Source organism: Macrobrachium rosenbergii, chromosome 6 (genome assembly GCF_040412425.1).
Source record: "Macrobrachium rosenbergii isolate ZJJX-2024 chromosome 6, ASM4041242v1, whole genome shotgun sequence".
Lineage (NCBI taxonomy): Eukaryota > Metazoa > Arthropoda > Malacostraca > Decapoda > Palaemonidae > Macrobrachium > Macrobrachium rosenbergii.
The window spans coordinates 55,242,779-55,314,867 of NC_089746.1; the positions used below are offsets into that span (position 1 = coordinate 55,242,779).

The 72,089-nt window shown below is 37.6% G+C and overlaps 2 protein-coding genes and 2 long non-coding RNA genes across 5 annotated transcripts in view; 2 read left to right on the top strand and 2 right to left on the bottom strand.

The window, feature by feature from the left end:
• LOC136839597 (uncharacterized) overlaps positions 1-6,708 on the top strand; it is a 73,177-nt gene extending 66,469 nt beyond the window's left edge. The window contains 8 exon segments of the mRNA XM_067105877.1: positions 522-701; positions 884-1,084; positions 2,016-2,157; positions 2,445-2,526; positions 2,838-2,998; positions 3,640-3,821; positions 4,201-4,302; positions 4,858-6,708. Coding sequence (XP_066961978.1) covers positions 522-701; positions 884-1,084; positions 2,016-2,157; positions 2,445-2,526; positions 2,838-2,998; positions 3,640-3,821; positions 4,201-4,302; positions 4,858-5,469 — 1,662 coding nt within the window. The 3' untranslated portion in view covers positions 5,470-6,708.
• Positions 6,709-19,216: 12,508 nt separating this feature from the next.
• LOC136839600 (uncharacterized) lies at positions 19,217-21,353 on the bottom strand. The gene is made up of 3 exons (XR_010853392.1): positions 21,126-21,353; positions 20,825-20,911; positions 19,217-19,289 (listed from the first exon to the last, which is right to left on the bottom strand). It is a non-coding gene; the product is annotated as an uncharacterized lncRNA (long non-coding RNA).
• Positions 21,354-27,684: 6,331 nt separating this feature from the next.
• Positions 27,685-30,572, bottom strand: LOC136839599 (uncharacterized). The gene is made up of 3 exons (XR_010853391.1): positions 30,394-30,572; positions 28,802-28,963; positions 27,685-27,827 (listed from the first exon to the last, which is right to left on the bottom strand). It is a non-coding gene; the product is annotated as an uncharacterized lncRNA (long non-coding RNA).
• Positions 30,573-35,224: 4,652 nt separating this feature from the next.
• LOC136839601 (ATP synthase subunit C lysine N-methyltransferase) lies at positions 35,225-54,760 on the top strand. 2 transcript variants are annotated; one of them, XM_067105878.1, is made up of 5 exons: positions 35,225-35,486; positions 38,855-38,978; positions 41,591-41,701; positions 48,994-49,185; positions 51,834-54,760. In XM_067105878.1, exons 1-5 carry the CDS (start codon positions 35,407-35,409, stop codon positions 51,975-51,977), a joined length of 651 nt encoding a protein of 216 aa, XP_066961979.1. In that variant the 5' UTR covers positions 35,225-35,406; the 3' UTR covers positions 51,978-54,760. The 2 variants fall into 2 exon arrangements, with proteins under 2 accessions (XP_066961979.1, XP_066961980.1); XM_067105879.1 differs by lacking the exon at positions 41,591-41,701 and having other exon boundaries at positions 35,240-35,486.
• Positions 54,761-72,089: the final 17,329 nt, after the last annotated feature.

Below are 72,089 nucleotides of genomic sequence, written 5' to 3' on the forward strand. Positions count from 1 at the left end.
GAACTTAAATGCAGAAGCAGTTCTGTATCGTCCATTCATCTGCATATCGGGATTTTCAGGGAATTCGATGGTCGAAAGACTCTTCTTGGAACCTTAGGTTTCATACCTGGAGTTCTAAAGAGAAATGCAGTTGACTGACCTTCCTTCAGAGCTGAAATACCAAAGTAAAAGTATTCAGAGCCTTCCAGTGATTCGAAATGCTGTTCGTAGATAATAAAAGGGAAAAAAATCATATCATTAAAAAGCTGGTTACACCTAGAATGTTTTCCTTTATGAATAGGTTGTCTTTACAACAGCCATGGGCAGTATGTTGCTCTCCACAAAGCCAAGTTAACTGTTAAAAAAATTTTATGCTGCATTTTGCTGTACTGACGGAATTCCAGTCTTCATTATTATTTCAGATGCTATTTTCCATCAGCTATTTCATTGTCCCTTGTTGTGTCCATCAATCAACAATTTGTTCCTTCCCTTATACATTCATACATTTTCCATTACTTATCTAACTTGAAATCTTTCGCTAGGTCATGGACGCAGATTTCAAATTCGGTTTCCCGGAGTGTCCCGACCTACAACTGACGTACTCCAACGAGCTGGTGCAAATGCAAGAGGACGGATCCCTACGATACACTTCCAACGTCACGGATGAATGCAACCCACTGCAGATTTATACCATCCCCAAGGGCCAGTACTGCATAGATCAGGTATCTGTCAGGGCAAAAGTGTTGTGACTATAATTTTAAATAAATATAAACTTTGAGTAGATTTCGGTATGAGGATTTATCGAGTCTTGTGCAAAGAGAACTTTGCTCGGTCTCACTCACGGGTGTTAAGTACGCAACGCCATCCGGCATTATCTGCTTATCAATTCCCTTTTTTTTAACAGGTCCACTACCCCTCCGGTGAACTGAGGGAAGGAGCAGCGTTTTGCTTCAGGGATGAATGGGAACATCTGGGCAAGCTGGAAAAGCTTCAAGATGGCTTCATCTACCCAGTGTTCCTGGCCATTTCGGATCTCTTCATCCTGATCTCGTTCATCGTGTATCTCACTGTACCTGACCAAAACAAGCGTGGACTGAACAAAAATGTAAGTGAAATTAAGCATATTATAGATTTTATCCTTTTACGTGGATATTACTGTTACATTTAAAGCGATGCAGTTTCTTCTGTTAATTTTTCCAGATTACCCTTCTATTTTTTTTTTTTTTTTTTTTTTTTTGCAAAGAAGTGACGCCACGTTTTAGCCATTTAATAGTTGTTCTTTTCTCCCTGTTTTAGTTTAAACTGGAAAAGCCAAGTGAGTATGAAGGAATATCACTAATTGTTTACCCGTGCGTTTTACCTTCCTGACAAAGTATCTGACAAAGTTTAATCATGGCAGGTGCCATTTTTCATCTTGGATGTCAGTATTGGTTTGAGAAAACAATTTCTATTATGAGAGAAATCTGACGAAAATATGAATGATTAAGTATGGAATATATTCAGTAACCAGTTGGAAAACTCACTATCAATACAGCGAAAATTTAACAACACATATAAGAAAGTGAAAGGTTCAACGAATAGAAATTACATAACAAGTAACAAAAAAAAAGACTGCTTGGTATGAAGAAAGTGAATAACTTGCTGAAGTCTTACTTCCCCTCCAACCGAAGTATTAGTCGACATAAAACAGATTTACTAAGATTCCTTTTCACTGAATTCCAAGATTGCTTAGAATCTTTCTTGGACAAACCATAAATGCTTAGTATCATGCAAGAGTGAAGGTAGGATTGCCAGGAATCATATTTAAGTGAAGTAAGATTTCTTAGAATAATTCAACTGACCAACAATATGTCTGCTTAGAATCGTGTCTCAGTGGAACTTGATCTACTTAGACTCACATCCATTTGGCGCCAGTTCAAAACAGACTCATGCTCACAGGTTAGACTGAGTTACAAAGAATGCGGCTGGTAAGACGCAAAGGCTACCCTCGAATCTTTTTAAGCCAGAATTTACTAGAGAATTAATTATGTCAACAGGTGAAACTGGCCCATTCCGTCCTGGGCAGAATATTGCTCTCCTTCCTGTTCAGCCTCTTCTTCGCTTACCTGTTCCTGATCATTGTGAAGCTCTTTTCGGACCCAATTAACCTGGCAAGCCCCAGTGCCTGCATTGGAATTGGTGAGTGTCCTTTTGTAAAAAAAAAAATAAAAAATGAAAGAGAGAGAGAGAGAGAGAGAGAGAGAGAGAGAGAGAGAGAGAGAGAGAGAGAAATACTTGTTTTTATATTATTCATCACTGCTGTATATTTTCTGTAATAATGAACATAATTATTAGAGGCATCAAAATTTATATATAGGAAAGCACTGTCCTTTAGGAAAGTATTACTTTTGATGTTACTTTACTTTAACTAGAACGTCACTGTTGTGCATAGAAAGAAATTCTAATCTGTTTCACTTTATTTACAGGTGTATGTGTATACATGTTTTTCATGGCAACCTTCTTCTGGCTGAATGTCCTCTGCTTTGAACTGTGGTGGAAATGTGCAAGGTACGGAAGGCCATAGTGTTTATAGTACATGCTAGTGAATGATATATATATACATACATATATATATATATATATATATATATATATATATATATATATATATATATATATATATATATAAATTATCTTGAAAGTTTATTAAACAAATCTGATGCTAACGTTAATTACAATCAAACAAAAATGGACGTCAAAATCATGAGCATCCGGAACGTGAAATAACGATAAGTTAAAAAGGATTTGAAATTTTAGATTTCTTCTCTCACCGATTGCTTCGAAAAGAATGAAACCATCTTCCTTTTCTCAATGGACAGACAAGAAAGCTCCAGCGGTCGCCGATGGGTGTGGTACCAAGTCTACGCCTGGATTTGCCCGCTCGTTTTTGGTGGTGTTTCTCTCATCATGGAGTTCGCTCCTTCCATCAGCAACTGCTACATCAAACCTAACTTTGGGAAATATTCTTGTTTCTTCAGCTGTAAGTTTATTTCACGTTTATCAATGTGTTTCGATTAGTTTTTCCCATTTTTTTTCAGAGAGGCATGATTTCGAATGTTACAAATGGTTTGAGTTTTAATGTAAGGTCATTCTGACACATCGACGTTGCCCATATTAAGTAATTCTTCAGTTTATCGTCTAATATGTATTATATATAGTTTACAAAGATGTCCCTCATGAAAGATATCGAAATTTATTTTCGATAAATTCTTGGACATAAACGAAACCAAGCCGGAGAAAGATGTCAAGTCTAACCACAGTTAAGCAGTAATATCGTCGTCGTATTTCTCTCTCTCTCTCTTCTCTCTCTCTCTCTCTCTCTCTCTCTCTCTCTCTCTCTCTCTCTCTTTGAAGGACAACTTTCACGATTTAACCTCTACACTAGAAAGGTAGAATCATTCTACAGTCTCTCTCTCTCTCTCTCTCTCTCTCTCTCTCTCTCTCTCTCTCTTTGAAGGACAACCTTTCGATTTAACCTCTACACTAGAAAGGTGGAATCATTCTCAGTCTCTCTCTCTCTCTCTCTCTCTCTCTCTCTCTCTCTCTCTCGATCACACGCAAACATACAAACCCATCCACATCTACTCACTTTTCATGTTTGAACCCACCTTACCCGGACAGATTCAGTGACCCACAACAACGCTGCAAAGTGGGCCTACTTCTTCGGTCCAGTGGCAGTGCTTCTGGTTGCAGACCTCATCTTCTTCATCCTGACAGTCAGATCACTCCTGGTCACCGTTCAGCAAAGTCACAAGGGTACCGTCCAGAGACAAGCAAGGCAACGACTCAAGCTCTGTTTCAAGGTAAACATTTTACCAATTGTTTTGTGTTTTTATGTAGTTTGCATGTTGACAATTTTGGCTAAATAAATCAGTCCTTGAGTTAATCAGTCTATGCATATAATGGTAATTAGGCAAACAGGTGACTTGAATAATGCTTTTTATCTCTCAAAAATAGGCAGTACAAATCAAACATTGATACGGCATACAATTGATCAAAATACATAATTGCAAAAATAAGACTGAATTATCAATAATGCATTACTGGGGACACAAGTTATCACATTTGAACATAATAACATGGAATATATTACTGCAAAAACACAAATCGAAAACATTTTATAATTTTATGATAATTGTCTTTTATAATTTTATAAAATTTTCTTTTTCTTGTATTCCGTAGCTATTTCTGGTCATGGGAATCAGCTGGCTCGCCGAGATCATCGCCTTCGAATTAGGTCCAAGAACTGTGTGGTACATTTCTGATGTTTTCAACTGCTTCCAGGTAAGTATTTAGAAGTTAGAGTAAGACATTATGAAATGTCCAAAAAGATGTGTAACGTTGATAACTAACTGATAAGTGGCTGACTTAATTTAATTAACTGGCATCACAAGAAAAACCTTCCTTCTCTTCCTGGTGTTCTAATTATACAAGAACTCCTTTTTCTCCCACTACGTCATCAAGGAAAGTCCATTTTTTACCTAAGTCACCCACCCTCATTCTTCCTGCGTCATCCACATTGTGCACACTTGTCACTAGTCCATCTTCTGCCTCTTTCTCAAAAGGGCCACTTCGTGCCTTTTCGATTAAATTGGAAGCCTACATCTGCGATGTGCTTATTTTTATCACTCCGTCTGTGTCTAATTTTATCATCCACAGAAACTTTACCTCTATCAGTCCTTCTGTAATGCAGTTCTTCTTCATTTATGTCCATTGTTAATGAAAATTAGACAAGTTTAATTGTGCCACTTCTCATTACTTGAATTACATGTAGATAAATATTTTATATGATTCATGTGCTCTTGCATTACAACTTCTAAATTTGCATTTACCTTCCAGGGTTTCATCATCTTCTTAATATTCATTCTGAAACCCAAAATTCTGGAAGCCGTTCGTGTCAGGGTCTACAGGTGCTGCTGTGGTTCCGCCCCTCCCGCCAAGCCTCGTGGTACGATGGATTTCAGTTCGGTGACCTTATCCAACTCGTCCGGTACTGACGAGTTCTCCTTATCTAACCAACAGCTCTCTTTAGCCCGAGGGCACGACCACGCCCGTATCCAACTCTCTTACTCTGGGACAACCACCTCCTCCATCTCCTCCCACAGAAACCTTTCAATAACCAGGTCCTCGTCCCTCCAGAAGGATTCTTCTTTAGCCTACAACGCTCCTCCGTCGCCTCCGCGTCAGTTGCACGTTTTGTCTCTTGAGAATCATCTGTCCAAGAGGAAGATCTCTCCCGTATCTGCCCCTCATATCCCTCCCCCACTTCCTCCCTCTCCTCCTCCTCCACCACCCACTCCTCCTCCAGAAGATGCCGACGGAGATGACGAAGGCTCACCTACGTCGACTAGCTCTTCTCCATTGTCCTCTCGATCCTCCACTCCAAGGACCAATTCCACAAGGGCCTCTCTCTCAGCAAGTTGCAAGTCTGTTGATGAAGGATCGTGCTGATAAGAATTCCCCTTCAGGGATTCTTCACTTCAATCAAAGATGGATCCTTTGCATGCAAGCTAACTTGGCATTTAAAGACCTCTCTCTCTCTCTCTCTCTCTCTCTCTCTCTCTCTCTCTCTCTCTCTCTCTCTCTCTCTCTCTCTCTGTCGTTTGTATAATTACCGTGTCGTTCTGCGGGAAAATAGTTAGGTAGATTGTTGTAGCGAGTAATAGAATCTGAATACTTTACTTCAACTCATACAGTATATAGATATTGACTCTGTGATATAGGCCTAAAGGATGGTTAAATGCAGAACAGCTTCTCATGTAGATATAGGATAAACGACAATTGTATATATAAATTATATTACAGTGTTATGGCAGCTTCTGTTTCTATATATAGAATATTAGTATTAAGGAGACGTTATAAGAAGTGTTCGCATGACGAACAGCCAAGAAGTTTGGCACTGTAAGCCTGAATTACAGACGTGAGAGATTTAGCAAATGAAATGCATTTGCGTAAGAAATAAAGCATTGATAACCCTAGTAACGATGCTTGTGGAAGAATTTATGATGCTCTTCTGAATGCGCAATGCCTCTCTCTCTCTCTTTGTGTGTGTGTGTCGGGTATTAGTCAATACATCGAAGACTTTTTTTTTTTAATGAGTTCATGATGTTATTCATTGTGTTTGTTAGGGAATACTTCTCTCACAAGATAATTTTGAGAAACTAAACTGAAGAAACACGAAGGAAAATGTGATAAGCAAAAACGCACATTGCTCTTTGCGACTACAGACTCGGTTCTACAAGGCAACCCATTTATAGTTTTATTTTCTTCAGGGTATAATTATTTCATTTAGAAAAGGGTATTCAGTCCGATAAATGCACTACTGTTTGATTATGATGAACAATAACCGTCTTATATCAATATAAATCCATGCTTTATGACCAAGGAACGAGGGAGCTTTAAAAAAAATACTGTAGGTTTTAGGTAACGGTCGTTACATTACCTTGGTCTCTCTGTTAGAGTAAGTTGATACGTTGGTCTCTCTCTCTCTCTCCCTCCCTCTCTCTCTCTATCTCTCTCTCTCCCTCTCTCTACCCTTTCACGTACTTTACCAAGAGTGTTCATTCCCTCCAATTATTACGATTTTATTTGTTCTGCATGCTACGTTTGCTTGTTTGTTTTTTGTCTTGTTATGTACACAGTACTGCAACATTTGTTAACATTATGCATTCAAATATATTTATAGCATACTGTAGTTGTTTTCTAACATAACCTCCTTTTCTGTGTTTGTTATGGTGTGTTTGTTGCTTGCTTTAGACCCATTCCGCGTCGTTGCTTTATTTTGTTGATTGTTGCAAAGAGAGACACTGCAACAACTTCACTATACAATCTTTTATTTTTTTAGTGTTATAAAAAGAAATCACTTATGGACTGAACTTACAAAGAACAAGACACTTTGTAAGCCATTTGATATAATTACAAACTTTTTCATTTTAGCACCTAAGACTACTGATATGTACAAAAGAGAAACAGGTTATTGAAATATCTGTATTGCAAATATATTTAACCAAAATTAACTGGAAATCATATATATTTCACTATACGTGGACAGGCATTTCTGAGGCTAATCACAACACAAAGCAATATAAATCAATCGATACAGGTAAGTTTGCTCTGGTTTGTAGGTTTGACAAATGATGAGTTGAATATGATGGTTATCACAAATAAATGGGTAGTGGACTGCTATTTGTAATCACCATAATTACTCATTAGAGTTACATGTGTACATGAGTACATTCAGATCACATTAAATATATATGTATATATATATATATATATATATATATATATATATATATATATATATATATATATATATATATATATATATATATATATATATATATATGCATATATATATATACATATATGTATATATGTGTATATATATATATATATATATATATGTATATATATATATATATATATATATATATATATATATATATATATATATATATATATATATATATATATACACGCATACGATCTGGTGTTCATGGAAAGGCGCACTGTTCACATTGAATTTAATTCAAGAGCCGACGTTCCACATCGCTTCGTGCATTTCCAAGGCTGAAAAAGCGGTTCAAATAATAAATACTTTTTTAAATATAAAATTTGTGTGTACTTTTTATCTTATGTATGCAGTTATTTATTATTTTAACCGCTTTTTCAGCCTTGAAAATGCATCAAGCGATGTGAAACGTCAGCTTTGGAATAAATGCCATGTGAACAAAACGCCTTTCCATGAACACCTGATCATTTATATATTTATATATATATATATATATATATATATATATATATATATATATATATATATATATATATATATATATATATATATATATATATATATATATATATATATATATATATATATATATATATATATATATATATTACTCTATCACCTTACAGTCATGCAACTTTGTTGAAATAGATTTCTTCTATAAATAAATAAATATATATATATATATATATATATATATATATATATATATATATATATATATATATATATACATACATACATACATACATACATATATATATTATATAGTAGGAGCCTGATAATAATGAATGTTCAATGGTACGGCATTACCACATGAGAAGACGAGAAAGTCAGAGAGAGAAGTATTGGAATAATTGCTTGCGAAAATCGACAAGTCTTGTTCGTATTGGACGCACTGATAAATTGTGCATCTATTCCATCACTTCAAGTGATGTCAGTTAAAATGCAATCATTATGATGCAGCTGTGCGTAGGTTGGAAATGCATGTACATTGCCCACCGTCAATGTGTCATACGATGGTCTAATAAATAAACCTGTTATTTAACAAACGAAAACTTCAACCAGCTGAAACTAAACCAACTACCAACCATGAACTTTCCACGATGTGAAGTCTGGAAATCGACTGCCACTGTATGAATTCCCCTGTTGCTAAAGTAAAATAAGTAATTTTTGTCATTATACTTCAGTCTGTTTGATGTGATGTCAACAGAGTAATTGATTTCCATGAAGGTGAGTAGCAAATCTTCTAAGAAGAGCCTATGACTCCGTGTTGCTTTATTGTAGAAAATTACGCTATGTACAGTAGAATAGGGAACTAACTTTTAATATAGTTTGAGTATTCTCTGATTAATATTAATCAAAATGAAATTTTACTGTTACAGTGAAAGTTCGAGACAGAGTGCTTTAATATCAAGCAGCATGTTTGTTTTGTAATCTTTTTTATATATACGAACAGGTGCAATTTAGAGTATTGTTATATAACTACAAAAATGCTTTTCGTATGTCAACAGAATAATTTAGTCAGTTTCGTCAATTAATTTCAACTACAAAAGTCATGGGTAAGATGTTTTATGTTCACAAAAAAAAAAAAAAATATGTCCTGTTACATCGTAATGTACGGTAAATGGTGACATTCTACTACCAAAAATAAAGAACTGAAGATCAGGTATCTGGACGTAAGAACTACAGACAATGGTATATTGACTGATGAGATGAGTCCTACGGTAAAGACAGTGGAAACGCTTCTGAAAATATGCAACACGCTGAGTGCATGGTGGGATTGTTGAACTCTGAATTGTCTCCGTTGGTTGGGAAGAATCCAGAGGTCCACATCAATCCCCTTATCCCTTTCAGAACCTAACCACTACTATGGATATGGCACACAGCCAGCCTCAGTTAAACCAACCACCAACCATGATGAACTTTCCAGGATTTGAAGTCTGGAATTTTATCAATCTGGTAGCGCATATCTCACTAGTTCATGGAAAAAACTTTTAATTTAGGTAAAAATGAAGGGGTGAAAAGTATGAACGCAATATAATGCGTGTGTGTGTTGGGGGGTGGGCGGTTGTTGGAGCGGATGGAACTCACTACACATAATGAGAGTGCGTAAAAGACAAGAGGTGAGTAAACTGGTTATGTAAGGGGGCCAACGAACTACTGATGAGCTTTTCATTTAGGTACGTGACGCGGTTCTGTTGTAGAAGTCTTCTGAACGGGAATTTCTTCTTGATTCAATAGTTAAAGGATGAAAGTAATACTGACTATCGTGCAGTTTTTTCTTGAAGACACCTCTATTGATGGAATTTTATATATATATATATATATATATATATATATATATATATATATATATATATATATATATATATATATATATGTGTGTGTGTGTGTGTGTGTGTGTGTGTGTATAATTAAATGCTGCGAGTCCAAAACATTTCGTCCCCTAGATACGAGTGATACATAAAACATATATCGTATGGGTCTTTTTTGCAAAAGTTAATAATGAATTCCTTCTCTTTTGCATATAAGTGTTTAGGTCTTCATGTAAAACTGAAGACATTATTTACGCTGTAAAGATTATGAACTTCTGTCAAAATTATAATTTCTCCTACTAGGTCCAACAGGTCTAAGAGGAACAACAGAAGAAGAAATCGCCACTGGCTCTGACCTACCTATGTTGGGCGTCACATCAAGGACCAGCCATGACGCCTAAGGACACTTCTTCCACCGTGGGGGCTTCCTGCCTAAAGGACTTTCCGTGACATCTTCGTTATCACAACTGTCACAAAATCAACTTTTAACAAAACGATAAGCTTTTGGAGAAAGAAATAAGTCAAAGTCGTGTGTATGGTTTGATGATGAAATAATGATTTATTGGAAATGGTGATCAACATGGCCTACATTGAAGGCGCTATGTAATCACTTTTAAAAATTCTGTGTGAGATCAGGAAAATTAAAGGGGTTTTAGAGGCTAGCGTTTGGCATTGATTTTTAGCTTCTTATCGATTGGTATGTCATCATCATCTTGATGAGTATTATTATTATTATTATTATTATTATTATTATTATTATTATTATTATTATTATTATTATTATTATTATTATTATAGTTGATATCAGCAAAACAAGCTAATGAGTCCTTTTTCTACATCGGTGGTCTTTTGGGTTTAGGCGGGAATACTTAACTAGACAATATTTTTGCATTAACAAATCATCAATGTGATTCATAAAAAACGCCTTGTTAGTGAACCGTTACCAAAACTAAGAATTTTCTTCCTTGAAGAAACAGAGCATCTATTGGAGAGAAGTTTCAAGATGCTTAGATGACATTATCACGTAAGTGTTATTTTTTTCCAGAAAAGACATTAAATATTCGTTAAGAAATAGAATTCGTCCAGTTCGAAGACAAAGGTTCAAGTTCCAATGTTAAGATGATTTAATGCATAGCATAGAGAGTTGGTTTATAATATATACTGGAGCTTTTCATATTTGACTAATTATTCAATTATAAGCCACCAATGGTAATTCTTTTTAAGTTATTGAATTGCATAACTTAAAAGTGACAAAAGATAATGAGAAAAAAACTTTAATTCAAGGATAATATCCATTTGTTTCACAATTAGTTAGAAATGAAAGTCGTTTAAATTCAGAGTGAGTGGCCATTGTTAACAATAAAAAAAATTCATGTTTAGTTAGATAATGATCTTCTATTATTTTTTATATAAATATCTTGTGGATTTTGGAGTGTTCCACCGTATTTCGTGCCCTAACCGCAAGAAGTGTCGTGTCAAAAATTACTGAGTACATTAAATAAATAAATCTAAAAAGCATAGTGCAATAAGTAAAACTAGGAGATTCCAGTTTTTACCTTTAACATAATTTAAATAAAATACAGTTATTACTGCTAGCAATCTTGGCTACATAAATCGAAGTTATGCAAATTTCCCATTGCTACAACATTTATTGAATTTTCAGCCTATTGACGACCATCCATATTTGTCTCTTTAACAGATATGATATCAAATGTCCCTTGGAACTATACTTGAAAGTTCAGCTACGTAAATTGGTGTCGCTTTAGCTGGGGATTAATTTGAAAATGCCCCGTGGGCCCTTTAAAAAAAAAAGGGGGTGTTGGATGGGTGGTAGAGACGTCTGCAAAACAGATTTGAAAATATAGAATCTGAAGTACTTTTCGCGCAAGGTACTAAAGCCCACGTCTTGGCTTAAGGGGAACTCAATTAAGTGTTGAATGGGAACCCTTTGGCTGCCCTCAAGAAGTCAAACCATCGAGGTCTCAAAATCTTCAGTGAACTGTAGCTGAAGACTGATTCGCAATACATGCATGGTTTAATATAATCTCAATGAGTTTAAGGCAAAAAAAAAAAAAAATCACGGCGAGTCAGTAGTTACTTTACTTTACTTAATTTGCGTCATAGCATCAAAGGTCAAAGACGCACAAATATACGGCTAGAAATTAGTTTATATATACATCTAACAAAACTGACGATTTTTAACTAAATTCCAACAGTGTTTAAGTTAGCGCGATGTAAACAGAATACACATCTCTTTATCATATTAGAGTAATTAAAAACTACTTTGCAAAATAGAACAATACCTGTCATAGCAGATATACTGTTGTCTGAGACCACTTTTCAACAAATCGTCTTAAAGATTACATTAATCTTGCGCCATGCGTGTTTGTTAATATTTTTTACGAAAAGATGTCGACATAAATAAACAAACAACAAACAAATAAATAAATAAATAGATAATGATCTTAGCTGCTTCACGTAAAAGAGAGAGAAGAAGGCCATAGTTGTGATGTAGCGTGACATAAGGTAAAAAGTATGTCTAGATGACCAAAATGATTAAAAGAGTGTAGGTAAGTTGAAGCAGTGCTTTTAAAAATCGTTGACTAGGTGATCTTGAAAACTGTCATCAGAGACGTCTTTGATCTTCTGGGCAGCTTTGCATCCAGTGTGAACGGCTCAGAGGATAAAATGGGAAATGGTGCTTCATCCAAGGAATACCTGTCAGTGGTTCCTAGGCATAGCACGTAGGCCTATTGCCCTATACTAGTTATGCTGCTAAAGCTTGACTTCTCAGCAGTCGGGATTACGCATCGTGGAGAGGGGGACTTCATTGCTTTCTTAAGCCCTTCCTCGGTTTAATTTGAAGTGCTGAAGGTCGACTTTCAAAATTCCCTCCAATCGCTGTTTTGGAAAATTAATTCAAAACGTTTTAGGGGGACCATGTGATAGGAAAGTCTTCGTCGTAATGGATAAGGCAATTCTTAACTGTAGTTACGCAAAATGTTATGACAATGAAGGTCAGCTTTTATGCCTAAGTTAGGTTAGGTTAGGTATTTTGATTTTCCATCTTGCATTTTCTCACAAAATGTCGTAAAAACTTGGTGTTTCTTTTTTGTCATTGTTATGAAATCCACTTCTGTCATAAAATCATTCACCACTAAAGTGAAGTTTTCCTGTGATTATTTCATAAGATTCCTATTGGATTATTTGCTTAAGGTTAATTTATATTAAGTAATATTTTAAGCATTTATACCTACCATGTACAAATTCAATTTAACAGTTATGAATCTGGATTATATATTAGTAAGGAAATTTTCATAACTAGTTTACTCGTGTGATTTAACTTTAATAATCAGTGTCCTACGCTGGAGCTGCCAGCAGATTTACTTTAAGAATAAGTGTAAAATATATTTTTATTTAGCCTAATATTGCTACGTATCTTTCTATAGCACTCAAATTGTTGCACTGATTTTAAAATAGCTTTCACTTGCATATAAATTGCTATATATATGGATAATAACTGTGTCTATTCGTGATCTGGGCTTATACAAACATGTATGCATGTGTGAGGAGAGAGAGAGAGAGAGAGAGAGAGAGAGAGAGAGAGAGAGAGAGAGAGAGAGAGAGAGAGAGAGGGTGCTTGTTAAATAGTACAAAAACTTATTATACTATCAATAAATTTGCCACTTTAACTGTATGCAATACAACAATCTGGAAGAGACAAAAAATACAGTGGAGTTACAATTAAAAGACTGTTTTTGCTAAATGGCTTGAATAAAAGTCACATATAAACAACTTGTTTTAATTCATTTTCCTGTATTAATAGAACCGCACAACCTCTCGACACGTCCCTACCCTTCTCAAATAAAAATAACTGAGGCAAAGAAATATACATCACTTTTATAATAATGACTGGCAACAACTGCTAAAACTATTCTTTTATTAAACATAAAATTTATTTCAAGATAAAAAAAAAATCCTTTACTTTTGCTACTCCTTAAGTTCCAGATATCAGCCCTATAAAACAACCCAGCCACGGTAGTTGGAGGTTAGTAAAGCCCAGCAACCAGTACACAAAAACCCCGACTTTGGCCCTTTATAACTCTGGAAATATTCAACCGATCGGGATGAAACTTTGACTTTAGAGGTTTCCCACTAAGGTCTCTAATCATGTACGCTTGGTAAAATGGTCATATTGCTGTAAGCTTCATAGTAGCTATCAAAGGGGCAACCAGGAAAAGGCAGCACGTATATTAAAAGAACAGTTTATTTTGCCGACGGCGTTTCGCAGTATTTCATTGTATCTTCAAGGCTGCAATTTACAATAAAATTACTTAGAATCTTATAAATAAAACGCAAAAAAGAGTAAAATAATTTAAAAATCACCATAAAAACGGACATACCTACCTAAACAGAGTTAACAAGAAACTAAAACATTTAAAAAAAAAACAGGGTATGTAAAAGTTGAAGTACAGTCCAAAACCATAAACAACTAGTTACACTATGAATAGCTGTGTGGAGGCTGTCTGGGTGTTTAACGAGGGGATGGTAGTTTTAGTTATGATGGACTCTAAAGTAGTTAGTTCCTCCTCTTCTTGCGTGGAAGATATGATTTTAAAATCTGCATTTTAAAGGTTTTGCCCCTTGATAGCTATATATATATATATATATATATATATATATATATATATATATATATATATATATATATATATATATATATATATATATATATATATATATATATATATATATATATATATATATATATATATATATATATATATATACATATATCACAAGGCCTCCCAGTATGTACTTATTTTATACAACATTTACATAAACTAAAATTTTATGCTCCCTGTTCATGATGTTTTACACATCGATTAATACCATGCACGCGGCTTTTTTTTTTTTTTATCGTGCATGAGCCTTGCTACCTCTCATTTGCTACTGCCCAACAAGACGACAATTCAATTCACCTACAAGCAAGTGTGGACATGACAATTATGCCATGGAGGATGGAGCCGGTTGAAGGACCAAGACAGCCGGGCGACAACCGATCGTGTGGACAAGGCCTAAAATGCCCCCTTAAATGCAATAGATAAATACTGAAAGAGAAATTAACAGTCAGCCAGAAGGTCTGAAAGGAGTAACAGGAGGAAAACCTCGTAGTTGCACTAGGAGACAATTTTTAGAGAGGATGGAAAGTCAAACTGAATATGAACGGAGGTGCAGTAAACGAAATGAGAGAGGTTGCAGCTATGGACCGAAGGGAAGCTGCAAAGAACCTTAAGTAATGCCTACGGTGCACCACGTGAGATGCACTGACAGCCATACCCCCCTACAGGACTTAGATACCATGAGGTCACACGGCTCCTTACCAGAAGGTTTTCGTTCCCTAAACTACAGTAGAAACACAAACCATCATTCCCAAGTGTCACGCACAATCACGTATGTTGCTGTTCACTCACTTATAGCTTATGCTTGTTGAATTGGAATTGGAATGTAGGATTTAGGCCAAAGGGCAAGCGTTGGCACCTGTGAGGTCATTCAGCTGTGAAACGGAAATTGACAGTCAGTATAGGTTTGAAAGGTGTAACAGACGAAAAACCTCCCATTTGCACTATGAAACAATTGTTAGGAGAGGGTGGAAATTAAGGTGGAATAATAGAATATGTGAATGGAATAAAAGGGGTTGCAGCTGGGAGCCGAAAGGTTTATACTTGATGAATAACATCAAACAATTTGTTTTCGAGCTTCACTTCCTCGCCCTAACTTCTAGTCTGTCCTCCTCGGCCTAAGAAATTCTTAAGTCTGCCATCCTCAGCTTAAGCAATTCATCAACTCTCCCGTAGGTGGGTAGGCCGTCAGTGCACCTCACGTGGTGCACTATAGGCATTACTTAAGGTTCTTTGCAGCGTCCCTTCGGCTCCTAGCTGCAACCTCTTCTATTCCTGTCTCTCTACCTCCCTCCATATTCTCTTTCTTCAATCTGCCTTTCTACCATCTTTAACAATTGTTTTCCTCATGTTACATTTTTTTTCAAACGTCCTCACTGTCAATTTCCCTTTCAGCGCTGAATGGCCTCTAGATTCCTATTCCAATTCCTCAACTTTCTTTTCACTACGGATTTTCCCCTCAAAGAACGTTGTTACAATGAAGCTCCCTTAGCAAAATTAATCTATTGGCCTTTATAGCACGACCCATATTAAACAAAAGCCCGATTTGCGTAAAAACAGACTTAGAAACATCCCGAAAGAAGCCCTTATTGGCGTTTACCTTTTTCCAAATAAAGTAAGAATCATCCTGGTAAGTAACCTAGATAATTTTAGAGTTACTTCTTTCACTATAATGCTTATTGTTCATGCCTGGTACCCGTTTTTTCAGATTCGTTTCTTTACAATTAACTAAGCGTATTTAAAAAGGTAACATTTTACCACAACCATTCTGTTCTGGAGCAACCAGTTTATTAAAAACCATATTGAGAATTCATATGTAAAATATGGGGCCGATACACCAACAAGTTTTTTACAACCTGTATTTTACTTCACTAATTTACGAATTCCTTGAGTAGTTTACAATTTTCATTTCCGTAATAAGCAGAAACGATATCAATTAGAGAGACCCATTACACAAATACTATAACATATGATACATCCGCATGAAGCCTTCCACATCTAACGGCAGTCTTGTTAAAATCCTCCAGACGTCTTTGATTACTAAGTTCGACTATTTTGCTCATTTATCTCCTATTCGGTGTCAAATTCACAAACTCACTAACCCAATAGTATCCGTAATAGTTGCTATCCTAAACAACCAGTCCTGAGAATTATTAGCCTTTAAATTGGTTTCACGGATAGAATTGAATATAACATTTAAGCCTAAGGCCAAGCACTGGGGCCAATGAGGTCATTCAGCGCTGAAAGGGAAAATTGAGAAGAAAGGGTTGAAAAGTGTAACAGACGGAAAACCTCGCAGCTGCACTATGAAACAATAGATATGAGAGGGTGAAAAGTTATAAAAGGATAAGAACGCAGTTACGGTAAAAGGAACGAAAAGGGCTGTACCTAGGGGACGAAGGGACGCTGCAAAGAGCCTTAAGTAATGCCTACAGTGCACCGCATGAGGTGCATTGACGACGCTACCACCCTACGGGGGTTTCATGGATAGTTGTGAAAATAAATGGTCATTACCCTGTACTAGCGATGTTTAAATTGTATGGAATATGAAATTTAGGCAAAAAGCAAAGCGCTGGGAACTATGAGGTTATTCAGAATCGAAGTGACCTATTAAATGAAACCGTTAAAACAAATTATTAAATGTTTTTGGTAAAAGAAACTTTGCATCTCAAAGCTTTATGTGGTAAACCAGACTTGTTTCCCAAAACAACCTCCGCTCTCCCCACCCCCTTAAAAACATCCCGCAAAACTTAACTAAGAATTTAACTTCAGTATTTAAGAATTTTCCACGATTTATAATTTTAACTTTCGTTAAAATATTTTTCTTAATCATTTTCATAATTTGTTATGTAAGACTTAAAATTCTTTTCACCTGTGTTAAATCCTATATTTAGCCTCGTAGCTTAACACCTTTGTCCATGGAAGTGTAGCTGACCATCACAATCAAATTTTCATACCAGTGAATGGAAATTTCTTTGTACAAGCTCAATGAAACAATTTGATAGTTTTACCTTCTAATTACACCTGTTCTAAAGTAGTAAAATTACGTAATTTATAATTTTTTTGCTCCCAATACATTTAACAGCGCTCTTGGTACTGTACATTTATTCATTAGTATGGAGTCAGATTTCAGCTCTTGTCCCACAAATTAGCTAAGGGCTCTTGAGCCGTCACAACAAATACCCAAGCCACATTTCCACAGTAGGTGTTGAACAAGTGGAATTTTCAACAATTCCATGCGGGTGGCTTACATTATTTGCTTACGTTTAAAATTTGATGTAGTCCTTTCACGTGTAGGCTATTCATTCACACGTGAATACTGTTAAACAGTCTGGTATTTTTCTAAATTAAATCTGGTATATTTCTAAATTTAGTAATTTTTACCCTGAACATCTGTAATTATATAGATGACAAACCAGATTCCACATACTTTGTTTTCCCTTATAAACATACCAAGGAAGTAGTCAAGAACTGAAAAGTAAAGACCCATTATTTATTCATAAAAAAAAATGTATAATACACGGGCAAATGGTAGGTTTACGAACGCAGAATATCCGAGGAACCTAACTTACAAACCTATCAAGATTTTAAAGAAAAGCGCAGCATGGAAAATTTAGAAATTAAATGAATAGAAGCCTACATCTATCTTGTCGACATCTTGGATCCCTAGAAATATCAGCCTAACACTGAAAGGTTCGCAAATCCTCCCCATGTCTGCACATTTTCTTGAATTCTGGTTTCTCCAACAAGTTCATACCTGTAACAAATCAATGGCAGCAGAAAATGTTCCTACGGCAGTTACTCGGCAACTTCGTAGAGACCGTTCAACTAATGTTTCTTGAAATAGATACGAAATCTTTTACTTTAAGGATAATTAGCTTATAAAACCATGAGTTACGTTTTCTTCAATCAATGCCCAAAAGGTTTTTATCCAACGAAAACTTTTGACCATCTGTGGCAAGATCATCTCGTACATTTTATACCATAATCATGCATTACGGCTATATAACATTTATGCTTTACAATGCAAGTAACAAGTTCATTGCCTGTATTCATAAAGTAACAAACTCATGTTAGCGGTTAGCATCAAATAACTGCTTATGCTATGAGTAACTCAATAGTATCAAAACTAACCAACATACCTGACAAAACTATACTACACCCCCATTCAAAAGTAAACCTATTCCAATTATTCAATGCAAAAAAAACCATCCATTACTTGAAATTCTATACTTTCGCTAAAAAAAATTGCTTTTGTGGTCTTAACTAGGTCCTAGCTACGAGTTACTGAAACTTCATAAAACTAATTCCAACTTCTAGCAGCAGAAATCCTGTATGTTACAGGTCTTTTTGTCCCACATCCAGGTTCTTCACACAAAACATACCTGCTCTCATTGTTCCATGGCCAACCCAGTACAACAAAAAGGCTTATGGACAAAAACTGGGTAAATATTAATGTATTTATTAACAAATATTGATGTAAATACTAATACTTCATTTGTGAACACATGAAAACTTCAACGTTACATATACATAGTGACAGTAGCAATCCTGGATTCTTGATAACATCCAAACCATGCAGATACTAGCTCTCAACATTTGCAACGCACATAACAGTACACCAGTCTTGGTGGGGTCAGTTACAACATAACACGTGCAGGAATCCTCGTAGGCGTGCACAAACTTACGTACCGGCGGTAAGCAACTGTCACCAAAGTCTTCCCACTCGTCCCTGGCTTTCTTCGGTTATAAGAGCGCACAACGCTACCGGTGCTTCATGAAATTTAATGTCCATAAGCCCAGCTCTTCACATAACCTTGCGGCTACGTCGCAAACCATTACAAGGGAACGGCAATACCACACTACATCGAAGACAAGTCTTCCGTCGTCCTGGTTTTACTTCAATTATAAGGCAGACTGCCAAGCTCTCGAGACGTTAGTAACTGCCCTCCGGTACCAGCCTCTTAGCTCACACCTCACCTGCGACAAGACCATCGTCCGAAAAAGAGAACACGTTGAAAGTTAGAGAGGCAATTCTCCGTGATGAAAAATAGCTCAAGGCAATCTCTGCCTGGGGAAAATTTTGCACATGGTTTTGATTTTCAAGAGATAAGCTATTGGGTAAGCAAACATTATCGTAAATGACCCATTTAAATCCGCGGTGAGCAGACTGCCAAGGCGTTTTCTCGAGTTACGTTAGCTTTAACTGTCATATTTTCCGGTCGGCTGCCTATTTGCTAATTGACCTCACCTGCGACAAGACCATCGTCCGAAAAAGAGAACACGTTGAAAGACAAGCCAATTCTCCCTGATGAAAAATTGCTCCAGTAAAACCTCTAGGATACGTTAGGTTGAAATTTTTAGGGGTTTACATGGTTTTGATTTTTTCGTATTAGATGGAGGTGGGGGCTTGGGAATGCCGGCAAACATTATCGTTAAATGACCTGTCAGTCTTCAAAGGTCAATGACAGCTTAGTTAACCGACAAAATATAATCAAAATGTTCGGCTGGAAGTAAAATAAAAGGAAAACGTCAATTGCCATAAGTTCGACAGCCTCTTAGAAAATTCTGTTAAGTCTAAGGCCAACTTTACGCTTAAAAATTTAAATTCGGACAAAACCTTTTCGAATATTGGCCGCAACTTAAATGACTTAACCTAACCACAAACTAACCTTTTTCAGGAAACAAATTCTAGAGTAAAAAATACCAAGACGCCAGACTTGTGCATAAATTTAATGTTTCAGTGCTAAATATTTGCCAATTTAATGTTTCAGTGCTAAATATTTGCCGTTTGATGGCATAACATCCTTAATTTCCTCGAAACTTAGGGAGCTTCTGCAAACTTAACTGAGCGGGAGTTAGCGAAGCGCATTTAAACACCTAATACCTATCTGAACTTGCAAACAAACTAAGCAGTATATTAGCGAAGCGCATTTAAACACCTAATATCTGTCTGAACTTGCAAACAAACTAAGCAGTATATTAGCGAAGCGCATTTAAACACCTAATACCTATCTGAACTTGCAAACAAACTGAGCAGTATATTATGTATGTACTTCAACACCTGAAAGAAAGTTTGATTAGTTAGCTTCAAAACCACCCAAGAACCTGCATAGTAGGCCTTACGACCTACTATGCAGAAAATGGGGGCTCCCCCACCCCTACAGGGGTGCCGCCCCTAAAGGGGTGGGGGATAAGGTGAAGCTATTCAAGAACAGTATATACAAATTTAAAAATTACAAGAAAAGTAAATTTATGACAAATTGAAGTAAATATGACAAATTGAAGTAAATAAGACAAATTGAAGTAAATAAGACAAATTGAAGTAAATATGACAAATTGAAGTAAATATGACAAATTGAAGTAAATTTATGACAAATTGAAGTAAATATGACAAATTGAAGTAAATTTATGACAAATTTAAAGTATATAAATGTGTTCCAAAAAGCTAAGTAAATTTGACAAAATTTATGACAATGACAAAGCTAAACTTGGCCGAAAAAAAACCTACATACCTGTTGCTAAAGAGCAGCAGTTTTATAATTTGTGAAGCTTTACCGTTGGAACAGGAACTCAAAAACACATCTCGTACCAAAAAAGTCCTGGAAAATACAAAGCTTTAGAGCTGTGCCTAACTTACTCTAAATCTTGTAAATTTTGGGCGTTTGCTCTCTTCAGATTATGGGTAAAAGCCCACAGAGGTTATAATGACTGCCAAAGATTTGTACCAGACTAAACACGAAGCAAGATTCTAAAATCCCCTGAACAAATATACTGTACAATATCAGCAATAATACAGTAAATTTCCAGTGTTACCTTGCAGAAACCAGGGGTTTATTGGAACTCGACCAACGAAGCGACAACAATCGATGGAAATCTCAAGCGCCAACTATAATCAAGTCGCGTGATAAACGGTTTTTTCGTAAACACTTCACAACGGCACCAATTACGATACGGTAAATTAAGGAAGAAATTGAATACGCCACTCCCGAGTTGAAAGAGGACCACTTAGCAGTTTAACCGGCTACCAGTTATCACCCAGAACGATGTTAATGACGTACAGTGTTCGAACTCAACGATGTTGTCATTTGCCAAGGACTCTAAAGTCTTAGTAGTGTCGTGCTTCTTGGAACATGACCGAAAGCGATCTATGGATATCCTTGAAATTGCTAATTTTGCAAGCATTGTTTTTATTTCCTACTTCCTTCTTTTACCTGTCTTTCATGAAGTTTAAAATATAGCACATGAATAGATTTTCCTGACCGTAACTCGTAATTTCTTTTAGGGCTCACGAAGTAATTTGTAGCATAAGCCTGTCACATATTTCTTTTCATCACTTTTATACAATAACTTTTAATTCGCGAACAGGGATGTAGGGTTCCTACCAGATCGAGAAAGCATCACTTGAGGACAGGGGCGTCATTTCAGATTTTTGATGGGGAGGGGAGTGCAAAGGCGGTTTGACAAGGAAGCGAGCCTAATCACCTGGGGGTTTTCTGATTTTGAGCTATTTTATGTGCTTTTTGAAGCACATAAAATAGATAGATAGATATAACTTAAAATGTGATGACACATTTGAATTTCGGTAGGAAAAATGGAAAACCAGCTGCTGTTACTTCTTGGGGCTTGGTGGGGTGAGGGGGGCAAGTTGAGGCTGGGGGGATCTTGAGTCTTGTGGGGGGCAGTTGCCCCCAAAAATGACGCCCCCGCTTGAGGAGGGTCTCCAGCCTCTCCCCTGGGATGCTTACACGAGGGAGTCAGGACACAGTTGCCAGGGTTGCCCACCTTCAGGGCTGCTTTCCCTGAAACAGAACTTCTGCCAAGCCAAGGAGCATCCAGTCGTTCTGGGTACCAAGGGGTCTCCTGGGATGGGCAGACCAGGATGAGATCCTCACTCTGTGTGGTGGGCATCCCTGCGCTTCGCGTGGATGACAGCCATGGAGAAGAGGCTTCCAGATGGATGGGGTATCCAAGCTCTTTTGGGGATAACAGACCCGAAGCGGGGCCAACTGGGCAGGCAGGGACTTTGGTATTGAATGGGAAGGTCTTCCGGCCGGGTAGAGTCCCTTCTAATTGGGCTGCCCAAGAAGAGGGCCTTTTTAGTGATAGGCTGAAGCACTTTGAAGACGTTATATGATGTTTCAGGGCTGCCCAATCTGCTTGCCAAAAACTATTCGAACTCCGAATCGTTATACGTTTTTACTTATATAATAGTTACGAACCATTGGTCGCAGGTTTGCTCAACATAGTTTCAAATAACATGCAGAATGTTCACTGATTTTCCTTTGCTTTCATTGTCTCCCGAAGAACAATCACAAGTGTCAGAAAAATTGATATGCACCAGATATGACATGGCTGCATTTAATGAGGCTTCTACTTTATAAATCTTTTTATTTTCTTGTAAGTACGCCTAAATGCCAACCAAACCGGAATATCCGCAAATTATATATATTTTACCTCATTTAAATTATTTACGGCCATATACATAAAACCATACGATTATTAAACATTTTATTATCAAATTATTACTTACAATTCAATTCGTTCCTAGAATGATGAATTAACGCATGAGCAACTGAACATACGAAATAATGTGGTTAACAAAGAACAAATTTGTTGTGTTCATGCCATTTTTAACATCACGCTTTTGCATGAAGGGTGTACATAGTATTTAGACCACTGTTTATTAAGTACTATGTCTAATTCATTCTGATACATTTTATAGATCGCAAGAATTTTCTGTGCGATTAATGGGTGTTCCCAATGAGTGCTACGGGTGAGTATCCGAACGAATTGGTTTGTTAGTATACGACACTAAATTTGTACTGTACGTAACATATTAAACATAGATTGATGTAATATTATCTTGATTCGAACAAATTTTATATTCTCTCGATAAATAAAGGATACACATTCGCGTACTACATTAGTTATAAACTTGCAGAAGTTGTCAGACCCCAATTTACTCTCCCAAAAGGATTCAGGTAACTCCATCAATATGTTAATGAGATCATTCTTTTAAGGATTATCTTTTTTTATCGTGTGTGTTATTGTATACTAAAATTTTTCAACTAACGAAGAGAAGGCCAAAAATTAGAATACCATCCTGGTTTCGTGTGCATTTTTCTGTATGCCAAAAGAAACAGAGAGAAACAGACATTGCTCACAGAGGCTGACGATAAGGAAATCACCATAATATACTGTTCCGAGCAATCAAATTATTTTTCTCCTACGTGTCAGACTATTCATAAGTCTTTTCAAATATTATTTTTTAAAAATGAAATAATATTCATGACGCCGAGAAATTATTCTCTAGTCCTATTGTAGATATTAATCTCAAATTCGAAGAGAGCAAATTCTCTCTGAGTGAGAATCACAGGCATTTAAAAGTGTACTCTCATTCTTCGCACAAAATTAACATATTTATGGTGAATCCAGGAAAAATCAGTAGATTTTTTTTTGTCTATTAACGGGAGCAATGGCTCGAGTCGAGTGCTTATGGATACGACGGTGGTTCGCATGTCCAAGCAGTTTAAATATACATCTAAGTCTATTTCAGTAGGCATCCCAACTGCAGTTATTATACTCAGAACGTGTGCTTATGAAAACAAGAGAGTAAACATCATTTATGAGGCCACCAGAGACATGGACAGTTAATAGAGAAAATGGAGATTTTGAGCAGGTGTTGAGGTGTGACTACAAACTGGTGACTGCTAGACGGTCCGTGACAATGCAAGGAAGAGGTCATCGGAGTACGGCAGGTTGTCACTGCTAAGAACAGGACATCATCTTCACTAGCAGTCGGCCATAGCTTGAGAAGTAAGTCAGTAAATTTTATTTTTAAAAAAGGTTAAAGTTATTAGCAAAGAGACTTTGCACTTGTGTGCAAGAGATACTGCCCGCACAACTGTTTTGTGGAGTGAGTAGCGGGAAAAATAAAGTTATTACAAATCACGAAGTTGCTAATAGGCGTGATTTTCAGTGGCCAGAAATACCCTGGATCTCAAAGATTGAGATGTCAAGGATAGTAATTAGGAATCTAAGCGAGCAACGGCCACTGCCGGTCAGTTAGATTAGTACTGCACAGTAGTAGACTTGGTAGGGAGGTATTAGGCTTAGGCAACTGGACGAAAAAGTGGTTAATCTCTAATAAGGCCATATAGAGAGGACTTAGAGGAAGGCCTGGGATATTTGGGAATTTAGGCAGTGCTTAAGTCAAAAGTGCGTCGATTGAACTCATTTCATGCATAACCTCATAAAGAGAAATTATTAATACAATACTAATTATGATGATTGTAAGACCAACATAAATACAATGCCTTTGTGTAAGACTAGCCTATATTAGCATCAATACCAGTTGTGCAACTTTTCTGATTGGCGTAATACTGTATTTTGAAGCCTTGATCTCAGGTATTCGTATTATATACCATTTCATTTTTTTAATTCTAGTTACTAAACTTTACATTGGTCTTAACCCTGTGGCATTTAGGCTAAATAATATTCCTATTGTAGTGCTGTTTTTGTTTGTTGTCGAGTTGCCCTGAATCAAAAGCATTTTACCCTTAAAAACAACCCAGTTTTTACCTCTTCTTCAGATTCCCTCTCTGATAAAAGCTGGCCCATTTAGATCCTTTTTTTAATGATAATATTTTGGATGCTGCTCTTGTGAATTCAGGTAGGGTTCTCCATCCTTGCAGGTATCCTATTAATCAATCAAACTACAAACATTCTATTTATACTGACTTTGTGATCATCAGTTCTTGAACTGCTTGGCTCAGTGTTTGCTTTTTACCCTTATAGGATACTCTTATGCTTTGAAATTTCCTTTTTGTTCCAATATAACCATCTCTTAGGGTTAGGTCTAACACAACCCAGGGTCATGCCTCACCTTCCAGACATTTGTCATCTTTATCGTTCTCCAAGCTTGGGTTAGGTTTGTACATTATGGTACCAGTCCAATTAGGTTTTGCTGGCAAAATGTATCTGGTCTCCTAAAAATTATGGTAATGACCCGCAGCCTAGAATTTTTCACATTCTCCATCAAGCATAACTTAATTATACAGCTCGTTGCTTGAAGTTGCCCATGAAGATGCCATTTTTTTTTATTAATCATCTTTGTACCGCACATAGAAATTCTTTTTAAAATAATATTAATGCATAAAAACTTTCATTCACTTGAAAGAAGATTTAAATTAGACACAAATATAATTCCTTAATAAATAGTGGAGGCATTTTGAACAGTTTGCTTGACTATTTATATCACTGTCAAGACATGAATAACATTAAAATAGAAGAAGTTACACTGAGAGATGGCAGGCAACATCATACTGTTATGAATGGTCAGCTCTTACTGCCTTTTTTGTTTTTTTGCTTCACTTTTTAATTTTGAATAACTGCTTATTCAACTACAGTATTACTCAGAGCTTGAGAACAAGTCTAAGGGAGGAGCCTGTAATATCAAAAGCTTAGTCCCTTGAGACTTTGTTTTTCCTTATTTTTCTTTTCATTCACCTATTCATTTCCTTTATTCCTTTTGATGATGATAAAATCCAACCTTTCCTCTCTGTGACACTTGAATGACTTCGGAACTGCTTTAAAGAGATCATCAAACTGAACCTTAAAAATAAGCGTTTATTATGGTTGTGAATTCTACCTAGTTATAGTTCAATTACCTAATAGTTAAATATAATTGAAATTTCATATTGAAGTTATCAGGTCACCTTGAAATACTGTCATATGCAAGTGTTACGTTCTTGTGTTTCCCATCTTGATTGGACTAAATTGCAGGAAGTTCATACAGATAAATCACCATGCCTTCACCTGTTCATCGTATCCACTTCATGATACAAGTTGACATCCTGTCTCTTGACACTGCTCAGTTGAGCTCACTGATGGCCTGTCACTTGCTAAAACACCACATAAACATAAACTTTCGTGAGGTAAGCAGTAACCATGATTACTCATTTGGTGATTTTTCATCCACTGCCAAATTAATTCATTCCAATGCTGATGCCAGTGACCCATTTTTCAAACAGTACTTTCACTGTCTTTTCCTTTATTTCTTTGGGTCTGGCCAAGACAAGGACATAATGAACTTTCAGTTTTGCATTGTCATAATCATCACAAACTTTTAAGTAAGTTTTCCCTTTATGGGGTTAGACATGAAATGAGTCCTCCCCACTTTCTTCCATCCTGTGCACTCAGTGCCTGAATTCCCATTTGGTCAGCCTTCATCTGTACCGTTTACGTGTTTTCCTAGGCTTTATAACAAGCCGCCTGCTATGCCCATACCCGCTTCTTTTCTGATAAAGTTTCTGTATCAGTTCTTATTACATGTCCAGCCCATCTGAAAATCTCAAGTCTATTTTCCCACTTTTGCAAACTATATCTCCACCTCTTCCTCTAGGCAGTAAGTGTTCCATTTCACACTATAGATTTCTGCTCCAGTTTCTTGTCAGTGACCATCTTTGCGCAGCATAGAGTAATACAGGCCATGAGGTTGTTTTATAAGTCTGCATTTCTACCAATGGGGTACAGTATATTTGTTTATCAGTGGTCTAGTAACCTTTTTCCCACTCTGTTGAAGCTGTTGCATTCTTTTTCTCGTCCCTGTCTGCATCTGCTACACAAGGTGATAATTACTCTGCCCCTTACAAGATCTGCCGTTTCACCACAACATTCCATCTTCTTTCCCTTGGCTCACCTCATACATTTTTTTGCACTGTATTGCAAGCCCATACATGAAAAAGTTTATAAATACTGTACAGATTTGTACAGTATTTATACAGTATACTTCAAATCTCCTAGTAACTCAGTGGTAGATTTTGATTTTCATAGTGCCTACTATACCTGTGTGTGGTCTCACAGCATACAAAAAATTATGTACTCTACAGCATAGTATGAGACACATTATGATATAAAATGAAATGCCAGTAAAGTTCCAATGATCTTGTTACAAAGAAATGTTCATACCAAAACTAATTTGCATTGTATTGAAAAAGTAAAAACATTTTTGAATCATGGATTTTAAATGAATGAGCTTGTTTAATGCATTTTCACTTAGAGTATATAATTGTTCAGTATTGACACAATTTTTTTTTCTGTTATACAGGATAGTGCACATGCTCATATGTCCTATAACATTCTAGCAAAAAACTAAAAGTTGGTTGTCTCTTTCTTGACAGTTGTTGGCTAGAGTAGTTTTTCTCAGATGGAGTAATGCTTTAGTGTTTAGGTTATATATACTCCATTATATTACCAAACCCATAGCATACTTTAGATAATTTTGGAACAAATTACTAAAAAGCAAAATTACATCTAGAAATTACAAGTATACAAAATTTTAATAATTCAAAGGGAAGCAATGAGATAAAAGTAATCAAAAAATACTTTTATTAAGAAAAAAATTATTTTAGATAAAAGAGTATGTGTTTATCATCACAACATCTCCAGTGGCATATATCCATCATTCTCACAGCTGAGGTAAGTTAGTAAAAAATCAGATCTAAAAACAGGATCCTGGAAAGAATAAGAGAAGGCTGTCAGTGTTATGTTGAGTAAGGAAAATTTTGTGAAAACCACAATATTTTTTTATTTATGCCAGAACTTGCTAAATAAAAATAAAATTTACAAGTACAGCATAACCCCTATAACCACATATTTTTGCCTTCTTCTTTAGTTCTTTATGCCTTAGCTCATAAAAAATTATATATTTTTATTTTACTGATGGTGAGGCAGAGCTCATATAAACAGTGAGAAGCTTCAGATTATGCACACAACTCATTGAGTGAATAGGCCCCCCAGACGTTTGGTGATTTATATTTGCCAAACCTCTCTTATCCCTCTCTCCTGTTAAGTTTATATAAGCCTTTATTCATTACAATATGAGTGGAAATAACCAAGTTTCTACATGATATCTCAACCTTTGAACAACCTGAAGCTTACACAATAATGATAGTTTTATGTAAATTTAGAAATCTTACCACAATTGCTTAACAATTTGTTCAAAATGCAAAACTGAAATATCAAACACCTCATAACTTAAAATAGCTGTTGCATCATAAAATAACCCAAATCATACACACAAGTGGATATTGCAAATAGCTAACCAATAACTCCACTGTTAGAGAAAATTAGTAGCACCACTACATTCATGAATTCATTATCTGATAGAACTTTGAAATATGAAGCCTTATCCCTCAATTTATAGTACAAAACTACCTCCTTTTCCAAAGTTTAATACAAAGCAGTTTTACCTGAAAAACACCTAGATAATTTTACACTGTAATCTAGAGTGGAGAACTATAAATATTTAAGAAACGCAGATAATTCTACTATTCTAAGTACTGCATGAGGTTCCCACAACATCAAGTATTACATCTTTACATTTATTGCTTGTGCTCAATCATCCATCCCTAACAAATTGTATGGTATAAAAATGTTTCAATCAAAGAGCAAAACTTATTAGGAAAAGGCTCTTATCACAAACTCACCAAGTCAAATATATGGGCGCTATTCACGCCGCACTTTGCGTGCTGGACGTGTGCGTGATTGCTTTGACTCTTCAGAGGAAGAACTAGCATCCTGTTGCTTTCCCAATAACTCTCTGATGAATTTGAATCTTGAAAGGAACAGCTTCCATACAATAAACCATCCTGTGAGATAAAAAAAAATAAATAAATAAATGCTGCTGTAAATACTGTACAAAGGTTCTTGTAAAACACCATGGAATTTTGTATACAATAGCATTACATGTACAAAAATTACAGTATAGCCCATTACTAGTCAAACACAAATTAGTAACAATTTGTATGGTGATATTTGGTACCTAGAAAAATACATGACTTCTCCCTGAAAATAACTGTGGTGATTTTTAATTCCTAAATTATTTGTATAATGCAGTCATAAATATATCCTAGGCCTGAGCATGAAACCAATAAGTCTATCCTGACCTAATATGGCTTACTAAACAATGGCCTAGCGATTACTGTATTGTGTATGAAGAGCAATGCATCCTATGTAGGGTTGTTTAGCATGGCTCCTGGGGTATGGCTTTGACCTTTTGAAAATGCTACACCAAGTGGTAATTTACCTTCGTTTCTCATCCGTCACAAAGAAAGTTGTAGCTAATCAGCTAGCTAGGCTGTTTGAGTGAGCTAGGCTGTTTGAGTGATGGGCAGGAAACACTGCATTTTTAAAACAGCTTTGCCAAAAATTTACCAGTCTAGTGAATGTAGGGGGTACATATGGCAGAGAAGCTAATGCTGCAATTAAGTGTGAGGGTTCACAGCCTAGGTAGCCATAATGCGGGTCCAATAGGAAAGTCCCCAGCTATGTAAGGTTGCTCAGGTTAGGTTAGGCAGCAGAAAGAAGGCAAAATCAATACAGTACTGTACTTAGACTCAGTAGGGAACGAAAGACCACAGACAGGCTATTGAGATCCACCAACAGGAATACCTTAACTTAACCTAGCCTAACGTGGCATGGCATGTCATACCCGACTTTGGGAGTGGGGAGCACATCCTCATACTCTAAAGAGTATAACCTAAGAAGCTGAGAGGCTATATCCTGCAAATACCTAATGGATTTTAATAACGCCATAATCCTTATCATTATTTGGTCTAAAGAATCAGACCTCATAGTTATAGTCATCTGTTGACTGAAAACTGTACCCTCCACTAAGTACCTATAGTAAGCTAGCCTATAGCAATGGCCAAACGACAGGCTAGGCCCAACCATGGTAAAGGACATCCATTTACATTAAATTCAGTACCCTTAGGCTAGCTTACAAATTCGAGTGTAATTTTTGGTTATCCGGACCAATCCTAGGGTATGGGGGTTCCAAAAGTAAAACCTAGCCCAGCCTAACCAGGACACAATGGTCGAATGTCCAGTTTACCAATTTTAGGTAAACTAAGCAATCTTTCCATTAAGAATGCCTCATCCTCCCAATACAAAGCAAGATTCGTAACCAATCATCTGTTCGCCAATCGTAAATTTCCATAACAGTGATCTAGGCTGACTTCACCATCTAAGCTACAACTGAACATTTCAAATCGAATACAAATACAGTTATTAAATTTACCTATTAATACAAATAATACGACGAAAAAAAGTGAAGCAATAACCGAGACAATTCCGATTAAAATCTCTTTGGTGTCCATTGTCACTTCTCACATTGTTTATTTGTTTTGGGTATGATAACTATACGCTCGTAAGACCGTCACACTTAACTCGGCCCACCGCAATCTTACGCAAAGATCCGTGCATCTCTTGCGTAGTGGGACGACGTTGAAAGCAGAACTAAAACGGATGGCAAGATGACCATTGATGACTTATTTTGCGCAACACAAATAAATCTGTAGGTTTCACATATACCTTTTTACGCAGTTTGTAGATTTTTAACACTTGATGATAAAAGTTGTCAACATACGGGGCAATTTCGTCTGCTGAATTAGTAGTGAGATCACATGTCCAGGGTCACGTAAGCAAAATCATGATTAATAATTAAACGTATTACTGCACATATTACAAACATCCTCTCGAAGTATCAAAAAGCAGCATAGCATAGGGAAAAATGAACAACCCTTCCTAGTGACTTGAATGTAAGGTAAAATCGACAAAGTAGGACAAAATAATTTAGTGGCATTGGTAACAAAACTATTTGTAAGTGACACAATCAGACTAGGAAACAAGTTGCTCTTTTTTTTAAAGATAGAAACTCGGATGTAATGGTACTCAAACAAATATCGCTGTCGAAATCGGCTTGTATTTTGTTACACCAAGGCATCAAACCAAGCTAGGTTTTCCATAAGACAATGCAAAATCGCTAGCTTCTTTAAACATTGGCTTTATTCTGTATAGTGTCTGTATGTTAATTCAAGAATCTCTCATCGTATACTGGGTTTACGTAGAATTCCGTTAGTAGTCGATGTGACTTAGTTTTCGTGATTCTAATTTCTTGTTTACTAAGAGAAAACGCCACTTGGGTTCATTATGATTTCAGTAGACTCTATTAGGTCTATTCTAATGAGGATTTTTAAAACATCGTAATAGGTCTCATGTTATCACTTCTTAACCATAAGCAGTAGTTGTTGTATTTTCTGTTTTGAAAGTTTTAGTTATGATCTACCAACTAAGTAATTGTTGCAAGTCATTAAGTCATCATCGCTCATCGTTTGTTATATGGATTAGCAATGCATTTGACATGTTTTGGCAGAAAACTAACTTGGTAATAATTATCTGAATAAGAAACCCGACAAAGATAAGAGGGATGAAAGTAGTAGAGAATGTATTTTCTTTGGCAGATTAGTAGACAACATATGTTTAGGACGCAGAAAATAGGATTTTGAACTAGATATATGAAATATATTGTTTAGGACATGGAAAATACCTACAATTTTACTAGGCAATCGAAAAAATGTAATTATCTCCGGATAGGGAAGACGTTTTGAATTGTGTTGCTTTGCCTTTTATTCGGGTAGTAACGAAACGAACGGGAAAACTACAAAGCATTAAAACAGAGTAGCATATTTACGAGGGTATGAGAGCAGCAAAAAAAGTGAGATATCTAGGAGCGTCTGAGCAAACTTCAGCAGTGGCGCGATGTTGTGATGCATAAATGTCTCCTTCACGGAGTGAAAAAAAATATATATATTGAAGTTCTAGATGTGCAAGTTAAGGGGGGTAATTATGGACTATCCCACATAAACGTGTGGTCAAATTTACTTCTAGGTGAGAGAAGTAAAGCAGTTGTAGGAAATAAGAGTAGAGAGAGGTAAAGAGACAAATGAAGGTAACACAGAGCTAGAAGATCCACGCTCTCAACATTTACAAGAAACGAATAAAGGCAAAAAAAAAAAAAAAAATCGATAACATCACGTTCAATTTTTAAAGTTCACGTAATTTAGGTATGAATAGTGCAACATATGGCCCCATCATATTAGAATACAGTAAATTTGTTTAGCGAGCTTACAGTTGAAGGGCGTTCCTTCAGAATTTTCTCTTGGAATGATTGAACCAATTCTTAATTTTAAATTGGCAAGGAAACCTGAAAATTCGATATCTAAGTTTATGTAATTTAGGCATGAATAAAAGTAATTTGAATTCGTTTTTAATTTAATAAAAAAATGTTACACACTTGTTATTTTAACTTCAGTGGTTGTGTTAAGTAATCTTGAAGTTTAATTGAATTTCATTCACAACAGCTTTAGTTCGTCAATATGCGAGTTTTGAGAAAACAAGGGGAAAGAGAGAGAGAGAGAGAGAGAGAGAGAGAGAGAGAGAGAGAGAGAGAGAGAGAGAGAGAGAGAGAGAGAGAGAGAGAAGAGAGAGAGAGAGAGAGTGTAAAGTCACCAATTCGGCGCCAGGATAGTGTTTTTAATTAAGTCTCCGCTGAGCTTGTTTTCTTTGGTGACTTTTCTTCAAGCTAAATTAGTCACGCCTAAAACGTGCCAGGTCACGCATTTTAATCATTTTTACTTTATGGTATTTATACGAATGTACATTTGTATCACATGTTTCTTCATTCACAGGCATCAAGACTGTATCTATATTGTGTCTCTGTATGTTTCGTATTGTTTGTACTCGTTCACTGCATATTATTGTTTATTGTTTCGACCTCAGGTCACAGTCAATTCCATTGTCTCTCACGGCCCGGCGTCAGTCGGCCGCAATATAAGCCGCCTGGATCTGTAATAAATGTAACCTTTACCTGCTCGTTTCTTTGACATACAGTGGTGAGGTATAATTAGCGGACTCACACGGCGACTCAGTCTTGGCTCCAGGATTTCTTTTAGCGGCCTAAACACGGCGCTGTAACCAGCGTTTGAGCGTGCTGACTCGTCGGCGTACCCCACCAGCGTTAGCGGAACCACACGGCGCACGAAAGTGCGTATGACGCAGTATCCTTTTAATGGGCGCGGATGATATCCTCCTTCATGCAGTTAAACGCGGACCCCGCGGAGAGGTTTACCTACCTCCCATCGCAGCCGCGCCCGCCCCCGCATCGAGGCCCTTCCACACCAGCGCCCCGAACACACGACGGCCGGGCAACACAATCGCGGGCCGCCTCACCCTAAAGCTGCCGCCGTTTACGCAGGGCAACCCATCGAGGTGGCTGCGCAGGGTGGAGATCAGAATCGCGGATCACGGACGAAATTTACTGCTCAACGCCCTTCCGGAGGATACAACAAACTCATCTCGCGGGTACCCGAAACACTCACCCTCACATACAGCACCACAAAAAGTTCCTCCTCTGCCCATTTTGCTATCGATGCCAATAATTTCGAACCAAGACGCTTGGGGCATGGTCGTAGATCTCCCTGTCAACACCAGTCTCAGGTGGCACGAACAAGCGGCAGGAGATAAGCTTGTACGGGAAATTTTCCTTCGCCAACTCCTCCCGGAAGTACGCAACCAGATCGCGCACCCTACACCATGCCTGTCGAGGACCTCATAGAGGCGGCACAACACCTCACAGACTCCGTCAAGGCTTCACAGCGGCTAAAACCGGTCAGCCGGTCAGCTCCGTCCAGCCTGAAGAGGACTTGAGCAGCCCGTCAACGCCATCGCCAACAGACGTCCACCGAACCACAGTACACGGTGGTCCCGGGCTTCTGTCGCTAAACAAGTGGTTCGGAAAGGACGCCCGAAACTGCCTGCCGCCCTGCTCGTTCAACCGTTCAAAAAACGGGGTGGCGGCGGCCAGCAGGACAGGCCGCCATGGCAGCCGAAGAACCCAGGGCCTCAAAAACAGTAGGTTTACGTCCGCGACACCGTCTCCGGCAGGATGATGCTGGTCGACACAGGAGCATACGAATGTAACATTGTGTATCACATGTTTCTTCATTCACAGGCATCAAGACTGTATCTATATTGTGTCTCTGTATGTTTGTATTGTAATTCGTACTCGTTCACTGCATATTATTGTTTATTGTTTCGACCTCAGGTCACAGTCAATTCCATTGTCTCTCACGGCCCGGCGTCAGTACAATATAAGCCGCCTGGATCTGTAATAAATCAGCAGTAACCTTTACCTGCTCGTTTCTTTGACACCTTACAAGAGAAATGCGTTTTTTTAATTGCTCCAGAACTATGGTAGGCAGGAAGTATTTTTTTTAGTAAGTACTTTTTATAATGACTAAATAGAAATTAATGTGCCTACTTTTGGTTTAAAGTTGAAAAATAACTTCGAGTCCCGAAAAGGCATTTTTGATGTGTATATAGGTATAATTATTTTTTAATATTTTGTTTAAACTATTAATTGGTATTGCAGTTTTAAACTGTGATCTTAGAACCTCCTTAACTTGATTAGTACGAAACTCATGTTCAGATTTATCACATATTTACCGTTACCGGGATATTTACTGTCTTTTGCTTATATTTTACCATTTATTCCAATGGGGCTGTAACCGAACACGGCGCTCATCGGAGTGTTGCTGGTATTGCATAAAAAAACTTGACATCGAAGTAAACGAACATCAGAAACATTTAATTTTAATTTGAATTGGTTGGTTTACATATTAAAATACATTTAATATGCAGTACATCAACACTATTAGGTCCTTCGTTTTCTATTTACAGTAACTTCAAAGAAAACTCATTTGTTTAGAGGGTAAGCCGCTTCGTTATCTGTGGTGCCATCTTACGACAAAAATCAAGATTTGACGCCGTGTGATTGACGGACTTATTACATAAGCTCATATTATTGAACTATAATACTCTGGTGTATGTTAGTCGAGTCATTAATTTTCCCAAAAATTAACAATTTTTTAGGCCTTTTAATGATACTGCGAGGGAAGCAAAACGTAAATGAAGTTGGTGTATAGTTATAGTTTAATACGGGAAATACAATTAATAAGAAAGAATATGGCATAACTGTAGATGTTGGAAAAAATTAAATGACGGTACGTTGAGCTACTGGACATCGCGTGAATATTAGAGGTTCCGTTACAAGGGACAAACTGTACCGAACTATTACCGTTAATTTATCCATCTTCCATCTTCAACATTCGTGTAGGATTCCGGGCCAAATGGGAGACTAGACAGAGAGCTAGAATATACCTGATGAAGTTCTTTTGGCGAAAATTCGACAGCCATGCAACAAGAGAAAGACAGTAACGAAGTGTGTGAGATATGTTCTATAATTCGTGGTGAAAACGTTGTCTTAGGGGAAAAGTAAGTTGCCCTTCATTGTTTTCATAGGCAAGCCAAGCAATGCTCGGCGGATTTCAATACCGGCCTAGTTGGAGTAAGTGTATTGTAGTCTGTGTGAACTATTGAAGCTACGAATCGGTTGATATTTAATAATAGGCCAGTAACGAGATGGCTAACTGTCAGTAGGCCTATTTCCTGAGTTTGGGTGAATTCTCGTATCCTACCCTCTATAGAACATCAGAACTTCAAAATATATTTAGGCCAATTTGGTTATATCCTAAGTGTAGTAAATGTTTTTTTTTTTTTTTACCTATATTACATTAAAAAAGTGTACTATATAATTGGCCAATTTTTTCTGGTAGGATTTTTTTGTTTTGTTTAGGCCTAGCATGAGGTTAATCCATGGTATTTCCATGACCTATGACAGTGGCTTTGGTAAAACTATAGAACAGCTCCACACAGACTAGGCTATTGTCTTGGGAATTGATTTTTCCTATAGGCCTACTTTTAGTGGTATTTCTAAGTAATAACTCTGTGCCTATACTTAGTTCTACCCTTTTAATGTTGCTGATGAAGTAGGTGGGGGTAAAACTTCACTTACCTTATGTGGCCTGATTCCTGTCAGCTGTTGTTCCAGGTTGGGGTAAGGTTCCCCAGCCAGGTCAGGGCACGTTGCCGTTAGTTAGGTTAGGTAGGTAAGATCTGGTTAGGTCAGGACCTGGCATTATAGGAAAGGTTATGTATATATATGTATGAGAAACCTGTCCCAGTTGGCGACTGGCAGGAATCAGGCCACTCAACTAAAGTAAAGTTTTACCTGAGGTGGTGGTGTTTATTGTTGATCATTTGTTATTAAGCTTGTCTCTATCCGACATGGTTGGGGATCCTTTGAGAATGCAGGGTGTTGGAAGGGGGAAATCGTTGTTAGAAAGACCGGACTGCCTCATTGTTCTTATGGAATGGTTCCACGCATGTGCAGATCTTAGGGAGCCATATGTTCAAGATGGATTGGCTAAGGAAACTATTATAAAAGGAACTGTACTAACTTTACGTACCCTAACCTAACCTAACAGGCCATGTTACTTAGCCTGTAACACTGCGCATGAGCAGTAGCATTTTTTATGATGGCCAACGTACAATAACATATTAGTTTTGAGGATAATTACAGGTTAATTGCAGTCGAACGACAAAAAATAACAGTAAATTCTTGATAAGCAACTAAAATATTATAGAAAAACCAAATTAAACAACAGTTGTTCCAGATTATGGACTTGCTTAAGAAAGCTCCTTCTTCTCCTAAACTTGCTCAGGATGAGCACCTGTCTCCTATTTCCTCAGAAGAAGAGACTGACCCAGAACCTGCATCTCCTTCAGCATATGCTGCCCTGCTGCAGTGTTTGATGGCAAATTTTCCTTACTTTTTGGCCCCAGCTGCTCCTTCTTCTCCTGTCTCGACATTCTTAATGAGGAACCAGCCAGAAGACAGGGACATGCCTCCCCAAGATGGTCCTTTCATCCTCCTCTAAGTCTTTTAAGGAAATGGGAGATTGGCTGTCTGCCAAAAGAGAGCAGGGTAAAGCACCTTTCACTTTTCCTTCTCGTCTTGTACACAGGAGGTACTTGTTCTACGTGACCGGGAGTTGCTGCCTCCTGCCAAGGGGATTTCTCCAGTCTTATTGACTCGTCTCATCGATCTGCTTTCTCATCGGCCAAAATCATGTTTATGTCCGTAGAATTCGATCATCTGGTTAAGGACATAATCAAAATATTTGAAGTCCTCGGTTTCCTTGATTGGGTTGTGGGTGCATTGGTCAAGAAAATTGAGGACCATCAAGATCTTGCTTCGGATGTTGCCTCTGACTGGCTTGGGGTTCTGTCCTTTGTGGACAAGGCTGTTAGAGCTGGTTCTCTAGAGTTCTCTGCCTACGTTACTTTTGGAGTGCTGAAGAAACGAGAGCTCTGGTGCTCCTTTGTTTCTAAGGGGATTACCCAGACCCAAAAGTCTGCATTGCTGTTCTTGCCTCTGGACAAGAATCATCTCTTCCCTCAGGATGCTGTGAAAGAGATAGCATCGGACATACAGAAGATGACGACTGAAGACTTGCTGACACAGTCATCGAGACATCCCAAGGACTCATCTCCTTTTCAAGCTAGGACCACCTCTCCCCTCCAGCAATAGCATTTTTGTGGAGGGAGATCTTGGACGCCATTCAGGTCCCGCTCAAACGTCTGCTTTTTCATCCAGAGCCATCAAGAAGAGCTCTTCCAAAGCAGCACATAGGAAGTGAGACAGAAGTTCTTCGTGCACCTGTAGGAGCCAGACTACTAGAGTTTTGGGAGAGGTGGCTGATAAGAGGAGAGGAGCCCTGGATTATGAATGTTTTGAAGGAGGGCTACGTCATTTCATTCTTGGAGAGCTGCCCCTCCCCCTTAGTCACCTCTCCCATCACATTGACAGCTTACTCAGTAGGCTCCGAGTGACATTCGGCTCTATTGGAGGAAGTCTCCTCCCTCATACAGAAAAGGGTGTCTTGACACCATCTAATATATATTTACTCAGGACACTTCACAGAGTTCAGAAACAACTTGATATTAAAAAATATCCAAATATCTTGGATAAATCTGAAAACTGACTTATGGTGCACAGGAAAACAGTCAACCACAAGCCAAGATGGTGTAACCATTGCTGGAGCAGAAAATGTGGAAAGTGTAATACCTTATGGAACATCAGAATTAAATGCTGACTGGTCATTTCAGCAGGTAACATCACCTTAAGTATGTGAAATTATAGTTACATTGTGACCACTGTTGGAGAATTGTTGGAGAATGATCAATATGGCTTTAGGTAAAATTGTTGAGTTAGGAACACCTCAAAACAAACCAAAACTGCTAACTTAGGTATAATAGTAACCTATAATAACCTAATGGAGGTCACTACTTACAACCTGGATAACTAAAATTACAGTACATTTGTTAGGATATCTAATACAACATAAGACTAACTACTCTAATACAAAATAAGACTAACAGCAGGGTAAGGCTTAGGCTACTGCTAGGCCACTGTCAGACTGGCTTATTGTCATATAATTTTCTGTGTTTATTATGTTAATATCTACAATTTGCCCTCCCTTACCATCATTAATTCTGTATTTTTTTCTTTGGTATCCTGTTGATCGTAAGTTTACTTACATGTGATTTCTCTCACGAATGTACACCATAATTACTGAGAGCTTTTAACTTTACTTTCTTTACCTGGCTCCCTATTTATTACTGTTTAATATCTGATAGTATTTCATGTTAGAACAAATGTGGTCATGTAGGAATGGTGAGATTTGAATAAATGCTGATACAGTATGACTAACTTGCTGATTTCATTATATATTCTCCAGGAATCATCAGGAACAAAACATCCGAAAGAGTAACATAGGTTTAGCTTTGGTCGGAATTACTGGAGGGGCAGCTGTTGCGCTGAGTGTCATTGCTGCACCTTTTGTGACACCAGCTTTAAGGAAGGTGAGAATTTAATGTTGAAGCAAATGCTGCAGTAATAATACAGAAAATTGTTGGGAGTTAATAAACTTGTGACAGTTTAATTTAAGTGCCCATTTTCCACTACCGGTTGAGAGCTTTGTTCGTTTTACAGACATTCAATATCACTGGATAATAAAAGATTTTAATTCTAACTTACTTTTCATAATATGGTGATGAAAATTGCCTTTACTTGTACTTATAAAACTTACACTGTTTATACTTTTATGTGATAATTTATTTTTTTGTATAGAAACATCATGCATTAAAGACTTAGTTTTTCTTATTTTTTTTTTAAATTAAACTCCAAGTGGTGGGGGCCACTGCACTATGCCTTGTTTAGGGCCCAGGGGTCAGCATTAAAGTTCTCCTGGTGTCCTTTCAACCCAAAATGGATTGCTTTCAGTGTTTTGCATTAATTCTAGGTCCTTTTGTTTCCTTCCATCTGACTTTCTGATCTAAAGCTACTTAATGAAAAAGTAGGCTGTACTTAGGGAAGGTAGTGGCTAGAGAGTGATGTCCACGTGTACTGTACAACACTCCTGAATTCAGAAAATTGTCATGTATTGCTGTCAGTCTGTAAATGCTTATCTTTTTTGTCCCAGCTATGGCTATAGGGCATGCTACAGAAGTTAACAAGAAACCTCACTCGGGACAGAGGACTGGAAGTCATTGCTTTTGCATCCTGGCTTCCCTGTAGGCGAGTCACTTTAGTATCCAGATTGGACTGCCCACATTTAGTCAGTTACAATAGTTATACTGAAACAGGTTTTGAAGGAATGTTAGTAGTCGAACCCCAGTCCTCAACATAATCAGATTTCGAAATGTTGAGTAAATTTTGCATCGGAGCCCAAACAAAAAACTGGAATCCGACTGAATAAACCGAAAGTGTTTCGGTTAGTTGGCACCAGTTAGTGTTGTTCCTGCGGGGGTTGTTTAAACCTTGCACAGCTGTGCTCTGAGTGTTGTGATATATTTTCTTAGATTTTGTGGCCTTTTATACTATTAAAAAACTAAAAACTTGGGTCCCAAGAAAACCATTGCAGACAAGCAGAAAAGGAAAACGGTAAGAACTACAATTGAACTTAAAAAAAAGATTATTGAAAAGTATGAGAGGCATTCATGTGACTTATTTAGTGTCTCATATTAACCTACAGAGATCCACCATAAATACATTTTTAAAGCATGAAGAGGCATTAAAATGTGCTAGTGTTGCTAAGGGGGTTATGAGTTTGACAAAACAGAGGTCTCCCATAATAGATGAAATAGAAAAATTGTTAATGCAGGCAGTCCTCACTTATTGGCAGCATCGGTTAACAGTGTTTTGGCTTTATGGCGCTTGGCTAATGACATGGTTAACCAGATTTTCAGTGACAGTAAACCATTTTCAGCGCCGATATTATTAGCATCAATAAGTGGTTTATCAGCGCCGATAAGCACAGGTGGTTTATTGGCACTTACAACTTTGTAAACCCCATTTATTACCATAATTATCGACAACTTTAGGTTATCGGCTATTTTTGGTTAGTGGCGCTTGGCCGGGAATGGAACCTCTGCCGTTAACTGGGGACTGCCTGTATAGATAAACGAAAAACTGTTAGCTGGTGATAGTGTTTTGGAGGCTATGAGTTGCGCTAAGGCTTGACCCTTGCATACTGCTCTAAGGAAAAACAAACCTAGATCAGGTAATACTGAGCATGAGTTTATGGCTACGTATAGTCGACGTATTTTAAGAATCTCACTTGGCCACGCCCCCTTCCCCTGGCACCCTACATAATCCATGACATTATCGTACCGCACTCTTTCTCAGGTCTTTCATTATAGCATTTCAGTTAGGCTATGGTTACAGTGGATCTGAATTTGGACGAAAAATTTTTCTTCCGAATTCGGACGAACAATCAAAATAATGGAATACATAGGAAGTGGTTACACTGGCAGCATCTTTTCGGACGACTTCGGACGAATTCGGACAAACAATTTGGCATTTCAAAAAATTTTGTTTTTTCGTCCGAACAGTCACGAACTACCCTTCATCAGGCATGGATGTGGAGCAGCTTATTAGTTTAGTTTTTGAAAAGAGGAGTCTGTGGGATTTAAAGGAGAAAAATTATCACAATAGAGACCTCAAGATTGCATTAAGGATGTAAAAAAATGTATGTGGTGTCATTCTATGATACTCATGGAACTTATTCAGTTGCCTTAGAAGTTCTGGAAAAAGTTTATGGTGCTCGCCGTCCGTGTTTCTTGTAGTGAATAATGGATTCACATTCTCAGTTCTTCCAAACAGTAAGATTTTTAACAGAGGACTTTTCCAAGAGGTACAGATCTTCCATCCTATCACTCACTTTACTTCTCACCAACTGACGAGATTCGTCCGAATAGACGGAGGCACTGAAACCACACAGTTCGGACGAAAATTTCGCACAAATTTGGACGAAAAATTTTTCGTCTGAATTCGGATCCACTGTAACCATAGCCTGACTGTGGTTTGATATTACTCATTATTCTGTGCTTAAAAACAAGACTTATTATTTGTAATTTTTAGAGAACAATATTTTCCATAAACAAACAAACCAATGTACATTTTCTTTTAACAGGTATGTTTACCATATGTACCAGCTACCACAGAGCAAGTGAATAATGTCTTGAGGGCATTAAGGGGCCGCAGTGGGCGCTTAGTTGATCTTGGCAGTGGTGATGGCCGAATTGTGAGTGAATATGGTGCTTTCAAGATTTTTTAAAAATTTAGCTCTTGTTTGATAACAAATGTCCATTAATTTGGGATGAGGTTTAGATTGGCTTACAGTAGATAGCCTTTTGCTGGTTGTTTTCCATGGGTCTGTGACATTTATTATAACTTGAATTATGACACTTTGTTTCTAATGTACCTTTGGTGTAAGTCTAAGGGCCATTATGTTGCTCAGTAACTTCTGATGAATAGAATGCTAAGAGTGAGGAATTGATAGGAAAATAAGGCTAGGACATGGTAAATGTGTACAGTAACAATATTGTACTGTGCAGCTTAAAATGAAAGAAGAAATATTTATTCATAATATTAATATAGCCACTTTCTTTTGTAGAGTAAACTAGGCCACAAAAGTGACCAAGTTCAAGTGAAGGTCAGCATGATTAGGAAGTAAGTTAGAGATATGAATTGTGTGTGGATAAAGGAAAAATATGTAAATGAAATGAAAGTTTGCAAGGAAAATTAAATCCATGACAGGAATATTGGGTGCATTGGGTATGGCTCAGCCCAAAGTTTGAGAACAATGGATATGCTTTTTAATCATTGCCGTGCATGAGGCAGCTAGGCTCTTTGCATTGGATAACCCAAACTATCATATAATGGATACTGATACTCCAAAACGTAACTGAAATGAGGGGTTGTTCTTAAAGTTTATTGGAGTTAGTGTGGTATTCTTTCGTTAATTCGGCTTACTTTAACATTAATTCTACCTTTCTTTCTTTCATGAGCCAGAGTAATAAAAAAACATGTCTGCCCTTTATGCACTTCATTTTCCAACTGACTACAGTCTCTCCGTCATCTCAGGCGGGGTTTGTTTACATTCTGGTATGCCACGACCTACCCATCTCGTTCACTGATGCTTGGCGATAAATTTAAAAATTAAACAAATGAAAGAGACGAACTGAGAATCATGTTTAGACTAATATTTTAACACCTCTCCTTATAACATGAGTAAAGAAGAAAAAAATTTATATTAAAAGAAAAAACAAAAACAAAATTTTGCTTTAACATTAAAAAAAATATTCCAATTGAGTACATACTAATATTTAAATGTATGAAATGACATAGAAGCACACAAAAATAACATGATGAACAGGATACAATGCTGTAATAAAATTATTTGCTTAAACATCAGATATGGACATTTTACAGCATGGACATTTTACAACAAAGAAAGTATTCTAATTAAGTAAATGCAAATAAGCACATGAAATGATGTATGTACACAAAAATAAGATGTTGAAGAGATTACAAAGCTGTAATTAAAGGATTTGATTAGATGTCAAACATTGACAGTTTATAGCTGCGCTTAGAACTAGTAAATAATGATGGATATGTGCAAACAATGAGTATTAGTAATAGAATAAATAAACTACAGATTAACATTAATTGGTAAATTGAAACTTGCAAATTTGTCAATACATAATACTGTACATGATTAGTTCTTGGGTCCTCCCTGCACAGATGATTGTGGCAAGAAGATCAGCCAAATTCTTCTTTGATGGAACGTACTTGATGACATGATGTTGATTTTTCTCAGGTTGATTTGCTCTAGTACAAAGTACTTTTGGGTGTCAAAGTACTTTGATCTCCCAGAGCAATGAGTGTCATTTGCTAAGGCTATGGCACCCTGATAGTCAACATTTGCTTCTGTTGGTTGGTTGACAAAATTCTTGAATCCAAGTTCCCAAAGCAGCTTTCCGAAGTAAACTACAGTAAGCCCCTGTATTCGCGGGGGATGCGTACTACACCCCCCTGCAAATAGCTAAAATCCACCAATACTTAAAACCCCTCCAGAAACACTTAGAACTACCTATTTTGATAGTTCAAACAAAAAAAAAACCTTCTAAAAATGCTTATACATGAGTATTTTAATAGTTTTATCACAAAAAAAGATAATGATATGAAAATACAGTAATTAGTGAATTTTTATCAGTGAAAAATACTGCAAGTAGGCAAATTTTCCGTGAATAATGTGTATATATGTTCCTTAGAGAAATCTGCGAATCGGTGAGTCCACGAATTGTGAGAATGCGAGTATGGGGGGTTTACTGTACTTCTCTTGTTGCTTCACAAAGTACTACGTACTCTGCTTCATTTGTTGAGAGTGTAGTTATTCTGTGCTTCCTGCTTCTCCGTGATATTGGTCTGCCTGCTAGAATTATTACAAATCCAGTGATGGATTTTCTTCCATCTTGGTCATTTGCATGATCTGCATCCACCCATGCTGTTTGGCGTTCTTGAGTTTTCTTGTAGCAAATGGCTAAATCTTGAGTCTTGTTGAGATATCTTGGCAGATGTTTTGCATTCTTCAGATCTTGTTTGTGAGGTTTTTGATTTTTCTGGCACAGTGCTCTGGTGGCAAAAGCAATGTCCGACCTAGTGCAGTTTACTAGGTTTAGCAAGCTACCAGTGATTCCTCTGTATCCTGTTGCACTACATTTTTCATCTTCTGAGACTTTTTGTCTAAAATTTAGGGTTAATGGGCTTGACAACCCTTTTGATTCAGTAAGATTTTGATTTATCAGCACTTCTTGAATATACTGTAGTCTCTCTGGTGAATCAGAATTTTTAATGGATCTTCTGTGACGTATTTAATGGAAAGAATATTTGAATCCTCTCCTAGGTCTTTTACGGCATAATAATTCTTTAATTCTTTCTTGAAATAATTCTCATCTGAATTTCCAACAATGGTAAAATCATCTACATGATCTCCAGTAATTGTTGTTTTTGCTTCATTGTAGATGCATCAGTCAAATTCAGATCTAATCATGCCCAATTTGGCAGCTTCTTGTTCAGTTCTTTATTCCAGTTTCTACTGCTTTGAAGCAAGCCATAGATACTTTTCTCCACATTACAAACAATATGTTTTCTGTTTGCAACTTCACATCCATTTGGTTGTTCCATAAATATGATTTTCTTGTGTCCACTGTTGAGGTAGGCTGAATTTACATCAAGCTGTTCAACAGATCGTGAATTTTCAGCAGCTAAGGCCAATAGTAGTCTGATGCTTGATTTCCTCACTACAGGGTCATAAGTCTCAAGATAGTCCACACCAGGTGTTGGCAGAACCCCATGGCCACAAGCCTTGCTTCGTGTACCATCGCCTCACCGAGCTCATTGTTTTTCTTCTGAATAGTACCCATTTGCAGTCAATCACTTTGTGCTGTTGGTCTTGGTACTATTTTCCATGTGCCCATGCTTTCTAATCTTTCCATTTCTTGCTGCATGGCAGCTTCCCACTTGTCTTTGTCAGGACAATTGAGTGCTTCTTTGACAGTCAGTGGATCTTTTGGCAAATGCTAGAAATCTGTCTTGACCTTACAACGTCTGCACTTTTTTGGTTTCTTCGTCTTTTGGGACCTCAAATTGGATTCCTCATCATGGTTCTCTTGATTTTTTTGATGATTTTCTTGATTTTCTGGGTTTTCAGGAATTTCTTCTTGATTTTCTTGATTGTTTTCCTGGTTTCTGTTGTTGGATTCATCATCAGAGAAAAGGCTCTCCCGGTAGGTGTTGTCAGTGTCAGAGTCGGATAAGAGGAGAGTTGTTGTTTGCTTCTTTGTTGTGGTTTTCACAGCTGGTTCCTTGATCTTGAAAGGGTAAATCTCTTCTTTGAAGTCAACATTTATGGCATTGATCATGATTTGTTTGTTGATGCTCCACAACTTACATCCCTTTTGGTTTGGACATTCCCATGTAGACATATCTTTCTCAAACTTCCCTCAGCTTAGCCCTAGCTTCACAGCCAAACGCTTTGATCAATTTCAGGTTGTCACGTTTGAGGTTTCTCCCATTCTACAGCACAATTGGAATCTCATTTATGGCTGTTGACATTGTTCTGTTCTTGATGTACTTTGCATGAAGACGGGTGTCAGTCCAGAACTTGTGTGGTACTCCAGAATCGATCATCATGCATCTTGCTATGGCCAGTATACTCCGGTTTAGGTGTTCAGCCCTTCTATTTTGCTGAGGAGTGTGCGAGATCATCAGCCGTCTTTCTGTTCCCCTCTCTGTAAAAAAAAGCCGAAAATTCCTTGCTGACATATTCACTCCCATTGTCAGTGTGGAGGCACTGCAAAAGTCTGTTGTGTTTTCTCTCTGGCCTGGCCATGTACTCCTTGAATTTCTCCATTGTTTAACTTTTCTTCAGTGTAGCAGTTTCACTGTACCTTAAATGGTTGTCCGGAAAGGTGGCCAAGTAGTGGCTTCCACTTCTGTGAGATGATGGTTCAGGAATCTGACAAATATCATTATGTACTATTTCTAGCACTCCCCTACTCCTTGAATCACTTGCAGGAATTGGATTCTTTTTGGATGTACCTTCCATGCATGTGGTGCAGTCTTCAAATTTTCCCTTTGCTTCACAAACTTCGGGCAAGGCTAGTACATGGCCAAATCTTCTGTGCCACAAATTTATGGCTGCTCTGTTCCCTGTAATTTTTATATCTTCATTCTTCTTTAATTTTGCTTCATTTCCTTGCAAAATTTTCTTGGTTTTGCATTGATACATCTTTGCTGTTCATTCCAGTATCCTTTCAGAGATACTTGTTTCACATCTTTCACTTGTTTAACCCCTTTGTAAGTAACTACTGTAGCATGAAACCCTTTTCATCAAATCTTCTTTCAGACGTGAAGTTTTGATCTAGATTTGGAGCATAGTGTCTTATAAGGTTAACTCATATCCACCATACTGGTTTTTCATTTTAATAATCACTTTTCCTCTCCCCAAGACTGAAGGCGTCTTTTCATCACCCCACTTTACGTTACCTGTGATGCTACTGTCAAAATCAAGTATGTCCTTATGAGGTGTTATGTGATCACTAGCACCAGAATCCAAGTTCCATATTAATTTGGAATTTTTTTCTATTTGATAATTTGTTCACAATTGCATTCACCTTTTCTGTCTTTTTACTCTCATTTTCAATTACAGCAGCAATTACCTTTGGATTTATTTTTATTTGGGAAATCTTTTCTGTTAGCCCCTCTTCTTTGGACTCATTTTATGCTACAAGAATAACAGACAAAACTTTTATCTTCTTTCTTTGAGCCTCTTGAGCCATCTTCTCTTCTGTAATTTGAGCTTGAATTTCCCTCTTCTTTTTGTGACACTCTTCTGATGCTTGTTTTATAGACTGAAGATTCCTTTTCTTTTCTTGCCTCGAGTTTATCTTGCCTCTCCTCAAAAAACAGTACTGACTTCATTTTTTATATTTAAATCTTCAGTTTTTGAGAACTGTGACTTCAACAAAATTTGATACTTGGGAATATGTTTAAGACCTCTAAGCACAAACACAGCTACCAGTGAGTCTCCAAATTGAGCCACTTCTCCTAGAGCTGCATTTGCATCTCTGGCCAATCTGATTACAGGCAGTCCCCTATCAGTGATTCAAATATATTCATCAGAAAATTTCCCGACTTCACGCACGCATGTTCCATATAATCGATACGGAAGAAATATGGCCCCAAAACGGCAGAATAATCATAATTTGAAGTTTTTTTATGTAAAACTCAATAATAATGCAGTTTACGTCGTTTTCAATGCACCCAGAGCATTAAAAGTAAGGTTTTCTTATGATTTTTGACGATTTTCTCCGCTTACGACGATTTTCGGGTTATGACGCGCAATCGGAACCCCGTCGTAAACCGGGACCTTACTTAGGTTATGTATTCCCTCATAGGCAGTGCTTTAGTTTTTCTGCATCTATACAATTCTTCCAGCACATCAAGTACTGTATTTGGAATATATCCAATTCAAAATTTTCCATGCATCCTTTGCTTTGGTGCATTCAATGATGTCGTCCACATCCAAATTATCCACTCTTTGTGTGGTATAGCTGAGTGCATCATTATTTCTTTGAAGTTGTAGTTGCGTCCAGTCATCTTGATCTTCAGAGTATCCTGGGTCAGTACATTCCCACCACCTTTTCTGGGTGAGTGTGGCTCTAGTTCTCTTCGCCCAATGAAAATTATTTGATTCATCCAGAATCTCATGTATTTTTCTTTCTGTCTTCACCTGCCATGTTGTGTATCTCACAGCGTCATGGGCTCTCATAGGTCATAGCGCTCGATGTCGTTCGACTTCCTTCCAAAGTTTTCCCCTCACTTTCACAATACTTTTCTCACTGTTTGCTGAATTTTGGCACTCTGGGCATATCCTGGGCCCATAATCTCTTAAAGTTTATTAGAGTTACTGGTGTGGTAGTATTTTGTTAATTTGACTTACTTTAACATTAATGGTACCTTTCTTTCTTTCATGAGTCGGAGTAATGAAAACACACATCTTCCCTATATGCGCTTTATTGTCCAACTGACTACAGTCTTGACTAATGCTTTAACAGTTGTTGAGCCCCTTGACTGAGTCTAGGACAGTTGGCTGCAACCCAGCTCACTGCAGCCAACTGGTTGCAGATCTATAGTATAGGACGATTTGGTCCAGCCAACTTGCTGTGATGTATTGTATTTGTTATAATATGCATTAAGACAAGTGAGCTAAAAATAATTTATGACAAGGTTTAAGTGACATTTAAAAAAATAGCATAGATGTAATTATAAATATCTCTGAAAAGTATTGTACAATTCTTCTTAAATATTCAGCCACATATCTATTGTTGAATTTTATAACAGGGATTTTATCCATGCATATTTTACAAAAGAACTTTATCAGAGTTAAAAAATAGCACAGATACAGTTGCAGATATCCTTGGAAAGTAACGTGCAGTTCCTCCTACAAATTTAACAAAATGTCTATTGTCAAATTGCATAACAGTGGACTTATCCTTTCATCTGCTTTTCTGAAGTTTTTGAACTTAACAAAGAGATTTTAACCTACAATCAGCTGATTGTGATTTAGGCCTCATCCTTACTGAATCTTTTTTAAACTGTTGACAAATTGCTTTATCCTGTTAGACTGATAAATGTCAAAGATTATTCTTTCTCTCTTTTAAAACTTCAGCTGAAAACTTTTAAGGACAAAGTTAACAGACTAAAAACCCAAGAAGGCTCCAAAGGGAAATAAGCCTGCAAAGAGAGCATAAGTAATAGGAAAGGGTGATAAATGAATAATTAAGAGAAATAGAAAAATCTGGTACAGCTGAAATTCAGGAGACCTCAGCAGAGTCCAGGAATGAATTTCCTTCTTGCTTAAATATTTGGAGATCAGAAGATTCCACAAATGCATAAAGACAATTCCACATTTTAGTTGTAACCAAACAGGACAATAAATTATGAAAAATATTTTATTTAATTTTTCAGGTTGTGGCAGCTGCTCAAAAAGCTCAACTTGAAAGTGTAGGTGTGGAACTAAACCCATGGCTTGTGTGGTATTCACGGTGGAAAGCTTGGAGAAGTGGAGTGTCTTCATCAACGTCTTTCATAACTCATGATCTTTGGAAACTCAACTTACTTAATTACAAAAATATTGTGATATTTGGGGTTGAAGAGATGGTAAGTGTAGTGTTTTTCTTCATTTTAGGAATTTATATTTTTTGAGATGAATCTAAAGTTAGCTTACATCTTCATGTTGTTAGGTGTGATCAGCATTCAAAATAAACAAAAGAATAATGCTTGGTTAACCCAGATGGATTGTTTATAATCGCGTGGTTCCCACCAGAAGTTGGAATGTTTTTTTGTCAGAATTCTTCCTGCCCTGTCCGTTGTCTTTGGTGTGAACAAGTTATATGAATTTTTATACTATTTTGGTTGATTTACTGTATGGTACTGTGCATGTTTTCTGTTTTGCAATGTGTCATCCAGAGCAAGTAAAGATAGAAGCCCTGTTGACCCAGTAAACACAAATTTGGGACAAAATCACGGCCATCAGTCCAACCATCATCCGTTGCCAGTGCCGAACAATGCATAAAAACATCTCATCCAATAGATGAGGAGCTAAAGGATGACGACGACGACCCAACCCTCCCCGTTTCCGGCGTCAAATAGACCCTCTACCCTGATGGATTTTTTCTTCAACAATAGTTTCTCCTTCATGCTGATCACTATCTGACCAGGACAAGCCATCAAGAATGTCGTTTTCACATTCACTTTCACTGTCATCAAATTCCTCTTATAAAAGTAGTCTCATTTTTTTCTACAGGTGTTAGTTTAGTAGTTATTTTACTATATACACTAGCACCAACAGACTTGTGTGAGCGTGCGCCAACCTCTTAAGAGGTGCTGGGTTGATCAGAGAAGAGAGCAATAGAAAACCTTCCATCTTCTGTTCTTATGGACTGGTGTTCTACTGCCAGACATAACTGAGGGCTAATTGGGTTTCCTATTTATCACCAATACTCTACTCTTGTTGTACAATAAAAATTACCCTAATTCCATTTAAATTGTTTGGTGGGCAAATCTGCAGTTGACTCTCATTAATTTAAATGAATGCCAAGTGTAGAATAGCTTAAATTTTGCAAGAAATTGTATGGAATTACTGTCAGCCATGATAGCTAGAAAAGTTCAAGGGGTTAGAGCATTGCATGATCAAGTAACCAAGTTCTGAGCACTAAGCTCAGGTAGGAAGGTTACATCACTACTTTCTCTTGCATTTATAGTGTACAGTAATACTGTACCAGAAAAAACATGTGATGTTCTATGTATAAATCAAAAGGCCACCACTTTCAAATTGGTTGTACTGTATCCAAAATCAAGCCAGTCATCTTGTGTTTACATCCAGTTTAGGGAGCTGTCAAAAGACCACAACCAGATTTGGTCTCTTCTCATTTCAGGTTAGTGTTATCAGTGAACCTTACGTGGTGCATGAAACGGAATATAGAATAGAATAGAATATAGAATCTAGGCCAAAGGCCAAGCGCTGGGACCTATGAGGTCATTCAGCGCTGAAAGGGAAATTGACAATGAGAAGGTTTAAAAGGTGTAACAGACTGTTAGAGAGGGTTGAAAGTAAGATGGAAGAAAGAGAATATGAATGGAGGTATAGTAAAAGGAATGAAAGAGGTTGCAGCTGAGGGCTGAAGGGACGCTGCAAAGACCCAAGTAAGCCTAAATTGCACCACGTCAGGTGCACTGACAGCATTACCCCCCTGGGATGGAATCTAAAATTTAAGCCAAAGGCAGAACTCTTGTACCCATGAGATTACATTCAGCACTGAAATGGAAATAGAGTAAAAAGGTTTTAAAGGTGTAACAAGAGGAATCTCGCAGTTGTAATATGAAACAAATGTTAGAAGAGGGTTTAAAGCAAGATGGAAGAGAATATAAAAGGAGGTATAGTAAAAGGAATGAAAGGGCTGTAGCTAGGGCTAAAGGGACAATGCAAAGAACTTTAATTCCCAAGGTTAAGTATATCTTAGTTTAACCAGACCACTGAGCTGGTTAACAGCTCTCCCAGGGCTGGCCCGAAGGATTATATTTATTTTTACTTGGCTAAGAACCAGTTGGTTACCTAGCATCGGGACCTACAGCTTATTGTGGAATCCGAACCACATTATAGCGAGAAATGAATTTCTATCACCAGAAACAAATTCCTCTTGTTCTTCACTGGCCAGTCGGAGATTCGAACTCGCGACCAACAGAGTGGTAGCGGAGAACGGAACCTGCTCACCCAGCGAGGAACTGCACTGATGACACTATCCCTACAGGTCTCACATGGTGCAGTGTAGATAATTCAGAAGCACGTTTGCATTGTTCCATCAATGCCTAAACTGCATCCACTTTTTAACATTTTACTCACCTCCATCCCTGCTTCGTTTTCCATCCTGCTGGTACTTCTAATGCAACTTTTAGATTTTCTTCTGTTCCTATTTATTTACAACCTTGCAATTCATCTCATTTTCAGATCACTGTCTTGGCTTTCCAACTTCATTTCATAAGCCTAAAGTTCGCAATTGGTTCATTATCTTCTCATTTATGCCTTTGAACTCACGTACCTTTATAACACTGTGTACTACATTTTATTTGCGGGTAACCTTTAAGAGTCAATCCTTTGAGTCTTGGGAGCATAATAAGGTTACTATAATACCTCACGTATGATCATCAAGGTGCTGTTTTTCCTCATATTTATTTTATTCTACCTTAGACCTATTAAGTTTTGTATACTAAAAGTTAACAAAATTTCCTAATTATATACATCATTACAGATGCCACAACTGGAAAGGAAATTGGTCCAAGAGCTGTCCTCTGATGGTCTTGTTGTTGCATGCAGATTTCCTCTGCCAACTTGGCAACCCATAGCTTCATTTGGAAGTGGAATTGATACAGTCTGGCTATACCAGAGACCATAATGCTCAGAAGGGTTAAGTATAGAAAACTCACATTACTGTGTACATAATGTACTGTATATATAGTTCTATGTGGTAGGAATTTTGACTTAGAAATGCAGGGGACAATTAGTTTAAGCTTTTTACTTACATTTGTCTAGGATTAAATCAGAACAGATAAGCAGCAGCTTTTAGAAGAATGTGATTGTTAAAAATACATGTGTAAGTGGCTGCTGTTTTTCAACATTCTCAATTTATAGGGCTATATGGAAAGTAAATGTGAAATCTATATCTAAAAAAAATATGGAATAAGTGTAATGTTAACATGATAGGTTTGCAAATGGGTCATTAAAAATGTAACCTTAAGTATTAGTGAAGGGCTACTGAAAAACTTTAGTATTTCTCGGCTTTGCAGTGGGTTGTACAAACTTTCATTTTTTAAGCATCGTAATTGTTACTATTACAGTACTATATTTTAGTTTAACCAGTTTATTTAGAACCCCACCTAGGTGACGTATGTGAAGGATTTGTCTATAGTTTAATAAATCAAATCTCAACTTCAGTACAGTTGTTCCAACTTGAATACAAACCTACACTTTCATATGTGGGGTAGCACACACAGCACTTGCCAGCTGTCTGATTCTTCTCTGAACAAACAAAATCCTATCGCTAGGCCAATGGTCATGTGTGACCTGGAGCAAACCTACTTTCTCCCATTGTGTTCGTAGCTGCTGTGCCTTTCGCATGCTTCTGGTTTCATCTCACATGTTCAATCATACCGTTTCATTATACTTAGTGGCATGGCTGTTCATATATCTAAGTATGTTGTTATCATCAGGCCGTTCTTCCGTTATAACTAGACGTCTCTTCTTCCCACACAAGGATTGTTTTTTTGCTATGCCAGTATTTTTCTGGTCTCAGACAAGAAAGTGGTGTCCCCTAAGCATTCTTCATGTTTCACGTAGTGTCTCCCTTTCTAACCATACAGATGAATTCATTTCCATGAAAAAGTGTGTTGTTAAGGGGTTTACTCTCCCTGCTTACGGAAAGTGTTTTGTGAGTTTTCCCTGAGGATTCAGTGTGGGAAATTGTGTTGGTGTTTTTTTGGGTCCCACTTGGACATGCATGCTCTCGACATCATGTCTGCCTAGTGCATTTTTTCCTTTCTTTCTCCCTCCACAAAGTTCTGGTGTATGGAGATGGAAAAAAGTTGAAAGTCCAAAGTGCATTGGCGTAGGCAAGGATAAGCCTTGTAAGTTTACTGTATGTTCAGTGGACCCCTGCTTGGCGTGCATTTCATGTTGGGGTTGAAAATGTTCCTGCAAGCTTTCCTGCATATGATAGTCTCCTCAGTGGGTAAAATATGAGAAGAGATGGAGGAAGAAAACCTCCCCATCTCTGGAGAACCGACTGATCATCTCCCTGGACCTCTCTTCTGTGCCTCTGCATTTGCCTCCTTCGTTACCGGTCACGCCCACTAAAGATTTGTTTCCCCTACCTAAATCGTAAGGTTAAAGGAAGGTTGAGCATGTTCTGGAAGGAATTTAATATTACCTGAAGCACAGTGAGCGGGCAGACGTCATGACAGAGTCCTAGGACCTTAGGCCGAGAAGCAACAAGAGAAGACTGGATTTGCTGTAGTCCTCCCAGCCAGTCAGTTGCCAGAGGAGAGAAGAGCGTACCCAAGAGCCTCCAAGCCGGTCGAGACAGAGATCCCCCGCCAACAGGGTCAGACTCCTCCCAGCCATTGTCAATCATTTCAGTGAAATCTTTGCCATGGAAAGTTTGCTTAAGGAGGAGGAGGAGTGTTGCTCCTACTCCAGCAAGTTGGTACAGAGTCACCCCTGTTAAGGAAGGAATGACTTGTCTCACCATTCCTCCTCTTCCAGCCTGGGAAGAACCCTAAAAGAGTTCAGAGGTCTGGTTATACAAATCATTTATAACTAACTAACCATTCCTCCTCGAAGGTCGGACGGAACAGTGTGGTGTACCGCTCCTGACACTTCATCAAGATTAAGACAGTTCATAGGACCAGCAAGGATTGCTCATCTCAGTTGGGGAGCAGAGTGTGGAGACAACCCTCCGTGAAACCAGACAGGAACAGAGCAGGCTTCCATGGCTCATCTTACCACTCACAACCCCAGTCACCGAGTCAGGACAGTGCCAGTAAGACCTGCTATCATGCAGTTGCCCCTCTAGTTATGTCCCACTGTAGAGTTTCTGGCAGCTCTCTGCAAATTTTACCAGTGCAGAGATGACTAATTTAGAGGTCATACTAGGAAGGAAATTTAGAGCCGTATCCTGGCTCAAAAGGTGCCAGGGACCCTGGGTGAAAGTGATGAAGGAACTCATTTCACCAGAAGAACTGGCACTCCATGGGGGAATACATGGCCCCAGCTAGTAAAGCTTTGTTCTATGTAGTGTAACATTAGTGATGCATGGGTGAGCATTATCCTCAAGAGAGGAGATTCATAATGTTCGTTCAGAAGCAGATCTCACTGGATATTTGGCTGAGCCTCTCAACCCCTCAGACCTGGTAGGCACAACAGGGGGTGTGAGGCTTCAAGAAAAGTCAGGAGTGAAAGACTGACTTTATTATTCTCTACAAAATGTGGACAGAGAGGTAGCAGGCGACCCAAGGCCCCCGCTGCGTCCATACAAGATTTGTGTTTTCTGACAAGCATAAAAATATGTACATTTTTTACATGGCATATAAAAGGTAGATATACATATCAGCAGAAAGGCCGTACAGTGATGCATCAGATGAGGTACACTCAGCAAGGAAAGTGAGGATACAGTTTTCATTAGATTTCGTTCATCAAATTTAAATTTTTTCTTACAGAAAACACAATCTTGGTAAATTTACTATAGAAAATGAAAATACAATGCAAATTATATATGTTAAATCTGCAAAACAAAAACATTCAGATACTTGAAAAACACCATGCATGTCCAAAGCAATCAGAATTTCTCAGATGACTCTGTTCAAAGATATCTAAAAGATAGTGTGTGGATATCTTGGTGTAGTACTGTTTGTTTACCAGAACGGCAATATTCACTCATTTTCCGTTATGAACAGGCTTATTATTGCATCACCATACGAGGTAATGATAATTTCTTTAATTTTTACACATTCATATTTGTAATTCATGTTGTTAAAAGTCAGCTCGAATTAATGGCAGTAAATGTTGTGACAGCTAGGGTAGGTTGATCGAATCTAAATCCGCAAAAGCATTCTCTATGATGTGAGGAGCAGCACGAGAACTTTGACGGGAAAACACAAGTAACTGGATGTTTCTTGACGTTGCCATAGTTTCTCTCTCCATTGCTAAAACATACTATACAAATATAGTATCGCCCAATCTCTCTCTCTCTCTCATCATAACATTGCATTCGTTCCTTTAATGTTCCCACGTTTTTCATTGGACATTGCTCAAATTTAACGCTTGATTTCATTATGGAAGATCGCGTTTCCGATTATGCAAGCATTCCGTTCATTGTGGTGTCATAAATTCATTTTGTAAGGTTACTTGGTAGGTTATGTCGAAAAATGTTTATTTTGCTCAGAACTGTTGCTGCAAATTACAACTTGAACGAATACTGTAAAGCTTACTACTGCATTTAAGTATCGATGATTTCAGAACCGTAGCATATGATTGAAAGCTATAGGAGGTCAGGCAAACAACAACACAATAAGACTGAAGCTCCTCCCCTTTCTAAAGTTGCCAGATGTCGCATTATTGAGCAACACATGTCTGAAGATTTAAGAAAAACTGTATCCTAATTTAAAAATACTGTATCCTAACTTTCCTTGCCAAGTGTACACAGAATTTGAAATAAAGACAGGTAAAATACATGATGTGATTAATGTACATCTGAAAAGAGAAATACAAGGAAAGAGAGGTGCGATTTGTTGCCCTTACAGGCCGTAGTACTGTGTAGAGTGATCAGGCCTGCCAAGGAGACCCAGAGCTCTGACATGAAGGCAGGTCCCCTGTCTGTAGTGATGCTGTCTGGCACTCCGAAGTGGCTTATCCAACTGGAGAGGAGGGCCTCTGCGCATGATGTTGTTGATGCTTCATCCATTGGGGTTGCTTCAGGCCAGCGGGTGGAGTGGTCTATGATTGTCACGAGGTATCTGGCTCCCCCCGACTGCGGAAGGGGTCCGACGACGTCGATGTGGATGTGGCTGAACCGCTGACGAGGCTGGGGAAAAGCGCCAATCCCAGATTCAGTGTGCAGGGATGTTTTGCTCGTCTGGCACAGGATGCAGCTCCTTGCCCATTGGCGGACGTCTTTGTTGATGCCTTGCCAGACGAACTTGTCAGTCATGAAGCATGCCATTGTGTGCCCCGATGGATGTGAGAGACCTTGGACGATGTCGAACACTTGTTTTCTCCTCGATGTGGGCACCAGGGGGCGTGGGCAGCCTGTGCTGGTGTCGCAGAGGAGAGTTGTGTCCGAGTTTGGTAAGGGCACGTCTTCCCATTTGAGAGCTGTCGCTGCTGTCCTGCAATCCGCTGTCTCTGGATCTGCTGCTTGTTCCCTCATGAGGTCTTCGTAATGAATGCCAAGGCGAAGGGAATTGATCTCTATTCTTGACAAGAGCGTTGGCCACTGGGTTTTTCTTGCAAGGGATGCAATTGATGGTGCAACCAAACTCGGAGATGGTGGTCAGGTGCCACTGTTGCCTTGCAGACCAGGCGTCCCTGTTTTGCAAATGCATGAACTGTGAACCAAGGGTTTGTCGTCTGTTAGGATTGTGAATTCGGTTCCCTCCAGCAGGTACTTGAAGTGCCTCACAGCCTGGCAGATAGCCAGCAGCTCTCTGTCGAAGGTGCTGTAACAGGTCTCCACTGGCGAAAACTTGCAGCTGAAGAAGGCCAAGGGCTGGGGCGTGCCATTCACCAGTTGCTCGAGTATTGCACCGCAGGCGTTATTGCTGGCGTCTGTTGTCAATCTGAGGGCAGCAGCGGGGTTGTGGTGAGTTAAGGTGGTGGCACTGGAGAGGGCCCTTTTCGTCTGGATGAATGCCTGCTGCTGTGGAGCTTCCCATGTTAGTGTTTTCGGTTTCCCCTTCAGGATTGACGTCAGGGGGTACATGATGTGGGCAACATCTGGGATGAAGCACCAGTAGTAGTTTATCATCCCAAGAAACTCCTGAAAGGCCTTGATGGTTTGTGGTTCTGGGAAATTTTCTATAGCTTTTACTTTAGAGGCCGTGGGGCGCACTCCTGTTGGGGAAATCTCGTGGCCCAGGAAGTCTACTTTTCTTTCCCGACAACTAATCCGCTGTCCTGCAGGCGTTTCAGGATGGTGCGGACGTGGCGAAGGTGTTCCTCTGGGGACCTGGAAAAAATGAGGTTGTCGTCGACGTAGCAGATCTCCCAAGATGGTATCCATCAGGTGCTAGAAAGTGGCACCTGCATTCCTGAGACCGAAAGTGTAATAGGAAAATGTGTACCTCCCGAAGGGCGTAATGATGGCGGTATTTGAGACATCGTTGGGATGTACAGGGACTTGGAAGTACAACTTCAGTAAATCCATCTTGGAGAAAATTTTTGCTCCGTGGAGGGTGCCTGTCAGGTCTTGCATGTTAGGGAGGGGGTAGTGGTTTGGTCTTGTTACCAAATTCAGGCGCCTATTGTCCCCACAGGGCCTTCATGAACCATCGGATTTCTTTACCATGTGGAGCGGGGATGCCCACGGGCTTGATGCCTTTTTACAGACGCCCATGCGTTCCATTTGTGCGAAGGCCCGTTTGGTGTCTTGTAACATCTGGGCGACAGACGCCGGAACTTGGCATGGGTTGGTGGGCCCGTCGTGGTGTGGTGGAAGATGCCATGCTTTGCTGAAGCCCCAGGTGACTGGAGTAGTTCTGGTTTGGACACATCTGGAACTCTTGTAGGAGGGACGTGTAGTTGTTGGGGGCTGTGGAGCAGATGGAGGGCATCCCAGGTCCGGTGGAGAGCTGACGGGATTGGCACATCCTTGTGTCGAGGAGGCGTTGTCTGGAGATGTCGACTAGAAGTCCGTGGTGCCCTAGGAAATCTGCGCCCAGCAGAGGGAACTTAACATCTGCTATGACGAAAGGCCAGTGGTATCTGCGCCCCAGGATTGAGATCCCCCAGGTCGTGCCATAAGTGCGGACAGGAGTTCCATTTGCTGCTATGAGGGAGGGTAGTGAGTCGGGTATTTTTTTCTAAACGTTCCCTGGATGGCGGGAAAATCGACTGCATTGCCCCCGTTTCAGCCAGCAGGCGGCGTTCGGAGATCTCGTCTGTGATGAAAAACGCTGCTGGGCAGGTGGAGTTGGGTTTCGCGGCCACAGCTGTTACTTGTGGCCGCCTTTGTCATTTTTTGTGAAAGAACACGGAGGCCTGCATGTTCTGGTGTTGGTCCCGAACTTTCTATGGTAGAAACACTGTACCGGGTTTGGCCATGTCTTGTTCTCTCTGATTGGAGGTCTCTTTTTATAAACGGCGTTGATGTCTCTGTCGTTGTCGCCGTCTTCCTCCAACAGGTTGCAGACTCCCAGGGCGGCGGTGTGTCGAGGCCTTGGTGGCCTCATACAGTTTCTGGGCATCGTCGACTAAGGCTTCCATGTCTAGGTTCTCTGCATCCCTTATCTGGCGCTGAACTTCCTGCGGGATGTGCTGAAGGAAGATTGCTTTTGTCAGGTCAATTGTTCTTTTCCTCCCGTTCTCTTTGCAACATGGGAGTGTTACTAACCCTCGCAGCTAGTCCCAGGCTTCCCTGGGTGATGCATCTCCGAGGGGCTGGGATAACAGGTCGAATGTGCGCTGCACTCTCTCGGACATGGGCATGGAGTAGGAACTCAGCAGTTTGTTTTTCAAGTCTGTGTATGTGACTTTGTCTGGTTGCACATCCAGCCAGGGGGAGATTCTGTTGAGTACTACTTCTGGGAGCGCCGTCATGACTATGTCTGATTTTGTAGCATCATCTGAGATGTGCGCCATGCGAAAATGCGCATCTGCGTGCTGGTTCCATGATGCCATGTTTTGGCGCGAGAATGGGGAAAGTTTTTGTGTCTGGCTTTGTTGGTAAGAGCGGCGTGCAGACGATGCTTGCGGGTTCGCAATGAGGTTCTACTTCTGACATCTTGACTTCTCATGCACCAAAACGCAGGAAAATGCGTCGTATTGAGTCCATTAATGGTGCCATTTGGTTCGAGAGGTCAAACGAAGTGCCAAAACATGCCCTTTTGGGTACGCCGTATTTAGTCCGTTAATGGCACGGTTTCCGCCAGGTAGGGTGCTATCAGAGGCCTAAACTTTACACCGTAGTTAGTCTGCTAAAGATTTTCTGATGATAGGGTGCGGCTGTAGTTAGTCCGTTAATGGCTGGGCCAAAACCCCGCTACCTGTCCCTGACCTGGGGTCACCAGTGTGAGGCTTCAAGAAAAGTCAGGAGTGAAAGACATTTTCTTCGTTATTCTTGACAGGTGCTTATAAGACAAAAAGTGGATGGAAAGGTAGTGGGTGACCCAATTTGTGTTTTCTGGCAAGCATAAAAATACATACAACATTTGTTACATGGCATATAAAAGGTAGATATACATATCGGCAGAAAGGCCGTACAATGATGCATAAGATGAGGTACACAAAGTATCTGAAATAAAGACGGTAAATACATGACTTGATTAATGTACATCTGAAAAGAGAAACAATTTCCTTGAGGGGTGATTTGTCCTCCTTACAGGGAAGAGGAGGATTGAGATGAGCAGAAAAATCTCCCACCCCTAGACCAGTAGAAGGTGGAGGCCATCAGGGAAGTATGTGGTTGGTATGACAACAGTGAAGTGTCCATACCCTCAGGAAGGCCCAACAGTCATTATGCAGACATAAAGCCTTATGGGAGGGGTCAGAAAAAAGATGTCTCAGATGTCATGAGGATCTTGGCAATGAAGGTTTTACACAGTTGAACTAGTAGTTTGGTAGGCACACTTCCATTTACTTATTAAGGAGAGATCATCCATCCATCCACCTAAGTGAGGCTCTAGATATGAATTAATAGGTTCATACAAGGAACATTAGAAAGAAATGTTTATTTATCTAATGTACAAACCTATGCTTCATATAGATAAATGTAACCTCCTTGTATCATCCCATGTAATTTTGATTTCTCCCCATACTCCTAGGGGACAACACATCTGCAGTCCTGGGTCACACATGACCATGTATCCATTTGGGGGGGGGGGTGTTTTGTGCTTTGGAACATCTCTTGAGCCCTAGCTGCAACCTCTTATTCCTTTTACTGTAACCCTTTCATATTCTTTTTGCGTGTGACTTTCTACCCTCTCCAACAATAGTTTTTCAGCGCTGAATGACCTTCATAGGTCCCAGCACTTGGCCTTTGGCCTAAAATCTATATTCTGGTTCCACACGTGATGGTAAGCTTAGCAATAGGATTTTCTTTTTTCAGTTGAGTGCATGCAAGTACTCTCCATGCTGAATTCCATATTCCAACATTGGACTTTCAGTTTAGTTTGTTACTACTATACTCAATATACTGAATAGCGAGCATGATGATAGTAATATTGTTTATCATAAAACTGAAGGTTCAATGAGACTTGCAGTATTATTGTTTCTTGGGTCTTGATTATAAAATTTCATCTCCAGTTGTCTAAACTGAAAAATTTATAGAAAACGACATAAAGGAGTCCTTTACCTACATTTTTTAAAATGGGTGTATTTCATCTTGAGTAAAGTTTGCTTTGCAAATTTATGTTTTTATGTAATTGCATAGTCCAACAGAAAGTTTCCAACTTCTCACGGTTCTAATGCCATTTTTCAAGTGGGTACCTTAATGATCCTCCATATTTCCTTTTAAGGATTTTAAGTACTTTTTAGGCAAGTTTTATCATTAGGTTTACAGTTTTAATTTTATTCAAAAGGCTTTATGGCAGTATGGGTACTGGCATAATACATGAGAAGAAAAGCTGGTTACATTAAAAATCTGATCTCTGAAAATACTTTATTCTCAAATTATTACAATGCAATAAAGATAAACTATAACCTATATCTGGTTTAAATACTAATTTTTAACTATTATTAGAACTAATTTTAATTCTTTAAGTACCATATTCTCAACTTTTACAATGCAATGAAGATATAACTATAGCCCATATTTGGTTTAAACACTAATTTTATGTACGAAAAACTATTTACTAGAATCAATTTGAATTCAAGTACTACTATTATACTACCTTACCTATTCTCTGTTCTTGGCAACTTACCTGAAGTAATAATATTTAGCAACTTGTACATCCTCCCACAACGGTAACTGGAACAAAAGGTCATACCTATTATTAAAATATATTCAAGTGAACCAGGCCACCAAGTTTAATAGTCATAGGAATGGCCTAGCTGAAAAAGGTGTGATCTTATATACTGTATCTTCTGCAAACCCTTGAATTGTGAATTCTTCAAAAGGGCCACCATCTATGAATACATAAAACTAAGGCATAAAATTCACAAACACTGTATGCAGACGTGAGAGGTCTGGCTTGAAAACCAAGCAGCCCAACCAAAAATCTACATATTACTCTAGCAGCTGTTTAAAAAGGATCTGATATAAAATCAAACCTCACTTAACAGTGCTACTGAGCTTTACTATAATATAAAATAAAACCTGATAAAAAATAAATGGAAGGCAAAGGATGAAATCTGTAAATCCTGATGAAAAAATGAACAGAAGGCAAGACAAAATTTGTAATTAAGATAATTATGCACTAATTTCATGCTCAATATATCCCCAATTAATTTAACACCAGTTCATTTGAAATTCTTAAAACTTTTGACTGTTAAATAGATCAACTTGCCTCATGGTAACACTCAAAATGAAAGCAAAATTCTGCCAGGAAATGCTACTTTTATCAGCCCTGTATTGAGACCGGAATTTTTACAAAATGGCACAAGGGGTGCACTTCTTTGAATCATTATTTCAATTGGTATGGACCAAAGACTGAAAATACTCTTCCACATATGTACATGATTTGCAGTTTTTTATTATATTACCACTGTAAACTGGCCACTCTTCACAGTGGATTGGATTGATTTGGATCACAGAATTTAGGGCACAGCCTAAGGGTGGAACCTATTAATGTCATTCAGGTCTGAGAAATAGTTGGTGTTGGAAAGCAAGCAAGGAAAAAGCAATAATAATAATAATAATAAAATAGCAATGTAATAATAATAAAAAAAAAAAAAAAAAAAAAAAAAAAAAAAAAAAAAAACAGAATATTAACAAGAAAAAGAGATAAAGGTTGTTGGTCATTTTGTGTTAAGATCACCTACCAACCTAATCCTATGCAATTGTCTATTTATTACAATGGTTGTCACTGTCATATCAAGAAAAATATCAGAGGAGTTACGATGAATGGCAAAGTTTTCTTCACTTTATTTGATTTTTAATTGTATAATTTTTCAATGGAGAAATTACAAAGTAATTTCTTGGATTACTTGTGGAAACCCTTTTCTTTAAGGATTCTAGCACTCTACCTCATGGCATCAATCCTAGATACTACTACTACTATTACTACCACCACCACCACTACAAAGTGTAAACAAGGAGTATTGGTTGCATTTCATTGCTGCCAGAGGTTGAGACTTTTTCACGAATAGCCAATAGCCCATCGAGAAGGAGGCAAGTTAATGATGTCATAAGTTACGTCATTTTATCTTCGAAAGACATTCCTGAGTTTGCTGGCCATATCTACAAGAAGGCTGTGTTACTCTTATAATTACCAGAATTATGCAACTACTGCAATACAGAATACAGTAAAAAATTAGGTAGGGATGGAAGATACCCTGTGACAAAGTGTCATCTTTGTAAAGTACGTTGATAAAATTTTATTCCGGAAAAACACTGGGTCACCTGCCTTTCTTAAGCAATCTAAACTAGAGGAACAAGCCCCAATACTGGTCCAAAATGTAAGAGCTAAATTAATGCATGAATTACATTTAGGGACATCGCTTGAGAAAAAGGTGATTCAATGCGCCATGTAACAAATTTATATTTTAGTAAAAATTAATTTTAGAGCATTTAAAAGCTTTATGCTGTCTTGAAACTAAGTCGCAAATAAATTCGCTTGTGTGTAAATGTGAGAGGACTAACATGGAGACCACATAGCCCAACCAAATTTTACAAGTTCATCTAGCATCTGTTTTTAGAAGACTTATCTGCGGATCAAGCCTTACTCATTCAGTGCTACACCTTGACATACCCTACTAAATGTAAGGGGTATACATTACACTATCCAAGCTTCAGGACAATTAGCAATAAGAAACTAGATTAGGGAGAGAATGGTAGACAAAGAACAATAACATTGGAAATAATTCAATAATATATTAGGGTGATAGACAAAGACCAATAACGGAAATAATTTAACTAGGATACAAGGAAAACTAGAAATATGGAGCAAGTATTCAATAAAAATATTAACACTCGGAAAATATAAAATCTCCACACTCAGAGCCAGTGGACCAACTTATTCCAGAGTACATAGTCCAAGAAAGTACAAAATATTTTTAAAAATTTGTTCCAAATATAGAAATTTTTAACATCTGCAAATTTTTAATCAAGCAAATCATCTCAGACCTCATCCTACAGAATGACCAAATACTCTAAGATCACAGACGTCAAAATCAAGCTATGTGCAAACCAAAGAAATTTATTATCACAAAGGTTAAGGAGTGATTAACATATAAACCGAAAAGCAGTAAGGGGGAAATAGAAACGGAAAGAGTAAATGCATGTGACAATCCTACAAATAAATAGTCCTTAGCTTTTGCTTCCTTTTATTAAACACAAGTGTCTTTTACCTACCTCTGATATATCGTATATGAACCATCAGCTCTTAACATCTGGTTCGCTATTCCAAAGGAATTCCTGCAAAAAGGATTGACTGATAGAAAATAAAACTTGCAGATGCCAAACAAAGAACACTACTCATGTTTTCAGTCCGCCCTGGCTGACATCATTAAATCAGTAAAATATTTAACCCTTTGTTTTTTATTCTTTCATCACAGTTTCATCAAATTTCAGCTTTCAAATTTTCTTAAAAAATCAATACATACCAAAACAATGTTCAACTAAGATATCATCCATAGCTTGGTGTCAAGCAGTTCCCCAAAAAATCCACTCCTGCAAAAGAAAAAATTCTATGAGGAGGGGTTGACTGGTGCAAAATATACTTTATCTTTAATTTTGTGAAACACAAAAGCATTCCTAATTATAATTTCATTAAGTTTGATCTAAAATTGAGATAACACTAAATTACAAGTTCATTATTTTTCACTATTTTTAACTATACTAGGCTAACTGAGAAGAACCCTAAAAGAGTTCAGAGGTCTGGTTAAACAAATCATTTATAACTAACTAACTGATATAGAGATACCAATGGAGAGAACAACATATTGATGTATGGTAATTACAAATTATACAAAAATGAAATCCTTCCTTCCAAGCGTAATAAGTAAAAGCTAAATTCATGAATGAATTAGATTAATGGACATCGTTTGAAAAAGGTGTTCAATCGCAAGTTTGCCATTCAAGGCATGTTATTAGTCACTGAATTGGGCAATGTAACAAAAATATTATTTTTATTTCAGTAAAAATTAATTTTAGATCATTTAAACTTTCTGGCTTTCTTGAAACTGTCTATTAAATTGCAAATAAATTCACTTGTATGTAAATGTGAGAGGACTAACATGAAGACCATGTAGCCCAACCAAATTTTACAAGTTCATCTAGCATCTGTTTTTAGAAGACTTATCTGCAGATCAAGCCTTACTCATTCAGTGCTACACCTTGAACGACCCCACAATGTAAGGGGTATACATTACACTTCAGGATAATTATTAATAGGAAACAACAGAATATTAGAGAAAATGGCATACAAAGACCAATAACATTGGAAATAATTTAAGATAAAAAAAAAACAGTAATAATGAGCAAACAATCAACAAAAATATTGAACACTAAGAAAATGTCAAATCTCCAATCTCAGCAACAGTGGACCAGCTTATTGAAGAGTACTTGGTCCACGAAAAAATGCTAAAAATTTTTAAATTGTTCCAAATATAGAAACTTAAAATATGTGAAAAAAATTTGTTCCAAATATAGAAATTACTTACAATTTGTATAACACAACTCTAAATTTTAGTCAAGCAAATCATCTCGGACCTCATCCTATGGAATAAATCACCAACTAGTCTAAGGCCACAGATGTCAAAATCAAGCTATGTGCAAACCAAAGAATTTTAGTATCACAAAGGTTAATGTGTGATTATTTTACAAAGAAATATCCCCTAGCTTTTGCTTCCTTTTACTATATATACAAATGTCTCTTACCTAACGCTGATGTATCGTATATGAACCATCAGCTAGCTCTTAACATCTGGTTCGCTTTTCCAACAGGAATGCCTGCAAAAAGGAGTGACTTATGAAAAAATAAAATTTGCAGATGCCAAACAAAGAACAATATTTATCTTTCAGTCCGCCCTAGCTGGCATCATTAAATCAGTCACATATTAACCCTTTATATGTGTTTTTTTATTCTTTCATCACAGTTTCATCAAATTTCAGCTATATAATTTTCTTAAAAAATCAATACACACCAAAACAATGTTCGACTAAGATTTCATCCATAGCTGGGTGTCAAGCAATTCACCAAAATATCCACTCCTGCAAAAGGAAAAATTCTATAAAGAGGTGCTGATTGGTGCAAAACATAATTTATCTTTAATTTTGTGAAACATACAAGCATTACTAGTAATAATTTTACTAATCATAACTTTGTTCTAAATTTGAGATGACACTAAAATACAATTTCTTTATTTTTCCACTATTTCCAACTATACTAGGCTAACTGATATATGAGAAAATACCATACTTGTTAGGAACAATCGTTTGTCGATTGTTGCCTCCTTTGTTTTTAATTACTGGCGAGTTGACGTCTGATGGATGGCGTCAGACTTCGTAAGTCAGGTTCGTAGCAGCAATGAGCCAGATTCTGGAGGGCAGAACGTCCGGTGGTCCAGGGCAGCAGCGAGTCAGCTGGAGTAGCAGCAGCAGGTATCCGTACCTGTGAGTCAGGTCCTGGCAGCAGAGCAGCGGAGAATGTGAGGATGAGATGCTTGGCGTGTCAGCTCTGTCATGGTAAATGCGTGATTAGAGGAGGGCGTCAGTGCGTTTCTTGGAGGGACGAGATGGTTGCCGTGTCGGCTCTGTCGCGGTCGTCGGTACTGGAGGAGGACGTCAGCACTGTGCTTGAGGACGAGATGGTTGTCGTGTCGGCTCTGTCGGAGTTGTCCTGCAGTGTTCCTGTAAAGCAGCCTGGGGCTGTTTCGACGGCTCTATTGAGTTCGTCTGGTGATGTACCTTCATCATAGTGTATCTTGAAATGATTTTGAGTAACCTTGTTATCGCATTTATTTTTCATTGGAGGTAATATGTAATGAGTGAAAGCTCATTTTTGTGTTTAATGTTATAGAGTATTTCAGTACGTGTTTTGCGAGAGTAATGGGTGTTTAACATGATGTTTGTGTTGCTGTTATTTATGCTCTCTGTTTTGAAGTAACTTACTGACTGAAAGATATTTTATATAAATTTTGGGTTTATTATTTTGCTCTAATGATGTTTAAGACATATTTTACTAATTCTGTCTGCTTGTCTGTTTATAATGTTTGTTGAGCTGCTCATCTTTATGATTGTCATTTTTTTATATGTTCACTGCCTTTTTTTGACTTTTTTTTGGCTTTGATTGTTGCTGCTGCGGTATTCCTTAATAATGTTCATTTCATTGTTTATTTTAAATTAAATTGAACCTTGACTCGACTGTACATTATGTAAATAACTTAACTTTGTAAATAAATTAATTTTAAGGTAACTTTTTCGTTTTGTTCTGCTCCTCCCTCCTTTGTTTGTCACCTCTCGTCAGTCATTACAGCCCAATTGCTTGTTTATTTTAAAGAACCTGTCGATCTCGAGAGGCGAGATCCTAATAATACTGATGTATGGCAATAACAAAGAATTATACAGAAATGAAACCCTACCATGTGCAAAAGATAAAAGAGCTAAATTCATGAATGAATTAGATTTAGGGAAATTGCTTGAAAAAGGTGTTCAATCCCAAGTTTGCCATTCAAGGCATGTTATTAATTACTATGCAGCTGCATCAACCACAGAATTGGACCATATACCATAAAAAACTATTCATATTTAGTAGAAATTAATTTTAAGAGCATTTTAAGCTCTTCTTGAAGCTATCTATGAAGTTGCAAATAAAGTTCACTTGTGTGTAAATGTGAGAGGACTAACATGGAGACCACATAGCCCAACCAAATTTTACAAGTTCATCTAGCATCTGTTTTTAGAAGACTTATCTGCAGATCAAGCCTTTCTTATTCAGTGCTACACATTGATAGGTCCTACTAAATGTAAGGGGTATACATTACGCTATCCAAGTTTCAATAGGAAACAATAGAATATTAGGGAGAAAATGGTAGACAAAAGACAATAACACGGGACATAATTTAACTCAGATAAAAACAAAACACTAATATGGAGCAAATAATCAACAAAAATATTAAACACTCAGAAAATATCACAACTCCACACTCAAAACCAGTGGACCAACTTACACGAGAGTGCATAACCCAAGAAAAAATGCAAAATTTTAAAAAATTTGTTCCAAACATAGAAATCTTTAAAATTTGTAAAAAAAGCTTATCCAAATGTAGATATTACTTACAATTTATAGAACACAACTCAAAATTTTAGTCAAGCAAATCATATTAGATCTCATCTACAAAGTAAATCATCAACTAGTCTGAGATCACATATGTCAAAATCAAGCTATGTGCAAACCAAAGAAACTTGTTACCACAAAGTTAGTGTGTGATTAACATATGAATGGAAAAGCTGTAAAGGGAAAATGCATCTGACAATCCTACAAAAATATTCTTTAACCTTTGTTTCCTTTAACTAAATAGAAGTTTTTCTTACCTACCTCTGATGCATCATATATGAACCATCAGCTCTTAACATCTGGTTTGCTATTCCAAAAGGAATGCCTGCAAAAAGGATTGACTTATGAAAAAATAAAATTTGCTGATGCCAAACAAAGAACACTATTCACGTTTCAGTCCGCCCTAGCTGGCATCATTAAATCAGTAACGTATTAACCCTTTGTTTTTTATTCTTTCATCATAATTTCATCAAATTTCAGCTTTAAAATTTTCTTAAAAATTAATACACACCATAAAAAATGTTCGACTAAGATTTCATCTATAGCTGGGTGTCAAGCACTTCTCCAAAATATCCACTCCTGCAAATGAAAAAATTTTATGATGAGGGGCTGACTGGTACAAAACATACTTCATCTTAAATTCTGTGAAACAGAAAAGCATTCCTAGTACAGGCAGTCCCCAGTTATCAGCGGGGGTTCCGTTCCAGATAGCGTGACAATAACTGATATTCAGCAATAATAGCGCAGATTGCTGGTTATCAGCGCTGATATCCGGGAACAGTGCCAATAACTGAAGATTGGCGCATACTGGTGCCAAAAATCCAGTTATTGTTGTCACTACACAAGTGCCGTAAAACCGGATCACAGATAACTGGGGACTGCCTGTAATATTTTTAATAATCATAAGTTTGTTCTAAATTTGAGATGACACTAAAATACATGTTTTTTTTTTCCGTATTTCCAACTACAGTAGACTAGGCTAACTGATAAAGAGGTATCAATAGAGAGAACACCATACTGATGTATGGTAACAACAATGAATCATACAGAAATGAAATCCTTCCAAGTGAAAAAGATAAAAGAGCTAAATTCATGAATGAATCAGATTTAGGGACATTGCTTGAAAAAGGTGTTCCATCCCAAGTTTGCCATTCATGGCATATTATTAATTACTATGCAGCTCCACCCAACCACTGAATTGGACCATATAACAAAAAATTATTCATATTTAGTAAAAATTAATTTTAGAGCATTTTAAGCTTTCTGTTTTCTTGAAGCTGTCTATGAAGTTGCAAGTAAATTCACTTGTACGTAAATGCGAAAGGACTAACATGGAGACCACGTAGCTCAACCAAATTTTACAAGTTCATCTAGCATCTGTTTTTAGAAGACTTATATGCAGATCACGCCTTTCTTATTCAGTGCTACATATTGATAGGTCCTACTAAATGTAAGGGGTATACATTACACTTTTCAAGTTTCAGGACAAATTTCAATAGGAAACAATAGAATATTAGGGAGAACATGGTAGACAAAAGACCAATAACATTGGAAATAATTTAATAATTACAAAATAAAAGTAATATGGAGCAAATAATCAACAAAACTATTAACCACTCAGAAAATATCACAACTCCACACTCAAAACCAGTGGACCAACTTACAAGTGTGTATGTTAACCCAAGAAAAAATGCAAAATTTTTTAATATTTGTTCCAAATATAGAAATTTTTAAATTTGTAAAAAAAGTTTATTCCAAATATAGAAATGACTTACAATTTGCACAACACATCTCAAAATTTTAGTCAAGCAAATCATCTCAGAAATCGCCCTACAAAGTAAATCACCAACTAGTCTGAGATCACAGATGTCAAAATCAAGCTATGCGCAAACCAAAGAAACTTGTTATCACAAAGTTAGTGTGATTAACATGTGAACAGAAAAGCAGTAAAGGGAAAATGCATCTGACAATCCTAAAAAGAAATATTCTCTAGCCTTTGTTTCCTTTTACTAAACAGAAGTCTTTCTTACCTACCTCTGATGCATCGTATATGAACCATCAGCTCTTAACATTTGGTTTGCTATTCCAACAGGAATGCCTGCAAAAAGGATTGACTTATGAAAAAATAAAATTTGCTGATGTCAAACAAAGAACACTATTCATGTTTCAGTCCGCCCTAGCTGGCATCATTAAATCAGTAACATATTAACCCTTTGTTTTTTATTCTTTCATCACAGTTTTATCAAATTTCAGCTTTAAAATTCTCTTAAAAATCAATACATACCAAAAAATTTTTCAACTAAGATTTCATCTATAGCTGGGTGTCAAGCACTTCGCCAAAATATCCACTCCTGCAAATGAAAAAATTTTATGATGAGGGGCTGACTGGTGCAAAATATACTTCATCTTCAATTTTGTGAAACATAAAAGCATTCCAAGTACAGGCAGTCCCCGGTTATTGGTGGGGGTTCTGTTCCAGACAGCGTGACAATAACCTAAATTCAGCGATAATAACGCCGATCACTGGTTATCAGTGCTGATATTCGGTTATCGGCGCCGATAACTGAAGATCGGCGCATATTGGTGCCAAAAAATCCAGTTACTGTTGTCACTAGAAAAATGCCGTAAAACCGGATCGCTGATAACCAGGGACTGCCTGTAATAATTTTAATAATCATACGTTTGTTATAAATTTGAGATGACACTAAAATACAAGTTCTTTATTTTTCACTATTTCCAACTACAGTATACTAGGCTAACTGATAAACAGGTACCAATAAAGAGAACACCATACTGATATATGGTAATAACAATGAATTATATAAAAATGAAATCCTTCCAAGTGCAAAAGGTAAAAGAACTAAATTCATGAATGAATTAGATTTAGGGACATCGCTTGAAAAAGGTGTTCAACCCCAAGTTTGCCATTCAAGTCATGTTATTAATTATTATGCAGCTCCACCCAACCAATGAATTAGACCATGTAAAATAAAAAAATTATTCATATTTTAGTAAAATTTAATTTTAGAGCATTTAAAAGCTTTCTGGCTTTCTTGAAGCTGTCTAATAAGTTGCAAATAAATTCGCTTGTATGTAAATGTGAGAGGTCTAACATGGAAACCATGTAGCCCAACCAAAATTTACATGTTCATCTAGCATCTGTTTTTAAAAGACTTATCTGCAGATCAAGCCTTTCTTATTCAGTGCTACACATTGATAGGTCCTACTAAATGTCAGGGGTATACATTACACTATCCAAGTTTCAGGACAAATATCAAAAGGAAACAATATAATATTAGGGAGAAAATGGTAGACAAAGACCAATAACATTGGAAATAATTACCCAAGATAAAAAAAAAAAGTAATGTGGAGCAAAAAATCAACAAAAATATTAAACACTCAAATTATATCACAACTCCACATTCAAAACCAAAGGACCAACTTATACATGAGTATGCATCCCAAGAAATAGTGCAACTTATTTAAAATATTTTTAAAATGTGAAAAAAATTTGTTGCTAATATAGAAATTACTTACAATTTGTATTACACAACTCAAAATTTTATCAAGCAAATCATCTCAGAACTCACCCTACAAAATAAATCGCCAACTTGTCTAAGATCACAGATGTCAATACCAAGCTATGTGCAAACCAAAGAATTTTATTATCACAAAGGTTAATGTGTGATTACCCTACAAAGACTATATTCCCTCACTTTGGTTTCCTTTTACTAAATACAAGTGTCTCTTACCTACCTCTGATGTATCGTATATGAACCATCAGCTCTTAACATCTGGTTCACTATTCCAACAGGTATGCCTGCAAACAGGATTGACTTATGAAAAAATAAAATTTGCAGATGCCAAACAAGGAACACTATTCATGTTTCAGTCCGCCCTAGCTGGCATCATTAAATCAGTAACATATTAACCCTTTGTTTTTTATTCTTTCATCAGTTCACCAATTTCAGCTTAAAATTTTCTTCAAAAATCAATACATACCAAAACAATGTTCGACTAAGATTTCATCTATAGCTGGGTGTCAAGCACTTCTCTAAAATATCCACTCCTGCAAACGAAATAATTTTATGATGAGGGGCTGACTGGTGCAAAATATACTTCATCTTCAATTTTGTGAAACAGAAAAGCATTCCTAGTACAGGGAGTCCCTGGTTATCGGCAGGGTTCCGTTCCAGACAGCGTGGCTATAACCGAAATCGGCGATAATAGCGCTGATTGCTGGTTATCAGAGCCAATAACTGGAGATTGGCACGTATTGGTGCCGAAAATACAGTTATTGTCGTCACTAGACAAGTGCCGTAAAACCGGATCGCTGATGACCAGGGACTTCCTGTAATAAT

Coding starts and splice junctions, on each gene's coding strand:
- LOC136839601 (XM_067105878.1), top strand. CDS start 35,407: ATGCAACAAGAGAAAGACAGTAACGAAGTGTGTGAGATATGTTCTATA. Junction 38,979..41,590: donor TGACACCAGCTTTAAGGAAG/GTGAGAATTTAA, acceptor TTCTTTTAACAG/GTATGTTTACCATATGTACC. Junction 41,702..48,993: donor GCAGTGGTGATGGCCGAATT/GTGAGTGAATAT, acceptor TTAATTTTTCAG/GTTGTGGCAGCTGCTCAAAA.